We start from the raw sequence: 64,279 nt of genomic DNA on the forward strand, positions 1-64,279 counted from the left end.
CCTCTCTGACTGTCAGGTCACACTGATGTATGGTGTGCCCTGGGCTTCTACCCCGTACATATCACCATGACCTAGCAGTGTGCCAAGGAGCACCAGACCCAGGACAAGAAGCTTGTGGAGACCAGGCAGAAGAGGATGGAACCATCCAGAAGTGCTTGGCCATTGTGCTGTCTTCTTGAGAGGAGCACAGATTCACATGCCATGTGTAACATGAAGAACTGCGTAAGCCCATCACCATGAGACAGGATTAGGGAGGGATGAGAAGTGGAGCCACATATCAGGGAAACAGGAGCCCTTCTAGAGACTTGCAGCAGAGTCCACGCACAGAGACACCCCTCACGTTTCCTTTACTCCTCAGATCCATTTTCCCAGCCACTATGCTCATCGAGAGGGCATCTGCTGACCAGGTTCTCCTTGGAGCTCTCATCACTGGGGTTGTTTGAGCAGCAGTTCTGATGGTCAGAAGTAGAGTTGCTGAAGGTGTGTTCTAGAACAACAAGAACTCGGGTGGGGAAGAGGTCCAGGTTTCTTCCTTCTGATCTAGAACTTCCTAACCTCAGTGTCCTGTTCATTCTGAAGGTAATGTGGCAACATCCTTCTGTGTAGCAAAGCCTGGGGTGGGGGGTGGGGGGCACACCAGGGTGGGAGAGCAGTTAGAAGAAGGTGAGAGGCTGAAGACCTGCTGGACCCCCAGAGTCCCAGTACCAGGTGGGCAGTGCACATGGCTGCCGCTGGATTCCAGGATCTCAATCTAAGGTCACATCTCCCACTCACTTAGGAGAGCTCCAGGAGCAGGCATGCTGAGATCCAGAAAGTACCAGAGTCCCTAGGGAGTGGGATTCTTTCTAGTGAGACAAATATTCTCTGGTTTTTCTCCCTCAAGATACTAAAACTTTTAAAAAGATGAAGTGGGAGTCAGCCAGACCCCAGTTGAAATGGCAAATGTGAAGGGAGTGCGTTATGTGATTGTGTGTCTGTCTCTCTGGGTGGGTTCACAATCCCATAGAAATGTGTATGGGTATTTATGTATGGAGGTTTGTATAGATGTGTATAATTGAACATATATATGGGAGAGAGAGACAGAGACAGAGAGAGAGAGAGAGAGAGAGAGAGAGAGAGAGAGACAGCACCCATTGCTCTGAGGATTCCTCAACTGTACCTCCACACTGGCCATTTCATGGTTGCCTCACCACCACCCCATGGGATAACGTGACAGAACAGCTCTTCATCTGCAGGAAGTGAGAGGGGCTCAGGCTGATGAGTGACAGGGAGAACTGGTACTTGTCATGTAGGAGGAAGAAAACAGGAGCTAATTGGTGGAACTCTCTTCCTCCCCAGAGTTCTGGTTTAAGGGATTTGCATGAATTGAATCATTTCAACCTCATAATAGTCCCATGAGATAGGGAAAGCTATCAATTCCAATTTACAGGCAAAGAAATCAAGATCACTTAGAAGTTAAGTGACTCAATTTACTGAACGATGATTCTAACAAAACAGTCAGACTCCTGAGCCCAAGAGCCCACCGTTTTTTGTTTGTTTTGTTTTGTTTTTCATTCCTGGAACTGTTCACCTGCTGCATTAAGAGTCACCTCATTCTGTGGCTCTGACAGCTTCTCCTCCTCCAGCACTGAGTCTTGTGAAGGGTATGCATTTCTCACAGTCCCTATAAGTAAGTCCATGGGGTTTGAAGTGACAGAAGAGTTGGTTCTACATTGGCTGATGGAGTTGGTTTGCTGCAGATGGTGGGAGAGAGGGTCACACCTGGGCTGTACGGAGTCCATGGTGTGTGCATCTGGGCTGTGAGGTGGGCTGTCCACAATGCTGAGGGGGAAAGACCAGCTATAGGGGGTGGGGGCAGAGTTTCTTCATCACTGTTCTATTCACAGCCCAAAAGCACAGCCCTGTGCAGGCCTGAGAGACACGAGGGTGGCCATTCATGTCCTTCTAATCCCTGCTGTCCCTGTCTTCTCTGTTTCTAAGTGACCTCCTGGTGATACCTGCTCTCCAAGGTGAGAGGTGAGGCCAAGTCTAGCCTCACTCTCCTCAAGGTACTTCCTCCTATCCTGCCTTTCCTCACTCATGGGGCCTCCCAGATGCAGGGAGAGCAAAGAACTTGACATTCACGTTGTAAAGAGAAAACGGGATGTCTGTCTTCAAGAAATGGAAAGCCTGCCTTAGGGGGAGGACTGAGAGTTCCCTTGTTGGTTGGGCTGGGGGTGCTGGATGTAGGCAGAAGGCTGAACTCAGTGTCTGGTCTTTCTAATGCAGCTGCTGGCCTCAGCAAAGCTTGTAATTTGAGCAGATAGTAGAAAACTGGCAAGGTGGTATATGATCCAACATCACCACTGCCACATTTCATTGGTTAGAGGATTTTCCAGGTCCCACCCACACTCAGTGGGAGGAGACTCCTCAAGGCCAGTGGACCAAAAGGTGGAGCCATTGGGCTTTATTATAGAATCTGTGTGTATGAGGGTGTTCCAGTTGACAGATGGCAGGAATGGAGGGTAGCACATTCTCTATACTGGGTGGATTCATACACAGGTGCACAATCACTGAACAAGATGATTATAACTCTGAGTGCCTCATTGGAGAAGAGAACTGTACAGCTGAGCTGTGTTATCAAAGCAGAGTGCTAGATACAAGATTCACATTATCATTTGGAAAGGTCTGTCTCACCTTTGTCGAGCCTAAGAGGTCATCCTCTCTGAACATATCCCCCTTGACTTGTCAGACCTTCCAAACCTCTAGGAAAGCACCATCACTAAACTGAACTTTTTCTTTTTGCTTTCCTGTGTCATGCTCCCAGGCAAATCCTGGTCTCCCACTATTTCTTCCAGTTTGCCACATACAGGATCCCACAAAGTCACTTCTTGTGATTCCACTTTATTGGTTTCTTTCCCTTCATCCATTTTCTTTCTTAGTAATTTTTTTTTGTATTGATGAGTCAGTTACACAAGAAAGTATTCTCTACCTAAACCTTTTCACTAATTTTTGGACAAAATGGGCAGATTCTCTTTCCAAGTCTCAGCTCATTCCCACACTGGGACAAGACACAGAGGTAGGGTTCCTGGAAAGTCAGGGATTGGCACAGAAGCTCATCAGCAGGAGACATTTATGTCACAAGGTATGTACCTGCATCTTCTTTTTGTCCCTAGCATGTGGCACAACACCAGGCCCACATTAGGCACCAAAAAGCTTCTGTCTGGAGGTTATGTCCCAGAACTCATTATAATAGTTGCATTTACCAGGTTATTCACCCCACTGTGAATTCCTTTTTATTTCTGTAACTCAGCCTAGCAGAGAGCTGACCATCTATTACTGCCTAATATCTGTCTGCTAAATGAGGTAGGCTTTCTTGGTAATTCAAAATTCATGTCACCTGACTGAGACATGCACAAGATTTAAAAACTTTATATAACATAAAGGAGTACAGAGTGAACAGTAAATTTCCTCCTCCATCCTATCCATTTTTAAAAATTTAAGTAGAGCAAAAATCATCCTTATTCCATAGTGATAGAGTTTCATGGGAGTACAGGGTCACTCATATTAAAAACAGATCGATTCACCAGCTTCCCTTGAGGCTGTGTTTGTCTGTGTGACTACATTCCGGCCATCGTGGTGAAGCAGAATGAAGTAGTAGGTGTTGCCCTTAAAGGAAGGAAACTTCCTCTTTTCCTGCTTTCTCTACACTGCACATGGACCATGGACATGGTCTTAGGTACTCTGGCTCATGCTAATAAGGGCAACTTGCCAAGTCACAGGAAGCTGCATGCCTGGATAGCCTTGTGGGGCAGAGATACCCTCACAGCCCTGGATGGCTTGACTCACTCATGGGAGACACATAGAAGCTGTGTCCCGTTCATCCTACTGGGAGCTGGATTTCTGCTGCACACGACTGAACTAATACATACAGAGGGAGGAGGACTTCCAAGAGTGGGTGGCCATGGTGGTCTGTTCTGGAGATGAGCAGAGATATACAAACAGGGTGCACCAGTGTGGGCTCCTTGGGACAGTGTCCTGGGTTGGAGGAAGGGAGATCTGGGCCACACAGATGACTGGGGCATCACAGGGAAACTAGAGACTTATTATTATAAGTTTTATTATTATAAACTAGAGTTTCCTTATAAGGAAACTCCTCCTTATTTTGTGGCCATGGGGCTGCCCTGGGGGCGTGTTTGGCTCCCCAGGTGTTACCTTTGGGAGGCTTTGTTTCTTCCCTGGTCTTCCTGTCCTGTTTACAGAGTTCACCTGTCCTTCCAGCCACAATGACCATCACTGCTGGTGACCTTTTTCCTCCTCCTCATGCCATCTGATGGCAGTGGCTGTAGAGGTTGAGGTCTATAGAAGAACCCTTCAGGAGGGAAAGGAATGCAGGGTCATTTGTCATTGGGTTCCATCAGAAACCCCTACTTCCCCAGCCTGGCTTGACGGCCCACCTGGACACACTTGACTCCAGGTCCCTCATGTCTTGTGCCTGGTGATCCCAGATATACTTTGTATGACTTCACCTTATTCTATTTGTTACCAGCAAGTCACTATAACCAGCTTCTGTTCCCACAGTGGCTGTCACTCAAGGGCATGACTACAAGAGAATGGGCACTTTGGAGTCATCTTAGAGTCTGCCTACAACAGGGGTGACTTTCGGAAACACCTGAATGCATGGCGTCTCACAGGGCTATGGCCAGGAATGCAGACTGGTATAAATGAACATGTACAAGGGTGCTAGTGTTCACTCCCCAGGAATCCAGATCAAAATCATGATGCCAACGTTGTTGCAGTTGGATACGGCCTAAGGTTCCACCACTTAAGTAACCACATAGCAGACTCTGACTCAGGATGTGGAGACAGGGAAGCTGGGACAGTGCTGTTGCATTTGGGACAGGCGATGTGCTCCTGCCAGGAACAGCAGCGACAGCAGTCCTCACCTCATGGTCTAGTGGTGTGGACAATGGCATCTGTTACCAGCACCACGGACAGTGGTTCCTATTTGGGCCTTGACCTAGGGTGGGACTATGGATTCTCCTCCTGGCCCTTGGCCTCAGGGTGTTCTGTGGCCTTCCCTGAAATAAATGATGCATAATACTCTAACTAAATATATACATAATACATATTTCCCTATAAATATGTATACTCATAATATACAAATATAATTTGTTTTATACTTCATATATTTATCTTAAAAGACATTTTAGTATGTATTACGTATAATTTATATTTTATATTACATATTTAAATTTTATATTTATATTTCTCCCTGACTATATGTATATACATATATATATTTCCTTATAAATATACATTGTTTCAGTTAAAACAACTTGGACTCTGTTGTTTAAAACAAAGAGTGAGGATCTGTGAAGGAATACTTGTAGAGAGCAAGGATTCAGTACTTTTTTCTACTTTCATGGAGATAAAATTGATATACAACATCTTATAAGTTTAAGGGCACAACCTTTTGATTGGATACATTTGTATACTGCAAATGATTACCACCATAGAGTCAGCTACACCTGCATATGTCTCAGTAACCTGTGTGTGTGTGTGTGTGTGTGTGTGTGTGTTGCAAACATTTAAGATCTATCTCTTAGTATCTCAGAGTTTTATGTTGAGCCTATAACCACTTCCTCTATCTGCCACCTGATGTGTCCCATGGGAGAGAAACTGTGTTTCTCCCAGATATCCCAAGATATCTTGCATTTTTCTTCCTAAAAAAAAAAAAAAACCATTTAAATGTGAATGTAAGACTCCTTCCCACAATGAGGGTTCTCATCAATGACTTCAGTGGTCCTAGTGGAACCCCAGGATCGCTTGTGGTTTTGTTACAAAATACCCAGGCATCTCCCCTGGCCCATAATCTTAAGAGTGTATGTATGTGTGTTGGGGCACCTGGGTGGCTCAGTTGGTTAAGCGTCTGACTTCGGCTCAGGTCATGATCTCACCGTTCATGAGTTCAAGCCCCACATCAGGCTCTATGCTGACAGCTCAGAGCCTGGAGCCAGCTTCAGATTCTGTTTCTCCCTCTCTCTCTCTGCCCCTCCCCTGCTCACACTCTTTCTGTCTGCCTGTCTGTCTCTCTGTCTCTCTCTCTCTCTCTCACACACAAGTAAATAAACATTAAAAAAAAAAAAGAGCGGGTTGTGTGTGTGTGTGTGTGTGTGTCAGGGAGAGGGGAGGGCAGGAAACACTACTTAATAAGCCCCACAGGAGAGGCTGAGGCACAGCCATGTGGGAATCCTGCTTTATGTGCTTGGTGCTCAGTGTGTGATCTGAAGACCAGAAGCAGCACCAACCTTGTTATAAACCCAGAATCTCATGCTTTACTCCAGACTGTCTAGCTCTTCCTAAGTCCAGGAAATTCCAGTGCACACTGAAGGCTGGGTCTTCCTGGAGTGTGTGCCTTCTAGGTGCAGAAGTAGAACTGTTCAGTATGTGCGTGTGCTGTGATCAGCTTGCTTAGCACTGAGGAGTCCAGGGTTTGGTCCTGTTCCTTTCTCTTCTATTGTCATCATCCCTTGGTGACCTCATCTATGCTGAAGGCTCTAAACATCATTTGTATGGTGTCACCTCCTACATCTATTTCTTCAACCTAGATATTTCTCCCGCCCTGCACTCTATATCCAGCTGCCAATTTCACTTTCATTTCTAATAAGCACCTCAGATTCCACATTCCTAAATTGGGTGCCTGTGATGCTGCTTCCCCAAATGTCCTACTTCCAGAGTCTTCCTGGTTCTCACAGAAGGCACTCCACATTTCTACTTGCAGTCTGAAATATTGGATGCCGTCCTCCTCACACCTCAGAATTAATGCATTAGGAAATGCTGCAAAGTCCATCTTTAAATAGATCCAGAACACAGTCACTTCCTATTACTCTCCCTCCTCACACCCCAGAGCTCCAGCCGACATCCCGCTCCTGGACACTGCACTAGTTTCCCTCAGTTTCCCTACTGGTTTCTCGCCCTGCACCTCTTGATTCTGCACAGCAGCAAACAGATGCTTCAAAAGAGAAGTAGTACCAGGTGGAACATCTGATCTAAACCATCTGGTGGCTCCATATCTCAGAGAAAACTCAAAACCCTTCTAATCCTAAGGTCTAGACATCTGACTGCATTTCACATGCTCTCTGTCCAGCCACAGTGGCCTCTCACCCTTCCTTGAACACAGGACACACTCCTGCCCTAGTGCGTGTGCCTGGAGGTTCCCCTGCCTGGAAAGAACTCCCTGAGACATGCTCTTCAACAATTCCTTGTGTCCTGCACATCTCTCAGAGGGCACCTTCCCAGTGAGGCTCCCTCTGATAGTAAAGTAGCCACTTTCCCTGGCCCAACACAGGTAACTCTGGGTCAGCTTCCTTCAAAGCCCTTCCCAACTTCTAACACACACACACTTCCCTTATTTACTAGCACATATTCTGTCCCTTACTACCAGAACATATCCCCATGGGGCCAGAAAATTCTGCCTGTTTTTACATCACTGAAGTGTCTTAGATGCTACAATAGTGTTCCTGTATCTGACACTCAATTATCAGTTGGATAAACGATCAGCATAGTGCACCTGTCCCTTCCAGATCAGTCGCAGGCCACACCTGTTCATGGCAGCCACCACTTTTTTCACCAGTGCTGGTCTCCCCCCTACACCTCACCTCCTCCATCCCACACCGTCCCTCCTGCACAGCACAGGACACAATGACAGTTCTCCTTCACAAAAGGTGTACCTACGCCCAAGGGTCATATATTGAGGACAAATGTGAATGCAGATTAGACACTGCTTTCCCTCTAGGAATAAGGGTTGGAACCAGGACTAGGAGCTCTAGAGCTAAGGGCAGGAGGTCAGCAGGTGAGCAGAGAAGACACAAACTAACTGAAATTTAATAAGTATGAGAAACTATCAGATCCTGTCTCTCACTCCAGAATCTGCTTTTTTTTAATATGAAATTTATTGTCAAATTGGTTTCCATATAACACCCAGTGCTCATCCCAACAGGTGCCCTCCTCGAAACTCCTCACCCACCCTCCCCTCCCTCCCACTCCCCATCAACCCTCAGTTTGTTCTCAGTTTTTAAGAGTCTCTTATGTTTTGGCTCCCTCCCTCTCTAACCTTTTTTTTTTTCCTTCCCCTCCCCCATGGTCTTCTGTTAAGTTTCTCAGGATCCACATAAGAGTGAAAACATATGGTATCTTTCTCTGTATGACTTATTTCACTTAGCATAACACCCTCCAGTTCCATCCACGTTGCTACAAAAGGCCATATTTCATTCTTTCTCATTGCCATGTAGTATTCCATTGTGTATATAAACCACAATTTCTTTATCCATTCATCTGTTGATGGACATTTAGGCTCTTTCCATAATTTGGCTATTGTTGAAAGTGCTGTTATAAACATTGGGGTACAAGTGCCCCTATGCATCAGCACTCCTGTATCCCTTGGGTAAATTCCTAGCAGTGCTATTGCTGGGTCATAGGGTAGGTCTATTTTTAATTTTTGAGGAACCTCCACACTGTTTTCCAGAGTGGCTGCACCAATTTGCATTCCCACCAACAGTGCAAGAGGGTTCCCGTTTCTCCACATCCTCGCCAGCATCTGTAGTCTGATTTGTTCATTTTCGCCACTCTGACTGGCATGAGGTGGTATCTGAGTGTGGTTTTGATTTGTATTTCCCTGATGAGGAGCGACGTTGAGCATCTTTTCATGTGCCTGTTGGCCATCTGGATGTCTTCTTTAGAGAAGTGTCTATTCATGTTTTCTGCCCATTTCTTCAACAGATTATTTGTTTTTTGGGTGTGGAGTTTAATGAGCTCTTTATAGATTTTGGATACTTGCCCTTTGTCTGATATGTCATTTGCAAATATCTTTTCCCATTCCATTGGTTGCCTTTTAGTTTGGTTGATTGTTTCCTTTGCAGTGCAGAAGCTTTTTATCTTCATGAGGTCCCAATAGTTCATTTTTGCTTTTAATTCCCTTGCCTTTGGGGATGTGTCAAGATACAGAATCTGCTTTTTTAAAAAGATGGGGAAAAGATGGAAAGAATGATCCAGAACAGCGCTAGAAAGAGAAGAAGGGATGGATGAGTCTGAAAATTCATCCTGCAGATCCACAGAGACTCCTGTGTGCTGGGGCTCACTGAGCCTGTGGGGACAATGAAAGGCCCAGGGACCCCTGAGGCTGCCCCAGACTGAGGGACACAGGAGAAAAATGGGACCATCATCCTACAAGAATAAGGACAAGACTAAGTCTCCATAGAAACATATAAACAAACTGAAACAAGCAAAACTTGGGGGCTGAGTCCTGACCCAGGCTTGAACCTAGGCTCTCCTGGTCACAGGAAGGCCTTGCTGCACAAGGTCCTGGACACAGGAGAGATCAGAGTCCCTATGATTCAGAGCCTGATGGGACAGGGTTCCACTGAAGGGACAAGGACAAGGGAGCAGCACTGATGATGCAGCTGAGGAGTGACCATATTAAAGCTCAGGATGCACTGAGCACCTACTGGGCACAATCCCAACCATGCTGGCTCCTCACAGCCTCTCCTGTCCCCAAGCCCCAGAGGAAGTAAGGCAAACATGCTGACTCTGGATGGTTCTCAGGGCTTCTATTGATTTACTCTCTCAAACTTAAGGAGTCTTCTTTTTTAATTAATCCATCAACCCCACAAGGCAAGCACAGAAGAAAACATACCTGTATCTAATGTTTTACCTTCAACGAGGGAGTAAGAGCCACAGCTCCATGGGACACGAGGCACAGACAGGGACAGAGAGGCCCGTGACCCCTCTGCACGGGAACAGGAGAGCACATGAGGGAGAAGACAGGAGAGTGTGGGGCAGGGGTACGACTATGTGCAGGGAGAGCTTGGTGGAAGCCTGCAGAAATATCTGGAATCCTGGATGGACTTCTGGGGCAGAACAGGTTCAACCCTGGTGCAGGGCCTTCCCCTCCCCCAGACCCATTGACCTCCCCCCAACAACACTGTCCAAGGAAACCCTCCTTGACCTATGGGATGCACGTATGTTCTGTTGGCCCCTGGTACCGTGACCCACCTGTGCTGTTACAGCCTCTGGATAGAGACACCAAGCAGGTGGGGATGGAAACGCACCCTCCCAGTGTCAGTAGTCCAGGAAAGCCATGGACCCTCTGACAGAAAACTGAACCAGGAAGGTGGGTGTCAAGCAGGAAAGGAAGCCCCATCCATCCTGTCACAGAGAGTTCCCTTATAGTCCCCTCAGCCCAGGAGCCCACCCCCCCATATCCCCTCCTCAGCCCCAAAATGAGAATCCGTGAGAGCAAGGCCTGGATCCCAGGTGCATCCTCCTGCCAGCTGAAAGGAATTGGGTTGTAGGGTGCAGAAAAGACTTGGAGAAGGTCTGGGGTCAATGACGGCTTCAGCCAGAGCCGGAAAGATGAGAGAAGCAAACCTGTCCTCTCTGTCTCACTTAGAGAGCAGCAGTGCTCTGCCATGTGCATGGCTGGCTCTGTGCTTTCTTCCCCAGTGTCCCCAACAGTAAAGGTCACCTGCAGCCAGGCCTTGGAGGGCATGGTCACCGTGACGTGCTGGGCTTTCAGTTTCCCTCCCAGGAATATCTTCCTCATTGGCTTCAGGATGAGGATCCTGTGAGCCAGGATGCCCAGCAGTTTAGGGAGTCCTTCCTGATGGGAAGGGGACCTACTGGATGTGTGTGGTCATAAGGATTTCCCAGGGAAAGGAGCAGAGGTTCTCTTGCTACATGGAAGCTCCTGGAACCACACTGCACACTGTGTACCCTCAGGTGAGACTGCAGTGATCATGGAGGAGGCTCTGGCCCTGATCAGGTCAGGAGCCAGGGTAGGGAGAGGAAACTAGGGATCCCAGGTTAATATGAAGCCTTTTTCCAAGAAATGCCCTGGTACACCAGAATGGATGACCAACCATTGGGGTGCTATGGTTGCTTCTGTTGTTTTTGTTATTGCCATTATTGTGTGTGTCCTTTCATATAAGAAGAAATCACCAGCAGCTGAGAGAAGCCCAGGTGAGAATCTGGGCAGATGGTGGGATGGGAGGGGCTTTCCTGGGATATGGGATCCCTCATCTGTATCTGCACAGATTGGAGGGGATGACAAGCTCCTGTAACAGGAGTGGGAAGTGTGAGTGCTGAGGTGGCCTGTGAGCCACATCTGCATCCACACCCTTAGCGCTGCTCACAGCCAGGGTCACTGGGGCCTTGAGTGTGGAGCATGGCCACTCCTGGCTCTGGCTGAGGATTGGGCAGAGAGGGCTTCACTCCCTACTCAGCACTTGACCCTACCTCTCTCTACTCTCAGACTCAGCAGGGCTCACCCTGGGGTGATGCGTGGCAATTATGTCCTGACTGCAGAGGGCCCAGGAGATCATGGGATCAGAGGGGCACAAGCAAGAAAGGGTCAGAGAGCTAGCAGGGAGGGATTCAACACTGGGGAGGAATCCAGACAAGAGTTGATGACCCTATTTCCTTCCTATGTGCACCCTTTCCCCAATCTCTCCAGCCATCATGAGGAATCCAAGAAAAGGACCCACAAGACCACACCTAGGGGTCAGTATGTGGTGCCAGAGCCCTGCCTATGATGTCCCACTGGGAGGATCCACTTATAGCAGATAGATGAGTCCTAAGCACAGATGGTCACCTCTGTCCACTCTGCAGCCCCTGAAACTGTTCCTCCAGGACCTGTGTCCTGAATTGTTCCTCTGGGTCACTCCCACCTGTACTCTTTTCTGGTTCCCTCCACCTGCCCTCATTCTTGTTGGAGTTTCTCTGTGGAACATATGCAAAAGGAGATACAGTCTCCCTTGACCATTTGGGGAGAGGGGGGCAAGTCATTCTCGGGGCAGCTGTGCCCTCTGTTTTGATCCTGCCTCCAGGATTTTCCCCGTCCAGCCTCTCAGGGCACAGCCCAAAAGGCCATTTAGAGCAGAGCATGTGGACTGTGCCATGTGGCCGCACCTTGACCTCTGAGCCAGCGCTTCCTTGTGGTGGTCTCTGCCCTGTAGATTTGAAGGAAGGGGTGGTCAACGTGATTTCCCCATAATCAAGCTGCTTGAGGGGAGGGAAATAGGAAAACAGGTTTTGTGTTTGGTCAAAGAACAAGGTGACACATGAAACAAGAAAGGGTGGAGAGTGCAGGGCCTGGGGACTTTCTGTTGATTTCACCATTTATTTGTGACCATCATGGAGGGTGACTGCCTTCTCACTTGTGAACCTAATGTGTTTATACATTGGTCCTAATGTGTTTATACATTGCCCAGTCTGGGGCAGCCTGGGATGGTTAGTCATCCTGCCCCACATTGAGGGACTGTGACCATGTCACAACCAGAGTAAGGGCCATGCAGGTCTGTGGTTGTTTCTGCTGTCTCTTGGGGTGGTCCTCCCCAAGGGAACATCAGTTCTAGTTCCTTGGGATCAAAATGGTTGCCTCATACGTCATTGGTGCACTTGCTGGAGAAAGAGCATGAAAGTCACGCGCCAATTTCTCAAATGCCTGCTTTAAATGTTGGTGTCAAAACAAGTGATTTCCACTAATTAACTTTGACAGGAAGAATTTCCTTGAACAGTGATTCCCAGGCATGTAAAGTGGAACAGAAATTCCAAGGGGGCCCCTGTCTGGGAGGGTTCCATGTGGGCAGTGGGGGAGGTGGTGTGGTGGCAGTCTCAGGATGCAGAGGGTAGACAGACAGCCTCACCTAGGAAGTCTCAATTACCACCTAGACCTCATTTAGAAGAACGTTGCTACAGCATTGCCTGCATTGCCTTGTCCAGTCCCTGCTAGGATCGGGGCAGGAAGGCCCTGGCAGCCTGGATCAAGCCGCACTGGGAAGAAGCTGTGATTCCAGGTGCATGTGGGCCAGGAAGGAGGAGGGAAGGCCAAGTGCAGTCTGCAAACCTGGGCCAGGGGTGAGGTTGGAGGGCAAGGTCAGGCCTCTATGAAGGTGGAGTGCTCCTGAGTCAGGTCAAGTGCAGACCCCGCCGCAGCCCACTTCTTCTATATGGGACCTGCTGGTCACCTGGGCTTTCTGATGTGCCTTCCAGTTAGGAGCTGCTGGCTCAGTGCTACAGGAGGGGGGAAGCTGAGCTGCAGGTGGAGTCAGTGCCTGTGGCAGAGGGGCCAGCAAGCAAACACCTGTGCGTGGGTGTTTATGCAGGTGGGGAGCCGGACAGCTAGGGATAGAAGGAGCTGTGTTTGTGCCACTACTCAGCCGGGACCAACACGCAACAGGGACATGTCTTTCAGGGAAGGCCTGTACTCTGCTGGGGGATGGGTCGAGGCTTGAGAGGAAGGAAGATATTGAGTTTCTGCTCCAGGGTGTTGTCCTTGATCATGGGGCCCTTTCCTGCTCCTGTCTGGTGAGTGGTGGAAGCAGAGGGATGCTGAAGGATCATGGGTAGAGACCAGCAAGGGCTGGGAAAAGGGATGAGAGAGGAAAACAAGTGAGGGTACTGGGTGGCTCAGTGGGTTAAGCATCAACCTCAGTTCAGGTCATGATCTCATGGTTCGTGAGTCCAGCCCCGAATCAAGCTGTACCATATAAGGTACTACTATTATTATGTTTTATTTATTGTCTCTTTTCTATCAGATTGTAAGAATTAAGAGAATATATGTTGTGTCTGTTTCATTAAATGATTACCAAGCCTAACACACAGATTGGCACAGAGATACTCACTTAATATACTTGGAAATAGGAAGGAAGGAAAGAAGGAAGGAAGGAAGAAAGGAAGGAAGGGAAGGAAAGAAGGAATGAACGCTGTGACCAGAATTCCTTAATGTTTACTTGAAGGCTGGAAAGAGGAAAGTTTATGGGTGTTTGGTGTGGTGGGTCCTGTACACATGTGGATGCATCTGCACATGTTCCTACGTGAGTTTAGTGCCTGCCTGCTGGCCTTGGTTGCCTGAGCAAGCAACCAGGACTATGCACAGTGCCTCCTGCACACACATTTCAATCACATTGGGCACTGTAGACAAGCAGTGCTTAACCACCAGATGCCTTTGAGATGTCTGGGACTCAGGAAGGGGCTTTTCCTGTTGTAGGTCATTGGCTCAGCTACAGAGATTGAGGCCCTTGGGAGCTCCTGGATAGCCACTCTCAAATCCCTTGGTTAGCCATCGGGGTATAAATGAGATTTGAACTTGGGTACCAGAGCTCCTGACTCAAGTGTTATGGATAGCAGACAGAGGGACCTGAAGTGGTCAGGAGTGAAGATTGTGGCATTTACATGACTGAAAGAAAGAACCAGTATACCAGCCTCCAGCATCAAATGCTGCAGCAAGAACAAGTGACAGGGACTCCTAGTCCAATGTCCTCTCCATGGAAAGTGCCAGATTATGCATTGGAACATCCAGCATGTTTGTGGGTCTGGCTACAGATCTGGGAACCAACTTTTATGGCCTAGAGACCTTTTCTTCTGTAAGGCCAAAGTCCCTGGTTACTCAGTGAGGAGGAAGCATCAAAGTCAGAGTATATTTGGGGAAACAATTTACAAGCCAAACCCTATGTAGAGCCCTGTCCTGGTCCAGTAGCCCAGGGAGTCCCTGGGTGATGTCCTGGCTAAGCAGGTATAAGGGCTTTTGTTGTCAGCCCTTGGCCACCCAGGGGCATTGCCACTGTGCTCTCAGATCCTCTCTGAACATCACTGGTGGAGGAGGTGGGCAGGGATGTAGAAAATTACCACACACATGCTCAGGGAAAAGTGTAGGCTGAAAAATGACATGAGAAGAGCTGAAATTTACACCTCAGGCTGATTTCTGGCACACAGACTACAACAATCAAAAATCAAAACAAATCAAAATGGGAAGAATCTGATTTTCAGAGTTACCACATTATAAGATTGAGGTGACCAGTTTTTAACAATAAAACAAAAATTATACAAAGAAACAGGAAAATAAGATTCATTCAAACAAACCCACAAACAAAAAACCCAGAAAATATCCCCATGAAAGATCAGAATGTGGACTTACTAGACAAGTATTTTATTTAATTTTTAAAATTTCTTTAATGTTTATTTATTTTTGAGAGGTGGGGGAGAGAAACAGAGTGTGAGCACGGGAGAGGCAGAGAGAGAGAGAGAGAGAGAGAGAGAGATACAGAATCTGAAGCAAACTCCAGGCTCTGAGCTGACAGCATGGAGCTCGATGCAAGGCTTGAACCCATGAACCATGAGATCCTGATCCGAGCTGAAGTCAGATGCTTAACCAAATGAGCCACCCAGCCACTCCTAGACAAGTACTTTAAATCAACAGTCTGTAAGATGTTCAAAGAATTAAAGGAAGACCCAAAAAGTCAAAACATTGAGCTATGAATAAAGTAAAATATCAACAAAGAGATACACAACATGAAGAGAAACTGAAAGGAAAGTTTGGTGCTGATATGTACAACAACTGTAATGAAAAATTTGCTAGAGGTATTCAAGAGCAGACTACAGTAAGCAGAACAAAGAATCACTGAGCTTGATGAGAGAACAGTTGAAATGATCTAGTCTGAGGAGCCAAATGAAAAACATTGAAGAGAAGTGAACAGTCTAAGGGAGCACGGAGACACCAGAAAAGGGACCAACATATGCATTTTGGGAGTCCCAGACAGAAGATAGAGAATAAAGTAAGAGAGATTATTTGAAGAAATAATGGTTGAAAACTTGATCCAAATTGATGAAAGACATGAATATAAACATCCAAGAAGAATAGTAAATTCCATTTAGGATGAACGCAAAGACATCCACACCAAGACACATTATAATGAAACGAAAACCAAAGGCAAAGAGTCTTGAAAGCACTAAGAGAAAAGTGACTCATCAAGTACAATGGTTCCTTAAAAAGTTGACAGATTTGTCATCAGAAACCCTAGAGACCAGAAGGCAATGGGCTGATATGCTGTGTGCTGAAAGAAAAATATTCAATCAAGAATCCTATATCTGCAAAATGGGTCTTCAAAGTGAGGGAGAAATGAAGACATTCTCTGGTAAACAAAGGTAGAGAGTTCATTTCCCCCATAGTTGCCCTGCAAGGTCTGCTAAAGGGAATCCTTCGGGATGAAAGGACACTGGGCAGTCACTGAAGCTATGTGAAGAAATACAGATCTCAGTGAAGGTAAATAAATGGGCAATTATAAACATAGTTTTAGTGTGACTTTTTATAAGTCCAGTTTTTGTTTTCTACATGATTTAAAAGACTGATTTTTTTTAAAGGCCGCTATTATTGTAACTTTGAATTGTAACTCCACTTTTTGTTTTTGACTTGATTTAACAAATAACACGAAAACAGTTATTAGTCTATGTTTTGGGATGATGTATAAAGATGTAATTTTCTGACATCAATTACTGCAAGGGGATCAGATGGAGCTGCATAAAATGAGACTTTTGGTCTGTTATTGAAGATAAGCTTGTAGAAATACACATTAGAGGGCTATACTTTTAGGATGTGTGATGTGATCCCCATGGCAAACATAAAGAAAATGTCTATAGAGTAATATATGCAAAAGGAAATGAGAGAGAATTAAACCATTTCACTAAAAAAACTAAACTAAAACTAAAACAACAAATCCAGAAATGAGGAACAATGTATTTATAAGGCATGTAGAAAATAGCCAAATAACAGAGACATGTCCCTCTTTATCAGCAATTACTTTGAATGTAAATGAATTAAATACTCCAGTCAAAACTAGAGGCTGGCAGAATGGTGACAGAAAGATGATCTAACTCTATGTTGTCTAAAAGAGACTCACTTTATCGAAAAACACAAATAGTTTGACAGTGAAAAGAAGAAAAAGGTATCCCCTGCACACAGTAATCAAGAGAGAACTGGAGTATTTTCTACTGATATCAGACCAAATAGGTTTGAAATAAAAGAAATTTAGAAGAGACAAAACAACAAAGTTTCAATAGAGCAAGAATATCTGACAATGATAAACTTTTAGCATTAATGCCCGATCAACAAAATCTATGAATCAAAGTTTAATAGAAGGAAAAGGAGAAGTAGGGACCCACAATAGTAGCTGGAGAATTCACTGTCCCATTCTCAAAGCTGGATAGAGCACCCACAGAAGAAAAGTGAGGAAACACAGGTCTGGAGCAACATAAGAAAACAGCTAGATCTGACACACACATACACAGCACTCTACCCACGAATAACAGAATACACGTTCTTCTCCAGCGCACATGGGACATTGTCCAGGATACACTATATGTTAGACTACAAATTAAGACTCAACAGTATTGAAAGGAGATATGACACAAAATATCTTTTCCAACCACAATGGGATGCAGTTAGAAATCAAAAACAAAAGGAATACCGGAAAATATACAAATTGGAGAAAATTAAACACACTCTTAACCAATGGGCCCAAAGGAATCCCAAGTGAACTATTTAAAAAACATTTAAGTCAGTGACCAACTCCTTCCTTAGCGAGAGTTCTGCTCACCCACCCACCCCTCGGTTCCATGTCCACCTTCCTCCCATCAGGAGAGCCGGCCCCGCAGAGGAGGCTGAAGAGGAGCATAGAAAGGAAAGTAAGGGTGAAGAAGACCTGGCTGCATCTGGAGAGGTGTCTGCTGTGCCAGAAGGGGAGGTGGCGACAGTGGCTGCAGCATGGGTCTCATCTTGTGGAGAAGAGTGCATGGGCAGGGACTCCCTCCTGGCCCTTTTCTCCCCACACCTCAGGTATAGAAGAATAACCTCTCCTTTAGTGAACTATGCGGCCTCTTCTGCTGTCCGCCTTTCCTGGGAAAATGGCTTCAAAATTAGCATTTTTGCCACCTGATTCAATTTATATGCTGATGTATGATGAACATGGAAGCCTCTGGACTTTACACCAATCACAACCAGCAGACTGGCAGCACTCTTCTAAACAAAGAGATGTTATTAGTGTTTCATGACTAGAACCAGTAAAGGCAACAGAATTGTCTGCATGTTTGCACGTTGTTCACCCAATGTCAAGTACACTTTATTCTTCTCACATGGAAGTGCTGTTGATCTTGGTCAGATGAGCAACTCTACATAGGACTAGGATCACAGAGTAATTGTCATATGCCCTCATAGGATTATTCTGGGTATGGCCCAAGTTCTGGGAAACCATCAGACAAGAACCTCTATGCAGATATAGGAGCTGCTTGGCTTGCTCTTAGGACAAGATATGGATAACGCCCTGAAAATGTGATTCTATAATGGCCAAATTAGAGAGGGACAGTACCATCTGTGGATCTTGCTGCTTGGTGTAAGAGTGCTTGCATAATTCTTCATTCCCCTTTGACCTCGGCAATGCCAGTCACTTTTCCTGATACCATGAAGACCTACTGTTTGGATGCATTCCCAAACATTGACAAAGTCTCTAAGATAACCTCTCCAGTATTAATAATTCACGGGACTGAAGATGAAGTCATCTTCACTTTTCACATGGCCTCACATTGTTTGAGTCTTGTCAAAGACCAATGCAGCTTCTGTGGGTAGAAGGGGCAGGTCACAATGATATGGAACTTTATGGACAATACCTTGAAAGTTTGACACAGTTTGGATCACAGAAACTGGTTAATTTGTAGATTAGTCTGTAAATTTGCATACTGGGCTTTCTCTTCTTGCTGCACTGAATTCTTTGGTAAATAACACGAGGCCTGAAGGTTTTGTTTGCAAATCATGTGAGCTGCCTTCATAAATGTACCGGTAATGAATTGTTAACAGACTTCATGGAGGTTTTCATTACCAGAACTAGAAACTGGAGATAACAGTACCATACCTCCTCTTAAAGGAGACAATGTATAATAACCAGGGAATACAAAAAACTCAATGTATTTTACAATAAGATAACCATTTAAACCTCTATCCGTATACAACAGAGTGTAGGTCATCTCTAGTGAACTTGCACATTTTTAACAGTTTATTCTATTGTGAGTTCTTGAATTGTTTTAGATATACAGCTTTTTATTGAACAAATATTACGTTGTATACCTGGATAAGACTTAGTACATTGAGCTGTTTTCAAAATATTTTTTTAAGTTTATTTGAGAGAGAGAGAGAGAGGGCAGGGGAGGGGCAGAGAGAGAGGGAGATACAGAATCCCAGGCACGCTCTGTACTGTCAGCACAGAGCCTGATGTGGGGCTCGAATTCACGAACCGTGAGATCGTGACCCGAGCTGAAACCAAGCGTCAGATGCTTAACCGACTGAGCCACCCATGTGCCCTGAGATGTTTAAAAATATAAATTTGTTTCTGATATGCAAAAGCAGTCGGCAATAATTTTACCGCATTTGATTTTATAGAATTAAAATTTCATACAGTACTCATTTTGATGTTTAAAAATAATTCACAGTGGGGCGCCTGGGTGGCTCAGTTGGTTAAGCATCTGACTTTGGCTCAGCTCATGATCTCCCAGCTTGTGGGTCCGAGCCCCATGTCGGGCTCTGTGCTGACAACTCCGAGCCTGGAGCCTGCTTTGATTCTGTCTCCCTCTCTCTCTGCCCCTCCCCCACTCATGCCATGTCTCTGTCTCTCAAAAATAAATAAACATTTTTAAATTTTTGTAAATAAATAAATAAACAAATAAAACAATGAAAGAAAAAGGAAAAGAGGGGGCACCTGGGCGGCTCCGTTGGTTAAGCATCTGACTTCTGATTTCAGCTCAGGTCATGAACTCCTGGTCATGAGATCGAGCCCTGCTTTGGGCTCCATGCTGAGCATGGAGCTTGCTTAAGATTCTCTCTCTCCCTCTGCCCATCTCCCCACTCACCCACACACGCTATAAATAAATAAATAAATAAATAAATAAATAACTTTAAAGATTACAAAAAGAAAAAGTCTAACTTGTAAATGAATGAATATTGAAATAATACACACTATGGATATATTTTAAAGCCTTTTGTTCTGCTTGTTCTGTGGTTGCATCTAAGACTATAGTACATGATTCTCTTTAAAGTGTATCAGGTATTGTGAATATTTTGGTTCAGATGTGTCAATTTAACAGTAAAACAACAAGTATACCACCAAAAAAAATCATCAGAAAATATTTAGAGACACCTGAAAACAAAACTCAATATATCCAAACTTATAGAATACAGGGAACACAATGCTAATGGGGAAATTTATAGCTGCAAATGCTTATATCAAAAAATATCTCAAATCAACAACCAAACTCTACAACTTAAGAACTAGTAAACAAACAACAAATAAACTCACGGCAAGCAGAAGAAAGTTAAGAATCAATATTATATCAGAGATAAATAAAACAGGGAATAGAAAAGCAATGAAGAAAATCAATGAAGCCAAAAACTGATTCTTTGCAAAGATCAATAACATTGACAAAGCTTTACCTAGACTGACTAAAGACATAAAGAGAGAAAACACACTACTAAAATCAGAAAGGAGGGGGGCCTGGGTGGCTCAATCGGTTAAGCATCCAACTTCGGCTCAGGTCATGATCTCACAGTTCCTGAGTTCAGGCCCTAATCAGACTCTGTGCTCAGAGCCTGGAGCCTGCTTTGGATTCTGTGCCTCCCTCTCTCTCTCTCTGCCCCTTCCCCGCTCACACTCTGCCTTTCTCTCTCTCTCTCTCTCTCTCTCTCTCTCTGTCTCTCAAAAATAAATAAAAAATAAAATAATAAAATAATAATAATAAAATCAGAAAGGAAAGTGTAGATATTATTACCTATTCTACAGAAATAAAAAGGATTATAAGAGAGCACTGTAAACAATTGCTTGCCAACAAACTGGAAAACCTAGATGAAATGGATAGATTCCCTGAAACTAAAACCTACCAAGACACAATTATAAGAAAATAGAATATCTGAATAGACCTATAACCAGAAAGGATATTAAATTAGTAATCAAACACCTGACAAAGAAAAGCCTTGGACCTCATGGCTTTACTGGTGAGTTTTACCAAACACTTACAGAACTAACACCAATCCTTTTCAAACTCTTCCCAAAAATTTGAAGAAAAGGGAAACTCTTCTGAAGTCATTCTATAAAGCTAGCATGGTCCTGATACCAAAGCCGGACAAACATACTACAAGAGAAGAAAGCTACAGATCAATATCCCCCATGAATATTGGTGCAAAACTCAACAAAATACTAGCAAATTGAATTTAAGAACATATTAAAAGGATTATACATCATGACCAAGTGAGTTTTATTCCTGGAATTCAAGGAAGTGTCAACATAGGAAATCAAGTAATACATCACATTAACAAAATTAAGGTTAAAAAAAAACACATGATTATCTCAATTAATGCAGAAAAAGAAAAAATTCAACACACTTTCATTATAAAAGGACTTATACAACAAGGAATAAAAGGAAATTACCCCAACATAATAAAATCCAATTATAAATGCCCCAGTTAATATCAGTGTTGAAAGCCTAAGAGATTTTCCCTTAAGATCAGGAACAAGGCAAGGATGCCTGCTTTCACCATTTCTAGTCAATATGGTATTGGAAGTTACAGCCAGAACAATTAGGCAAGAAAAAGATATAAAAGGCATCCAGATTGGAAAGGAAGGGGTAAATCTATCCCTGTTTCATTATACAACCTTCTATGTAGAAATTTTTTTTAATTCTGCAAAAAAAATTTTTTAATTCATAAATGGATTCAGGAAAGTTGCAGGATACAAAATCACATGAAAAAATCATTTGTATTTTTATACATTCACAATGAACAGTTCAAAAGGACATTAAGAAAACAATTCTATTTACAATAGCATGAATAAAAATAAAATATGTGGAAAACTGACCTCACCAAGGAGGCAAAAACTTGTACAGGGAAAACTAAGAAACCTGCTGAAAGAAATCAGTGAAGACATTAACAAATGGAAAGACTTTTCTGGATTGAAAGACTTAATATTATTAAGCTGCTAATACTACCCACAACAATCAAAAGATTCAATGCAATCCCTATCAGAATCTCATGATATATTTTGCAGAAATAGAAAAATCATATGGAATTTTATTTGAGGTCAAGGGACACCAAAAGCCAAAACAATCATGAAAAAGGACAAATTTGAAGGCCTAGTTTTGAATTTCATAATTTTGAAACTTACTATAAAGTGACAGTAATCAAAAGAGTGTGGTACTGGCATAAAAATAGATATACATACTTATGGAATAACAGAGTCCAGAAAATAACTTGTATATATGGTCAAGTGGTTATTGACTAGGATGCCAAAACCATTTGTTGGAAAAGGACAATCATTTCAACAAATGATTGGGAAAACTGGATATCCATATCCAAAAGAAAAAAGGTGACCCATACCTAATACCACATTCAAAATAATCTCAAAATGGATTGAGGACCTCATCATAAAGGCCAAAACTAAAAATCTTAGAAGAAAAGCATGGGTCAAAGCTTCACAACATTAGATTTGACAAAGATTTCTTGAATGTGACATGAAATGCACAGGCAACAAAAGAAAAAATAGACAAATTGGTCCTCATCAAAATTTAAAACTTTTGTGCATCAAAGGACAGTATCAACAGAGTAAGAATGCAATCCAAAAATGGGAGAAAATATTTCCAAATCACAAATCTGATAAGGGATTAATATTCAGAACACATTAGACAACTCCTGAGATGAAAAAAGACAACCTGATTAAAATGTGGTCCAAGGACTTGAACAGATATTTCTCCAAAGAAGATATACAATGGCCAATGCATCTGAGAACATATGCAACATCAATAATCATTAGGGAAATGCAAATCAACACCACAGTGAGATACCAATTCTTAAGGGAAGAAGTGGTTTCTTCCAGCCCTCGTACAAGGGGACAAATGAGGGTCCATGGATACCACTTCACACGCACTAGAATCGCTACTATTTTAAAAATAACAAAATAACAAGTGCCAGTGAACAGGAAAAGTGATTAGAACCCTTGTACACTGTTGGGAATGTAAAATGAGCAGCCACTATGGAAAACAGTATGAAGCTTCCTCAAAAAATTAAACATAGAATTATCATATGATCCAGCCATTCCATTTGTGGGTATATAGCCCAAAAAATTGAAAGACGAGATATCAACAGATATTTATAAGCCCATACTTAGAAGCAGTATTATTTACATTAGCCAAAAGAATTAAGCAAGGGATGAAGGGATAAGCAAAATATGGTATATACATACAATGGAATGCAATACGACCCTAAAAAGAAGGAACAACCTGACACACGCTACAACACAAATGAACCTTGAGAGGATTGTGCTAACTGAAATACACCAGCCACCAAAACACAGGTACTGTATGATTCCACTTACATATGGGGACTAGAATAGGCCAATCCATACAGACAGGAAATAGAATGATAGTTTGCAGGGGATGTGAGAAGGGGATAATGACAGAGTTTTGTTAAATGGATAAAGAGTTTCAGTCTTGACTATGTGAAAAGAGTTGAAGATAGATGGTGTTAACAGTTGCCTTGGAGTAAAAATGTACTTAATACGCTGAATAGTACACCTAAAAATGGTTAAGATGGTAAATTTTACATTTTATGCTTTAAAATTATGGTAAATTTGGTCATTGATGCTAACTACCATCATTTTCTAAACATTAAAAATGAAGTAAATGAATTTTTTTAAAGGTGCAGGGAATAGCCACCTGATTAAGGTTTATGGATCTAGACGTCAGGGGCATGCAGGGATATTCCCTCCAAGGTAAGACACCAATTATTGCGAGTTGCATCTCTCACTGCAAAGAAGGAAGGACATAGCCCAGGGGACACGTGGGGTTCCAGCAACACACATTTCACCCCTAGGGGTTAAGTTTGGCCCACGTCTGGATGACCTACAGGGATGCTAGCTTTGAGTGGGACCAGAACAGAAATATCCAGGCCATCCTACATTCAGATACCATCTATTGGACCTCTTGATGGTAGAAGGGTCAATGCTGGGAAAGGATGCAGTGTGGAGCTAAAGGAAAGCACTAGTAGGAGAATCACATGCTGGCACCTCAGGTATTGTAGTAAAGCCCATGCCATCCACCAAGAGTAGTAGATTCCCTTTTAGAGGTAACAAGTGGTGTGTTTCAGGACCTGAGAAGAGAGAATGCTTGTCCATGGGACACCAAGCAGGCACATGATTGAAAATGATCATATGCAGGGCACCTGGTGGCTCAGTCGGTTAAGCATCCAATTCTGGATTTCAGCTCAGGGTATGATCTCACAGTTCGTGATGCTGAGTGTGGAGCCTGCTTGGGATTCTCTCTCTCTCTCTCTCTCTCTCTCTCTCTCTCTCTCTCTCAAAATAAACTTTTAAAAAATGACCATATATGCTGGGTTCTGTATAACACACTAAGTCATAAATTAGCCAGGTCCACAGCAGTCCATCCTAAATGGAAATGGTTTCTCTGCACTGAAGCCTGAATCACATGTTAACACTCATCAGAAAACATCCACCCCTGAAGAGACACTGAAACACTAAGCAGACAAGTTGACCCTAGCAAGCCTTTATCAGTGGTCAGCCCAGGACCGGTGGAATGGGCGCATGAATGGAGTGACCACATGGCAGAGATAAAGCCACATAGGAATCCAGCAGCAATGATTCCCATTTAGTCTACTACTACCTCTGAATGTCCACCCTGTCAGAAACAGAGACCAACACTGGGCCCTGCTATAACACCATCTCTTCAGGTGGTCAACTGTCCATGAAGTGACAAGTTGACTGCATTGAGCCCCTTCCATCCTGGAAGGGCTAGACATTCATCCTCACAGGGACAGACACCTATGCCATGTGAGCGCTTTCCTTTCCTCCCCACAGAGCCAGTAACACTGTCTAGGGGCTATCAAAAGGCCTGATCCATGGGCTCAGAATTGCTCTTAACACGGTATGTGGCTGGGAGATCCCTCACAGTGAAGCAGGTACAGGATATGCCATGACTATGGGATCTACCTGTCATGTCACATTTCAGATGGTCCAGATCTAGTTGGCCACACAAAATGCTGGATGGCCTTCTAAGGCACAAGATGTCAGTTTTAGGGGGAAAACCCTGCCATTTTCCATGATGCAACATATTTATGGAATCAGACATCTCTATATGGTGCTGTGGTCTCAATAGGGAGAGTATGTGAGTCCAGGAACCAAGGGGTGGAAGCAGGTATCGATCCATGTACCATTGCTTCCAATCACCCACTGGGGGAGGTTATGCTCCTCTTCTCTGCAGTTCTGGGAACGGCAGGTTGGAGGTCCTGGAATAAGGATCGATTGAACCTCATACACATTACGGCTGTCACCAGGGATGTTTGGACTCCCTGTGCCCAGGGCAGGAGTCTGCTCTTCTCCAGGCAGAAGTAATCCACCCTGATCCTCAGGAGGGGGTGGGACTCCTCTTACAGAACTGGGATAAGAGCAATGTAGGGGGAATCTGGGTGACAGACGTGGGTGCCTCCTGGTTCTCCCTCGCCCCATTGTAACTATGAAGGGACAAGTGCAGGAACCCAGCCTGAAAATGGCTTGATTTCCAAGGGCCCAGACCCCTCAGATAGGAAGATTTGGGTCACACTCCCAGGTAGCCCACAAGGGCCCCCACACCTGTGCTCTGCAATCCATGGCAATATTTCTGCAGAGGCCCTGCTTCCCATGGGCTGGGTTACACAGTAACAGATCACAGCGGGGACATGAAGGCAGGCTGGTTTCCAGGCGGCATGGGGCTCTCTGAGGGCTGACTGTAGCTGAGGACTCCTCTCCAGCCTTGCTCACCTTCACTTAGGTTGCCTGGCGATCTGTAATAGTGCAACACAACTTTCTCCTGCAGACCATAATGTGGGGTCAGACTGGCATCTCGGTCTGCTGGCTCTTCCAGCATTTTCTGTCTCCCTCTCCTATCCTCTGATAGGTGTTTCCTCTGATAATATTACGGTGAATTTAACCCTGTCTTGTTTTAGCATCTGCTTACGGGAGCACTAACAAAATCATTTCCATCTGTAAACCAACCACCTACTGCTTATTCCATCTATAAATTCGTCCTCTTTGTCCAGTTCCTCCCATCAGCCTCTGCTCCATTGCATTTGTTTTTGTAGTATCTCATGAGCTTAGAGGTGTTTGTTGTTTTAAGTCAGTAATTTGGGGGGTCATCTGGTACACAGCAATAGATTTCTAGTAAAGCTCTCTAAAACTTATTTTATTCTACATCTCTTTTATTTCCTTGCACTTTGAAAATGTTGTCTTTACTCACTGTTTACAATTCCTCTCTTCTTGTTCTTGCTTTTAGTCTCTATTGTCTTTTGTCTTTCCTTGTGTCCATCTGCCCCCACTTTTCCCTTCCTCTGTCTCTATTATGGATGATTCTAAACATATAAGATAAAAGATTCCAAACGAATAAAATAATACTATATGGTGACGCAGAGAGGAAGCATATCTGGACTTAGAGGCTGCAAGTATAATAACTAGGTATATGGAATACAAGTAAAGGAAATCAAGTTATTAATAGGGTCAGACCTGGGCGGTCCTGCAACCAAGCAGTAATGTTCATACTTATTGCCTGCCCTTCAGGTGAAAGAGCTGCCTCTCAGTTTTCATTTTCAGAGCAATAGGAACAGCAACAGAGACACATGCACATGCCTGGTGAAAGGTTACACTGACACAAGCACTTTGGAAATCAAGTTCACGTGCGCTGGTCTGGTTACAGCACATCCTGCATACAGTCCAGCAATCCTAGCCCTGATCGTACACTCTGGGGAATCCCTGGCCTGTGTGTCCCAGAAGACACGTTCAGTAATGTTTATGGAAAAAACTGGAATGACAACCTAAACATAAATAGGAAATGAGTCACAAAATGTAAAACTTTACAGCAGTAAAAATGAGTGAACTACGCCTCACACATCAGAGAGAAGTCAACGAGACAAGACACTGAGTCACAGAAAAATATGTGCAGCATGTGTTCACTTACAGAAAGGTTAGAAACAGGCAAAAACTAATAATATTTTGTTTGGAAATATATACACTTATTGTAATATCTTTAGGGCAACTCAAAGGAATTGTAACCAGGAGTCTCAGGACAGAGGTTACACATGGGGGGATGGGACTGGACAGTGGTCCATGGGGCTTCATTCCTTCTGTTTCTTGTCCCAGTGCAGGTGCCCAGGGGTTTACTGTATCAGAACTCCTTAAACTGGCATTTTTCAAATTGGAGTTTGTTAACCATTCCAGGTTAATGTTTCTAAGGAAATTAAAAATTAAATACCAAAGTTCATTTCAAAGATACTTCCAAAGAACTATTTGCATTTGGAACAAAACCACGGTCAATTATTCTGCACCATGTTAGAGAGAGGATACAGAATGTTATTATAACAATAGATTTGGCTACACATAGGGCATTTGATCTTTTGCTCACTGGCATCTTGATTGATTTCTGGTATACAATGTTGCATACAGTGTGCAATGCAATTCTGTCTTGTAAAGGATTTGAGGGGGCACATTAACCTCACATTCACCTAGATTCAGTACATTCACAGAACGAAAAGTACATTGTTGCTCAATGTAAATTAAGCTGGAAATCATACAAAGGAATAACCACCGATGAAATAGAAAAAATGAATGGAAAGACAACAGAGCTGCTTTAAAAAAAAATGGTACATAGTAACAGTGCTTTTTAGAATTTGTAGATGCCTAAATCTCTTCTACCAAATCTCACTGAAAAACATACTGAGACATGTTAAATTTATTATGGATGTTCAATTTATATAAACTTCCATTATTACCTTCCAAAGAGAATTCTGAAGCATTCAATAAAAATAATGGGTGAAAGTAGCATTTGACTTACCAAATCCAAAAAACAATATTTAATTTTAATCTTGGTTTTAATGTGTACCTAAATCCTTTGAGAGCCTCCCTTCCAGAGGTGGATCTGAATGTCCTTCTCTTGGGTGTGGGCTGCCTTGAAGGATTCACTTCAGACAGAAAAGGCTGATGTAATGGTGTGTGACTCTGGGTCCCAGGACATAAAACACATGGCAGCTTCCAGCTGGGTTTCTCTCTCTCTCTCTTTCTCTGTTGGCTCTAAATTAACTATGAGATGTTAAACATCATCCATTAGTTTTAAGATTTAAGAAGAATATCTATATCTAAGGGGACAGAATACATACTATTAACATTCAAACAATCTATTTATTTGGACTTTGGTCTCTGACTGTGATCCAATTAGAGAAAAAGGAAGAACCAGGCTGTCTCGGGCAGATTCCAAGATGGCTGCCCTAACCAACCTCAGGTTGTTCACATTCTCCCAGTTGTTGGATCAAACATTAATCCAGGTGCTAGTGTGAATGGACTTTGCATGCGCAGTTAAGGGTCATATCAGGTGAATTAAAACTGGAGGGTTATTGTGGGTAATCCTGACCTCATCAGGTGAGCCATTAATAGGATGGAGTTCTTCCTGAGTGAAGGCCTGGCTGAATGAGCAGGACTCAGGGTGAGGGAGGCCTTTTTTAATTTTTATTTTATTTTAAAAAGGTTTTTTTTTTTTTGTTTTTAATTTTTGGGAGAAAGAATACAGAGCATGAGCAGGGAGGGGCAGAGACAGAGAGAGACACAGCATCCAAAGCAGGCTCCAGGCTCTGAGCTGTCAGCACAGAGTCTGATGCAGAGCTTGAACTCATGAACCTGAGCAAGATCACACGACCTGAGCTGAAGTCGGTCGCTTAACTGACTGAGCCACCCAGGCCCCTAAGGGAGGCCTTGACCATGGAAGGGACCACCAGGCAAGCAGTGCTGGTGGCCACAGGAGCTGACAGCAGCATCCCACTGACATTGTGCAAGGAAGTGGACCCTTGCAGGGGGAGGACCACAGTCCTCCAGCTCCAGGAAATGGAATTCTGCCAACAGCTCTGTTCAAGCTTGGAGGGGATGTTGAGCGCTAGGTGCAAACACTGCCTGTGACACACCGGAGAGAGCCCTCAGCATCACACTGGACTGCTGACCTGCAGAACTGGGACACATGGATGGCTGCTGTCGTAAGTCACTATGGTTGTGGGAATTTGTTCTGCGGCAATAGGAAACCACTGCACAGCCTCAAGTGTACATAGAGGTCTTGCCCCCGGAATGAAGCTATGAAACTTCATGCACACTAGATGGATGAAATAAAATCTTTCCTTGGGGTGCCTGGGTGGCTCAGTCAGTTAGGCGTCCAACTTCAGCTCAGGTCATGATCTCACGGTTCGTGGGTTCGAGCCCCGCATCAGGCTCTCTGTGCTGACAGCTTAGAGCCTGGAGCCTGCTTCAAATTCTGTGTCTCCCTCTCTCCCTGCTCCTCCCCCCCACTCTTGCTCTGTCTCTCTCTCTCCTTCAAAAATAAAAACTTAAAAAAAATGTTTTAACTTTCCTTATTTTTGCTTATGTATTTTTCATTTTATGATTTTTATGTGATGCAATTAAATACTAATAGTCATATTTCATTCATTCATTCAACAACAATTAATTTAGAGCCTACGATACACCAGGAATGGCTTTCTATGCCGCGGAGACAGCTTTCACCAAAATAGCCCAAAGCCCCTGTGCTCATGGTCCCTACATTCTAGAGGCTTCCCAAGAGTGGGACGCGGTCACTGGAGCATTTTCAGTGAACACATGACACAACCTGACTTACATTAGCAGGGTCGCTGACTCCTGCAAGGAGAAGAGCCCCAGGTGGCAGGTGATGAGGTGGCACCAGGGCCACAATCCAGGAGGGACAGGATGGTGGAGACTAAGGGGAGGAGAGGGCCTGAGGGATGAGAGAGACAGAAGGGCTGCAGGCACAGGGTGAGGAAAAGAAGCAGAGGGAAAGAATTCTAAGCAGTGGAATTCTCAGATTTAAATACATTGTTATACAGATTTTTAATAAATCTCTATCTACAGGATGTAGCAAGACATTCTTTGCATCTACTATTTACTATACTCTGGGGGCCCCTGAAAACCCATTGCCTCCTTATGATATTCAGGGTAAAGAAAACAATACCAAGTGCCCCAACAATATGCACATAATTTAAGTATTAATTCAAACACAGGAAATGGGAGAACACTGGTGAAGGGCATCTGGCTGCACTGAACACTTGCAACTGGGAGGTGATTACAGCTTGCCCACTCTTCCAGCGGAAATATACATAACAGTTGTGCATCCATGGACTGAGGAAATGTCCAGCATTCACACAGATAATCTTGGGGCTATGGAATGAAGGTAATGTTAAAACACAGGAGTCACTGATACATTGTTTGGGAAAACTTAAGAGCTTTGTGAGTCTGACTGCTGTGCTGGATGGTCACTTTTCTGTAGGGTGGGGCCAAAATCACATTTACAGTTTAGATTCCTGTGTTCAGGGGTTACCAACATTGTGCTACCACTAGCGTTAATCAACAAGAAGGAAACTGGAATCAGGCACAGCTTCTCCATGTCTAAAGAGAAAACCCCTGTCCCTCCTTTTCTGTCCCCAGGGTGAGCTCATTCTCTTGTATCGAATTCCCTGGGAGTGAGTTTTCTAGAATAACCCAGAGGAAGAAAGGTAAGGGGTAGGAGGTAAGAGAATCCAGTTCAGCGAATATTCCGGAAAGGACTGTGCAGGAAAAGGAGTTGAGCCCAGCCTGTGTGTCTTTCCCTGTTTTCCTCAGACAGCCCCTGGGCCAGGACTCAGGAAGACAGGATGACAACGTCACCCGACCACCGTGCATGCGGAGAGAGGTCAGGGCAAAGTCTCAGAACTCCCGGGAGGGCCCCTCACGAGGGCGGTGTCTGGAGCAGGGAAGGCCAAGGTTAGGGAGTCCTTAACTCCCCTGGTTTTACTTCTCCTTCTCACAGCCTGGGTCACGTCCTCCTGCCTGGATACTGATGACGGAAGCCCAGTTCGCACTCCCATTGAGTTTCCCGTTTTAGAGAAACAATTAGCGTCACCGCTGTTACCGCATACAAAATTCTCGGGAACAGGCTCCGTTCAGCTTTTCCCAAGACCCCGAGGGTCTGCTGCATGGACCCCACAACCCGTCCTCCTCCTGTTGTCGGGAGGCCTACTCCTTACCGCGACCTGTGCGGGTGACTGCGGGGTCAGGAGGAAAGGGCCTCTGCAGGGCAGGAGCGCGGGGACCGCCCGCGGGGATGCAGGACCCCGGGAAAGGCGACTGTCCGACGCCCCGACCCCAGACCAGCACCTGCCCCTTGCCCACCCTCCACCTGTCCTCCCCCGTCCCTCCCAGATTAGGCTCCGCTCTCCGCCACTCAGATCCCCTTCCCCCTGCCCTCCCGGCAGTCTCCCCCTGGGACCCGGGCCCCGCGCGGGGAGGAGGGTCGGGCGGGGTCTCAGCCCCTCCGCGCCTGCAGGCTCCCACTCCCTGAGGTATTTCCACACCGCGATGTCCCCGCCCGGCCGCGGGGAGCCCCGCTTCATCTCCGTGGCCTACGTGGACGACACGAAGTTCGTGCGGTTCGACAGCGACGCCCCGAATCCGAGGATGGAGCCGCGGGCGCCGTGGATGGAGCAGGAGGAGCCGGAGCATTGGGACGAGCAGACGCGGATTTACAAGGACAACGCACAGATTTTCCGAGTAAGCCTGCAGAACACGCGCGGCTACTACAACCGGAGCGAGTCCGGTGAGCGGGCCCGAGTCCAGGTCACGACCCCCATCCCAATGTCCGCCCTTATTTCCAGGTCCGAAGGTCACCCCGAGGTCCACCGACAAGCCCCTAGACCGGGAAAGAGCCCAGGTGGCTTGCTCGGGTTTTGTTTCCGATTTAAGCTGAACAGGCTCAGATCAAGGACAACCCAGGGATTTCTCGCGGGGGCGGGGCCAGGGTCTCACCGGGACTGGGGCTTTCTGGATGAGAAGTGGGGCGGGACAGGCGGGTCCCCCGCGGGTACAGTCAATTCTCCAAGAACGGCGCGGATTACGGAGCCCTGAACGAGGACCTGCGCTCCTCACCCGGCAGATCACCCGCCTCAAGTGGGAAGTGGCCGGCGTGGCCGAGGGCTGGAGGAACCACCTGGACGGAGAGTGGGTGGAGGGGCTCCGTAGGCACCTGCAGAACAGAGAGCAGATGCCGCAGCTCGCAGGGACGAGGGGGCAAGGAACTTCCCCAGTCTTCCCTCAGCCTGGGGCCAGTGTCTCTCTATTAGGAGAGATAAATGGGACTGATGCCAGAATGCCCCCCGCCCCCCACTCCAGGGGTGGAGAGAGGAAGGAAACAGCTCTGGTGTTCAGACTGGGTACCAAAGAGCAACCTGTCCAGAGTGCCCACGCTTCTCCCTGGACAATTAAGGAATGCAGTCCCTCGGGGATGGAGGGGGAAACCATCTCTGAAGTAACTGATCAGCGACTCTGGCAGCGGCTTTAGGAACCATGGGGACTTTCTTAGTTTTTTTCTCTACCCCAAAACCAATGTGTTTGAGTTCTGACTCCAGCTTTTCTGAGTCACTGGGCCTCAGGTCAGGACCAGAAATACCTTTTCTCCACCCGCACCCCACCCCCGGAGATCTGCTTCCTACCTTAGGCTATCTTGTCCTAATTAAAGAACTTTCCAGACAAGAAGAGATCATCCCAGATGTCTATGCCTAGGCTGGTGTCTGGGTTATTGCTCCCTTCTCCCACCCCAGTTGAACTGTCCTTTCTCGGGATGGTCACATGAGTGCTGCTGCAGTGGCCCAAGACAGACATGAATTTTTTTAAATTTTCTGACCCTTCTCCTCAGACCCTCCAAAGACACATGTAACCCACTACCCCATCTCTGACAGTGATGTCATCCTGAGGTGCTGGGCCCTGGGCTTCTACCCTGGCAGCATGATGGGGAGGACCTGACCCAGGACTCAGAGCTTCTGGACACAGGCCTGCAGGGGACTGGACCTTCCAGAAGTTGGTGGCTGTGGTGGTGCCCCCTGGAGAGGAGCAGAGATACACATGCCATGTGCGGCACGAGGGGCTACAGGAGCCCGTCGACCTGAGATGGGGTAAGGAGGGAAACCTGGTCACAGAGCCTCTTCTCGAGGAGATGTCCCTTCTGAAGAATTTCAGCAAGGTAGGGGCTTATGCCTGGGGTACAGGGTGCCTCCCTTCCCTTCCCAGAGCCTCCTCCTTTCATCATGGACATAGTTGCTGGTCTGGTTCTCCTGTGGTTACTGTGCTGGTTAGAGCTGTGATCTGGAGAAAGAAGCACTCAGGTAGGGAGAGGCTATACTCTGAGTTTTCCTATCCCCCTTAATAGGCAGTACCACCCACACACATGTGCTAGTCCAGTGTGGAGTGGAATGCTAACAATTTCTTTTTAGTAAAACACGTGAAAATGAAGGACAAATGTTTCACCTTGATGAATCTGGTGATGGGGACCTGATTCACAGCAGTCATAGGACAGAGAAGAAGGCCCCTGCTGAGGACAGACTATAGGAGGGCGGTTTGTCCATTCCCCACACAGGTACTTTCTTCATGTTTCCTGATCCTGCCCTCAATCTGTAGCCACAGTTCTGGAAGCTTCCCTGGGGTTCAGAACTAGGTCTAGGACCTCACGGCCCTGCCTCCTAAATGGCCTCAAACACGGTGTTTTCTTCCCACAGGTGGAAAAGGAGGCAGCTACATTCAGCCTGCAAGTAAGTATGGAGGGGGTGATCCCTGAGACCCTGGGATAGTGTAGACAGGATCCCATGGGGAGTTCACCCACTACATAGCTCCTCCTTTAGTCTCATCTCCTGACCACATCCTGTTTGTATTAACCCGGGCAGTGACCGTACCCAGGGCTCTGATGTGTCTCTCATGGCTCCTAAAGTAAGATCCTGGAGGACCTCAAGTGGGGAGGGGCTGGGCAGAGGGAACACGACTGGGTTATGAGAATTCTTTGAGTGGGACGTTTTGAGGATGCAGTGGGGTGAGATTGTCACCACTTACAGTGAGTGATCTGAATCCAGCTCAGTGTTCCTGAATCTAGGAAGCCAGCTCAGTGTTCCAGGTTGGGGATGTCTGCTCCTTCCACTGGGGTGTAAGCAGTGGAAAGAGTGTGAAGTGATGGGATTCTGGAAGCAATCTGTAAATGGACCTTACAGCACAATCTAATGAATTAGATCTTGAGTATGAGAAAGAGGAGCCAGGGAGGACCCCAAAATTCTGGACTATGCAAGTGGAAAGATGGAGTTGCTGTCAGCAGAGATGGGAAAAATTCTGGAAGGAGCATATTTGGGGAGAGGCATCACAGACAGTCAGTGAAGAGACGATAAGATGAGATGTCTATTAGAAATGTGAGAGAATCAACTTGGCAGTCAGATGAGCATGGATGAGTATGGAATTTAGGAGAAATGTCTGGGCTAGAGAAACCGATTTTGGAGATGACACCACGTAGATGATGTTTAGCAACTTCAGGATAGATGAGGTCACCAAGGGGGTGATGGCCATAGAAGAAAAAGGAAAAAGGACCAAACCCTGGACCCCCAGTTCCAAAAGATCTGATCAGACCCCACACTCAGAGCAGTCTGCACAGTCCTGGCTTCACCTTAAAGGCACCTAGACCAGGGAGTCCCAAACTTCCCTGTTCATAGGACTCCCCCAAACACTGTCTTAAGGCTCACAAAATGTGGAGTAGAGTATGAGATTCTGCGTGTAGGACAAGGCGCTGCTGCTGGTCTTTACATCACACTTTCAGTAGCAAGAATGGAGATGAGGATTCCCACACGGCTGTGCGTCAGCCTCACTTGCAGGGCTCGTTAAATAAGCGATTCCTTGATCTTGCGCCGAGGACTCTGAGTCTGTGGGTCCGGGGAGAGGCCTGTGCATTTTGTGAGAGGCCTGGCGCTCAGCCAGATCTGGAGCCAGTGAGGTCAGCGATCAGAGCAGCCAGCCTGGGGAGGGGCATTAAAACCACATTTAAATACGTTTTCTTTTCCCTTGTAAAGAGAGGGGAGCACATACCTTGTCAATAGGAGACGTGATGTTGTGAGACACATGTCATTGTTATATCCTGGGGTCTAGACTGAGTGGGAGGACTAGGGAGTGGTTCACGGTTCGGTGTGACAAACACCTCTGAATGCTTGCTCTCTGCAACTACTCCCCTGATCAATTTTTTGGAGCAAACAATGGAATCCAACTTTTTTCTAAATATGAGATTATGTTGGGGAAGGCCACAGTGCAGGCTTGGGGCTACAGAGCCAGGAATGGAATACACAATCCCACGCTAGGTTGAAGCCCACACAGGAACCCACTGCCCCTACTGCTCTGCACAGACATCACCTGTCACACCACCGACTCCCCCGATGCAGGACACTGGGCCCTGAGTTTAGGACTGACGTTGCTGCTGCTCCTGGCAACAGGAGGTAGTAACTGCCCACACGGCTCCTGTGCAAATGCTTTCTGCACAGTGTTAGCCTCGCTGACACCACCTCCTGAGTCAGGGCCAGCACATGGTCAGCTGCCTGGTGGAGCCTCGTGCTGTCTAACTGGAAAAATGGTAGGAAAATAGATTTTCCTTGTCTATGCAGAGAGGTGGCTTCTACCTCCTAAGAAGACTCTCAATGTGAGAGTCGAATAACAGGAGGGCAGTTCGGGTGCTGGGGGCGAGGGCTGGAGAAAGGATGGCTGATTGCCATTCTCAGAGCACAGACCTGAGGTTGCAGCTTGATCCGGTGCCCTGCAGGCACTCAGGTTCGGCCGAAAGAACAAGCTAATAGATGGCATCTCTCCTCTCATTCCCCTGATACTATTAGATCCAGCTTTTGTCTACTCCAGTTTATGCTGACAAATATACGGAAAGGTATTGGGGGTGTTAAAATGATTATTCAAGATGTCGTCACCCGTTGTCTCTGACAACAGAACACCTAGGTCTGTAAGACTTCAGGGGGCCTCTGCGTGCACTGACGTGTCATGTTAACGTTTTTATTTCCCTCTGCATGGAAGTACTCTGGGGAGAGAGTCTGTAACATTTATCAGTTTTTATGTGACCCTCGCAGAGGACTAAATAACCAACAAGCCAACCAAAAAACCAAAACACCACCTTGGTCTTCTAGTGTGGCCGTAGTGTTCCTCAAAGTCTGAACTGTTAGTTAACAACAACTCAACTGAGAAAAAAAAAAAATGGCTTGTTTGAAAATTTTATTTGCATTCTAGTTAGTTAACATATATTATTGTGGATTTTAGTGATTTATCACTTGTATATAACACCCAGTGCTCATCCCAAGTACTCTCCTTAATACCCATCACCTATGTAACCCATCCCCCACCAACCTCTCCTCCAGCAACCCTCAGTTTGCTCTCTGCATCATCAAGAGTCTCTTGGGGCACTTGGGTGGCTCAGTTGATTAAGCGGCCAACTCTTGGTTTCGGCTCAGGTATGTTCTCACAGTTTCGTGAGTCCAAGCCCCTCGTCAGCTCTGCACTGGCAGCACGAAGCCTGCCTGGGATTCGTGCTCTCTCTCTCTCCCCCTGCCCCACTCACGCTGTCTCTGTCTCTCTCAAAATTAATAAATAAACTTAAAAAAAATTTTTTTTAAAGAGTCTCTTCTGGACTCTTAAAAACTGAGAACAAACTGAGGGTTGATGGGGACTGGGAGGGAGGGGAAAGTGGGTGATGGGCATTGAAGAGGGCACCTGTTGGGATGAGCACTAGGTGTTGTACAGAAACCAATCTGACAATAAATTTCATATTAAAAAAAATTTTTTTTAAAGAGTCTCTTCTGGTTAGAGGAAGCATCATTTAAATTTTTTTTAAATTTATTTTTGAGAGAGAGAGAGACAGAGCATGAGCAGGTGAGGGGCAGAGAGAGACAGAAACATAGAATCTGACGAAGGTTCCAGGCTCTGAGCTGTCAGCATGGAGCCCGATGCAGAGCTTGAACTTGTGAACCGTGAGATCATGACCTGAGGTGAAGTCGGCCGCCCAACTGACTGAGCCGCCCAGGCGCCCCAGGAAGCAGCATTTTAGAATCACCACTTACTGTGGGGGTTAGTCTATCAGGGTCTCACTCCTGTTGGGCACCAGGCTTTCACGTCTTTCTCTGCTCAGCACCTCAAAGCAGCCAAAAGCTCGGATGGATTTCTTGCTTATCTCCTCAGTCTTGGCTGATGTCCTCAGAACAAAAGTGAATCTGGAGCTCTGGGCAACCTGACCTCACCTCTCCAGGCTCCAGTCCTCTCCTAGATGTTGGCTGGGCCTCTTCACTGTGTCTACATGTTGAAAATTTTAATAAGATAAACTATGTTTCATCAGGCTTTCTCAGTTGTTCTCAGTGGGATCATGAGTTCCTAAATTACCTCCCTAACCAGTAGTCAGAAGACAAACTACTCTCTAGGCTGAATGTCAGAGTACAGTGTTGAAAGCTAATCCAGATGGGGCAACATCAGAGTGGGCACCAGCTCACAAGGTCAGGGTAAGGATCACAGGTCTAAGAGGGGAACGCTGGGGACAGAGGGGGAGGACAAAGAGTCTCCCATGTATACTTGGTCCCATATTCAATTATGAGGCCCAAAGGGACCTTCTGTTCCTCTGTGGTCACTGACTTTCCCTTCTTCTCTCTCACTGGCCCTTTCTCTGACCTTATTCAAACCTCAGGATCTTTCATTAAAAAGGACATGAATGGAATTGGGGTCATTCTAGGCAAGCTACCCACAGAAAATATGTCTGAAATCTCACATAGCCCAGTTATCTGTCGGGACAAGAGGTGGATGCAGGAGTCAGTCCTGTCCCCACCCTCCCTTGAGTGAGGCCAACAGAGGACTCTTTCCTTCCCCAATGGGTGACCATGGAGGTGGTGGGTTCCCCTCAGAATCTTAGGGCAGCAGCAGCTCATTTGTGACCTCCAAGTGGAGTTGTGAGCCCACACACGAGTCAAGTAGCACCTCAGGATCTTTGCAAAAGATCTTTCCATTATCTTTCCTCCATCGTCCTTGGCCTCAGTAGCCAACCTGCCTGCCATCGTCCATACTGTTAGTCCTCCTTCAGAGAGATGAAATCCTCACCATTCTAAGGGACTAAAAGTGTCCCCTGGAGAAGCTCCCATTGGGGTCACCAACATCTATATGACTGAGACCAGGGACCAAGAATCAGTGACAAACCAGATTGAATATGACACCTGAAGCAAAATGCTACACACATTTCCCAGGCTGGGAGGGGGAAGGGTGGTCAGTGCATTCCCGGGACACAACATGGTGAAAACCCTTTGGTCTAAAGTTGGGAAAGCCCACCTTGTCCTTACAAGAATCTTGACATCATTCACAAGCCTTGCTGGACAGTCCAAACTCTGCTGGCACCGCTAACACTACAGAAGTATTTCTGTATCCTTATCCTTCTGATCTCAATAGTTAGGTCTCCTGTCCTCCAGCCACATTGCCCACAGCTCATGCTGTGGTGAGCACAGTGGCCTGTCCAAGTGCTGGAACTGTTTGTGGTCCATGAAGGCAGTGGCAGGAAGCCAGGCTTGCTTATGCCAGGTGGACAGACATGGTGTGGAAATACACCAGGCAGTGAGTGCCAGGGGTGGAAACAGTTACCTTGGGGCCCAACAGGGAGTGGGCTGGGAACCCACCCTCCCCCCTTCTGGCTCTGCTGCTCCCTGGGCTCCCTTCTGCACCCCACCTTTGTCCAGAGAGGCATCCCTGGGGGCCTGTTATTGCTTTGTGCAGCTGGGACAGATGAGAGGGACAGAAAGACAGAGAGGCCAGGAGAGGGACAGGGTGGACAGAAGGGACCAGAGTTAGGGAGACGGCCTGGGTTTCAGTCAGGGTCAGGGATCCCCAAATGAGTAGAAGGATGGTTAGGAACTGCTTGCACCAGCTTCTCCAGACATCTCAATATCTGTGGAGAACTAACTCTGAAATTCCCACCCACTTCTATAAACACAAACCTCCACTAACTTTGATGGGCTTTTCCAGAATCCTAAGATCTAATCCCAACAAAAGTGCATATGAGTCATGAGAACAATCAGAAGAAACTGAAGGAGGTGGGGTGGGGGGTGGAAAGTAAAAGCCTGGAAAAAGTCCTAGGGAGAGGGCAACCCTGAGGGCAGGGTTCTGCTTCACATCTGCCTCCTTAAACTGGAGATGCTCAAATGCAAACATGGCTCTGTAAGTGTCTTCCCTGAGGCTTCTCTTTACCCATGGAGCAGTCATTGGCCCATTCTACCTTGGACACTTGATCCTGGGACACTCTAGGTGAACCATCAAGGTCATCCGGCTGCTCCAGCCCCAGGCAATCCTTCTTGCTCTCCCTACTTCATAGAGTGAATGCTTCTCCAAGGAAAGGCAATTTATTTTTGTTGATGGACAAGGCAAGTAGGGAAGAAAGAGAGTTAGGGGACGAGGACAGAAAGGATAGAAAGGTGTAGGGAAGAGGAGATGTCCAGGGCTTTGGGAGGAAGTAGAGATGGACTATTCTCTTTGCCCAACCACCCACTCAGATAGCCTTCCTTTGCTCCTCCTTCCTCGTTATCAGTTTCTCCAGACTCCATGCTCACCAGCCCATAGTGAGCTTAATCAGTAAAATGACTCCAGATTTACCATAATCAGTAAATGGGCTCCAGAGTGGAGCAGAAGGAGGGTTTGGAACCTCATGGTCTGGCCTCTGAATGCCTTGGACTTGGGGCCAAATACAAGGTCCCTACCCACTGGTGTGGATAATATAAATGTAGATTATTAACTAACCTGACTGGCTTCTCTACAACCTCAAAACCAAGGGGAAACTAGACATAATTCTGTGTCATCTGTGCTTTGCTAAAGCAATCATAAATACCTGACACAGGTGTGTAAAAACTAAGGGTAATTCCCAGAATGATTTGTAGTCCCCACCATTTGGATCTCTGCTAAGTTGGGCTTCCCTACCGAGCCATTATGCTCAATGTGCACTGAAGATTTTGAGATCCAAACCTAGACATGTTCAGGCTTTCATTATTTTATTTTCAGCAACAGGGTAGGATGTATCCCATTAGTCCAGACATGCTTTTTTTTTTTTTTAAGTCTGTTGGATGATAATAAGATTACCTGTCCCCTTTTCCTTTTCTTCCTTTCCCAGAATCTCTCTGCATGAATCCCCCAACCCCCAAACCTGATTCAATGGATAGTACAGAGTCAGGAGCAGAGCCCTGAGGCCAGATTGCCTGGGTTCTAATTCAGGCTCCACCATTTACTTTTTGTGTGGCCTTAGATAAGTGAATTAAACTCTCTGTACCTGTGTGCTCATCTTGAAAACTGGAAAAGACACCAGTCATTTATTAAAAGGGTGAAATGTCTTAACATGTGCAAAGCACTATATAATTGTTAGATAGTATTATTTTGGCTGTTGTTTTATTATTACCATCTTAAGCCTTTTTCTGAGGCCTGCCTCTTCCCCCAGGCTTTTTCAGTGAAGGAAATTCACCATGGGAACTGACACTATCTGGTGCATTTAGACAGTGTGTAACTCTACGTATTGCAGCATCCTTAATCATTTCCATCAGCTCTTTATCACTACCCTGGGCCATGATAGTTCACCTTGACTTTCCTTAACCTGAAGCAAAAGAACTCTCTCTCTCTGCAATATAGTGCATGACAAAGTAAGGCATAGTCTTTACTCCCTTCTTTTTTTTTTTTTTTTTTAATATTTTTACTCCCTTCTTTAGTTAGAATCTTCAGTCTGTGGTTTGCCTGTAAGTTCCAGTCTAGTGACTGACCTTAAGAGCAAATCTATAAGCAGTACATGACCTTGTGAAATGATCCAGTGACATTCTTTTATTTCCACATTGAGCATATAGACTCGGTGTCCTTTGAGTCAAAAAAAATTTCCCCAAAATTAAAAGCCACTATGCACCAACCATAATGTTCTAAATGAGAAAATCTGTCAATGTCAACTGTTGACAAAGATGTGAAACAGCTAAGCACTGCTGTTGAAAAGAATAAATAGGTTCAACCAATTTGAAAATTGGCTTGTCCTTATCTTCCAAAGATAAAGATTCACCTTCCCTATACTTGTGGTTCCACTTTTAGGTATATAACAACAACAACAACAACAACAACAACAAAATATGTGAAACATTGATTTATTCAAAGCAGTTTTGGTTGTGATAGTCAAAAGATGGAAACAATCCCAAAATTTACTAGCAGTACAGTGGATAAACTGACTCATGTTCACATAATAGGATGCTACACAAGTAACAAAAATGGACAAAATACAGCTACCCACAATTACACAGATGAATCTCACAAATAATATTGTCATGCACACAACACACAATGTATGATTCCATCTATATAAAGTTTTAAACAGAAAAAAGTAATCTGTTGCTAAAATTCAGATTAATGGTTATTTGGGGGCAGGAAGAAGAGCTCAGTGATTGAGGGGTGTGTGAGAAGGCTTTCTGTGGTGCTGGTCATGTTCTCTTTCTTGACCTATGTGTTGTAAAAGAGGTGTGTTAATTTTGTGAAAATTAAGCTGTTACTGATGATCCGTGTGTTTTACACTTGAATTAGTAAAATATAAATGAATCTTTTATCACTTTTGGCACAAACTCCTTTTTCTTCTTTTGTTTTGTTTTATATATTTTTTCTTTTTTGTTTTTGTTTACAAACTCACTTTAATAAATAAATAGGAAATTCAAGACATTATCCTTTTTTTTTTTTTTCCTTTGGTCAGAAATTTATTTCAGTGGACCCAAATTAATGATGGAGAAGCATCATCTTTCCAACAGGATTCCAATTAACAAATTCAGAATGAATGAGAGAAAAATCATCCTTTTATAGCCCCTAATGAAGTAATGAGTATAGGTAAAGATCATCAGTGGATATTTGACTATTAGTTGAAAGAGTGATTAGGGGACTTTATAGTGGTTGGATATAAGGTGGTCACCACCTGAACCCACTAACCAATGTTAATGTCTCTACATGTGAAACCAGATGGATGTGATGGGTATACACAGTGCCACCCATGAAGGGATTTTTGTAATTTATTGAAATTTTAAGGGACATAAATTTGTGTTTACTATTTCTTTTATCCCCACATTTGCTAAACACAAATGAATGAAACAACTTACTTAGAGCTTAGGGAGTAATTAAATTTTTATTATTTTCTCACACACTGAACAATTATTTCCTTTTGATACCTTATGTATGCTGATTAGTCTTATGTCATCTTGACTAGGCTATAGCACCCAGTTTTTTAATAACATTAATCTAAGTGGTAATGTGAAGACATTTTGTACATGTTAGGATTGGGTTTGCACATATGGTTAACATCTGAAATCATTTGACTTTAAGTAAATTGAGGTTACCCTTGATAATGTGAGTGGGCCTATTCTACTCAGTTGAAGGCCCTAAGAGCAAAAACTGAAGTTTCCAGAGAAGAAGAAATTCTGCCTCAGGACTACCACACCAACTCCTGTCTGAATTTCCATTCTGATAACATATACAGGGTTCGTGCTTGCCACTCTCTACAATTGTATAAGCTAATTCCTTAATATTTATTAAGGCCTGAAATGATTATGGGGTTTCTGGAATTGGTTCTTCAATCTGATCAGATTTAAAGGCACTAATGACTTTAAGTAGTAAAAAGGGCACTTGACAATCCATGGCAATAGAGATACTCAGAATGTCACAACTGGATACTCTAATCAAATACTTATAAAAGGCAAAGTACGTAGGTGACCATGTATTTGATATATTAGAACAGTTTCATCAAACTAACAAACATAATAAGATTGACTGCTGCTAATTGTGTTAGACAAATTAAGGAAAGGAAAGGATGGGCTCAGGGATTCAACTTCCCAGCTCAAGGGCCACGTAAATCGCCTGAAAATTTCTGTCTGCTCTGAAACAAAAATTCATCTTCTGTTGCCAGAGCTTAACTTTCCAAACACCAAACCTGCAGTCTCATCTCGCAAGTGGATAAATTACAAATTGAATTCCCAACCTGATATTATGTCTGCTGTTAAAGTGAGGGCATTTATTGGAAAGGAGTGGGATCCTGAAAATTGGAATAGGAACATATGGGCAGATCCTGATAACTAAAGACATTGAACTCCCAAATTCTGCACAGTCTTCTTTAACAGTAGAATCAGTCCTTTGACCCCCATCTGAGGAAGTTAACCCTGCTTTGCCTGTGGACACTGTAATGGCCTCCCCTGAGGTAGTCACCTTGTAAGACACTGCTGATTCCCATCTCAGGACTGATTCCCACCCCTCCCTCATTTGCTTATAGACCTATAACTACACTCTAGTCCCAGCAGGCCCTGAAAAGTAAGATTGATAATGTAAACCATTAGGAGTGTGCTTCACCCCAAAAGCACTGCATGATTTTTCTAATTTATACAGACAGAAATTCAGGCAACATGTGGGGCGCCTGGGTGGCTCAGTCAGTCGGTTGAGTATCTGACTTCAGCTCAGGTCATGATCTCATGACCTGTGAGTTCAAGCCCCATGACCAGCTCTGTGCTAACAGCTCAGAGCCTGAAGCCTGCTTCAGATTCTGTGTCTCTATCTCTCTCCGCTTCTCTCTCTCTCTCTCTCTAAAATAAATAAACCTTTAAAAATTTAAAAAAGAAAGAAAGAAAGAAGAAAGAAATCCAGGCAATATGTGTGGGAATGAACATTAGGGGTCTGGAGTTATGGTAGAAGAAATGTAAAGTTGGGTGAGTCTATATTTATTGACATGAGCCCACTAGAAGAGATTCTGGACTCAATATTGTAGCTTAAGGAGATAGACAGGGTTCTATCTAACAGGTTGTATTTTGGTTGACTGAAACATGGACCAAAATGTGGCCTACATTAAAGAAATTTGAAATGCCAGAATTGCCTTCATATAATGTAGAGGAAGATACCCAAAGGCTTAGGGAAATTAGAATGTTAGAATAGATTTGTCTTATAATACATGCTTATTCATGTTAAGAGGGTCCAGAGGACACATCTTTCACCATGAATGTGAGAAATCAATTTGTGAGGGGAACCCCAGCTTCCTTGAAGAACTCTGTGATCACTCTTCTCTGTAGCTCAGGAATTACCATGAGAAGTACTACCCTGAACTGTGACTCTTTTTTTTTTTAATGTTTATTTATTTTTCAGAAAAAGAGACAAAGACAGAACTCAAGTGGAGGAAGAGCAGAGAGAGAGAGAGACCCAGAATCTGAAGCAGGCTCCAGGCTCCGAGCTGTCAGCACAGAGCCCAATGTAGGGCTTGAACTCACAAACCTCAAGATCATGACCTGAGCCAAAGTCAGATGCTTAACCAACTGAGCCACCCAGGGGCCCCTGAACTGGGACTCCTAAAGGCAATGTAGATCATTGTAACCTGGGGTGGCAGGGTCCAAGAGGAGGCACTTAATCACCAAATGCAGGGTTGCCATAATGGACAGCATACTTAAAGCATTAATCACAATAGTCTGACTGGCACTGGCTAGTTGACCATGGATGATGTCCCTAAAATTTAAACAAATGGGCAATCTACTCAATCCTTATTTGATCTGTATAAGCAGAAGTGTTCTAGATCTAGTGAGCAGAGTTCTAAATGGAATCACCCAAACAGCCTCCTCGGTCAATTCCCAGACTTGAGCCAGTTTATAGACCCAAGACCCTATGAACAAAATGGGGACTGGATCCACTTTATGAATGACGCTGGTATATTGCAAAAAAATTATACTGTTAATCTTTGTCCCAGCTTTCCCTAAAGGAACCTATGGCATATTACTAGGGTGCCTATGCAGTGGGGAAAAGGAAATAATCAGATATTTGAAGGAAGACTAGACACTGGCTCTGAGCTGATACTGATTCCAGGAGACCCAAAACTGCACTGTGGGCTACCAGTCACAGTCTGGAGGTTAGGTGTTGAATGAAGTTTTAGCTCAGGTCAATCTCACAGCAGGCCTTGCGAGTCTTGAACTTAGTCACTTCCTCCAACTCCGAAATACATAATCTGAATAGACCTACTCAGCAAGTGGAAGAACCCTCACATTGGTTCCTTGACCTGTGGAGTGGGGGATATTGTGGTAGGAAAGGCTAAGTGGAAGCCACTAGAAAGGCCTTTACCTAGGAAAAGAGTTAACCAAAAGCAATAGTGCATTCCTGGAGGGAATAAAGAGATTAGTGTCACCATCAAAGACATGAGGATGCAGAGGTAGTGTTTCTCACAACAGCCCCTTTCAACTTGCCTATTTGGTATATGCAAAAAACAGATAAGTCTTGATGAACGGCAGTGGAGTATCATAAGTTTAATCAGGAGGGTGACCCCAATGAGGTGCTGTGCCAGATGTGGTTTCCTTGAGAAAATTAACATATTTCCTGTTACCTGGAGTGCAGCTATCAATCTGGCAAAAGCTTTTTTCTTCCATACTTGTTGATAAAGAATACAAGAAGCAGTTTGATTTCAACTAGCAAGACCAGCAATATACCTGCTCTGTCATACTTCAGGGGTATATTAAATCTCCAGCCTTATGTCATAATTTAGTTTGCAGAAATCTTGATCACTTTTCCCTATGACAAGACATTCAATGGTACATTGCATTCATGACATTTTGCTTATTGGATCTAATGATCAAAAAGTAGCAACTGTTACAGACTTGTTGGTAGGACATTTGTGTGTTAGAGGGTGGGAAATAAATCTGATAAGTTCAGGAGCCTTCCACCTAAATGAAATTTGTAGTGGGTCCAGTGTTCTGGGGCATGTTAACATATTTTTTCTAATGTGAAAGGTAAGTAATTATATCTGACCCCTCCTACAGCCACAAAAGAGGCATAATGCCTAGTTGTCCACTTTGGATTTGGGGGTCAGCATATTCTTCACTTATGTGTGGTACTCTAGCTCATTTACTGAGTGATCTGAAAAACCGTTAGTTTTGAGCAGGGCCAAGAACAAGAGAACTACAGGTACAGGCTGGTTACAAGCTGCTTTGCCACTTGGACTATATGATCTTGCAGGTCCACGCATGCTTGAATTGTGACAGATATAACTACTCTTTGGAGCCTTTGGCAGAGACCCCTATGTGTGAATCACAGTGTGCACACAGGATTTAGGGGCAAAGTTCTGCCATCAATTGAGAATAACTTGTCCCCCATCTGAATTGCCCATCATGAACTGGGTTTGTACAACTCACCAAACCATAAAGTTGGTTGTATATAGCAGCACTCCATCACCAAATATAATGGTATTGGGTTCAACCAGGCTCTGAAGACATGTGTAAATTATGTGAGGAAATGGATCAAATGTTCACTGCCCCAATTCCTTCTACATTTTTACCTAATCTCTCCCAGCCTGGATTTATGAATTCCCTGCACATGGTTGCCTAAGGAAGAGAAAAGTCAGGCTTGGTTTATAGATAGCTCTGCATAGTACACAGGCACTACAAAAGTGAATAGCAGCATGACAGCCCCCTTCAAGGTCATCTCCTAAGGACAGTTGTGAGGGAAAATCTTCCCAGTAATGCAGCTGGTTGTACATTTTGTTTGGAAGGAGAGATTACCAGAGGTATGATTGTATACCAATTCACAGGCTATGGCCAGTGCTTTGACTGGATGGACTGGATGGATGGACTTGAAAGGAACATGACTGAAAGGAACATGACTGAAAAGTTGGTGGCAAGAAGAACTGGGGAATAGGTGTGTGGACAGAATTCTCTGGGGACAAAAATGTAAAGATATTTATGTCCCATGCAAATGCCCATCAAAAGGTGACCTCAGAAAGGGATGATTTTAACAAAGTGGATAAGATGACTCATCCTATGGAAACCTGTCAGCCTCTTTGCTTAATGGGCTCATGAACAAAGTGGCCATGATGACAGGGGTGGAGATTATACATAGGCTCAGCAACATAGATTTCTCCCCACTAATCTCAACCTAGCTACAGCCACTGATGAGTTCCCAATTTGCCAACAGCAGAGACCACCATTGAGTCCTTGATATGACAATATTCTCTGGGGTAATCATCCAGATACCTGTGGCACGTTAATTACATTGGACTTGCTTCCATTATGGAACATGCAATGTTTTGCTCTAACTAGAATAGACATTTTCTCTGGATATGTACTTGCCTTTGCCAATGATTCTGCCAAACAACATCTATGGACTACGGAATGCAATACCTACTATTATGGTATTCCACACAGCATTGCTCCTGATCAAGCAACTCATTTCCAGCAAATAAAGTATGGCAAGGTGTTCATGGGCATTCAATTCATTGGTTTTACCATGTTCTTCATTATTCTGAAGGAGCTGGCTTGATAGAATGGAGAATGACCTTTTGAAGACTCAAAGTGCCATCTAGGTGCCAATCCCTTGCAGATTTGGGGCAATGTTTTCCAGGGGGCTCTAAACAGAGTCCAATATATGCTGCCATTTCTCTCATAGCCAGGATTTACAGGTTCAGAAATCAAGGATGTGGAAATGGAAGTGACACCACTCACTATTTAGGGATCCACTAGCAACATTTTTGCTCCCTATCCACATGACCTTATGTTATGTGGCTTAGAGGTATCAGTTCCAAAGAAAGGAATGCTTTCACTAGAAGACACAGCAATGATTCCATTGAAATGGAATTTAAGACTACCACCCACCCACTTTGGCTCATCATGCCTCTAAACACTCAAAGACAGTAATTTTTGTACTGAATGGAGTGATTGATCATGATTATCAAGGGCAATTTAGCTGCTACTACACAGTGATGCTAAGAAAGAGTATGTCTAAAATAGAGAAGATAACTTAGGGCATCACTTAGTACTATCATGACCTCTAATTAAAGTCAATGGAAAACTATTCAGGCAGGACTATTAATGACCCAGACCTTTCAGGGATAAAGATTTGGGAGATACATCTATATCTATATCATCTATATCTATATCTATATCATCTATATCTATGTTTATCAATATCTATATATAAAATATATAATATAAATATATTTCTATAAGATAAATATATATACTATTCAGTTTTTCTTTTTTTAATATGAAATTTATTGTCAAATTGGTTTCCATACAACACCCAGTGCTCATCCCAAAAGGTGCCCTTCTCAATGCCCATCACCCACTTTCCCCTCCCTCCCATCCCCCATCAACCCTCAATTTATTCTCAGTTTTTAAGAGTCTCTTGTGGTTTGCTTCCTTCCCTTTCTAACTTTTTTTTTCCTTCCCCTCCCCCATGGTCTTCTGTTAAGTTTCTCAGGATCCACATAAGAGTGAAAACATATGTTATCTGTCTTTCTCTGTATGACTTATTTCACTCAGCATAATACTCTCCAGTTCCATCCACATTGCTACAAAAGGCCATATTTCATTCTTTCTCATTGCCAAGTAGTATTCCATTGTGTATATAAACCACAATTTCTTTATCCATTGATCAGTTGATGGATATTTAGGCTCTTTCCATAATTTGGCTATTGTTGAAAGTGCTGCTATAAACATTGGGGTACAAGTGCCCCTTATGCATCAGCACTCCTGTATCCCTTGGGTAAATTCCTAGCAGTGCTATTGCTGGGTCATAGGGTAGATCTATTTTTAATTTTTTGAGGAACCTCCACACTGTTTTCCAGAGTGGCTGCACCAGTTTGCGTTCCCACCAACAGTGCAAGAGGGTTCCCGTTTCTCCACATCCTCTCCAGCATCTATAGTCTCCTGATTTGTTCATTTTAGCCACTCTGACTGCCATGAGGTGATATCTCAGTATGGTTTTGATTTGTATTTCCCTGATACTATTCAGTTTTTCGAGGTAACTTGACTGATACATTGATATTTCTGGTATTCAGGTTCATCTACATATCAAGCTCTGAATTATTATATTGTAATACAAAGGGAAGAATCTTGCTCAGGACATCAGTAAGATTGTAGACTAGGCCCTATTCCTCCACAAAAAATGTTTGAAACAATAAGTAGAGACTGACAAAAATAACTATATAGGAATTCTGGAAATTGCTCAAAGAGGTATAGCCACCAAGCAAACATCCAGTCAAGAAAAGTAACATTCAAAATGGTAGGAAATGTGACATTTTACTCATCTTTGTCCGACTCCCACTCCAGGATGGCATGGGGCATTTGGGACAAAGAGCTTAATTCCCACTTTCTTTCTGCAGGCTGGAAGGAACAAAGTAGAACCTACTTTCAACATTCTAACCTCTTGGCTACCCAGGGAAGGGATTGTTCTTTGTCTCATCTGACTCAGAACTCACATAGGAAAACCTAGTATAATATAGATCTCATGCTGGGAACATCTGCAGAAGGTAATGATAAGTGCTAAAACCTGTGAAAGCTATAAGTGAAATGCAGACCCATGGATGCCTGGGACAAGAGATTATAGGCAGAGGAATACAATAGAACATCAGTGGCTCAGGTTTCTTTCTTTTTTTTTTTAATCAGGTTTATTTTAACAAATCAAAGCACACCTAGTTAAAGGTCCAAAAACTCCCCACTGCAAGCAAGGAAGAACACTACAGAGAACTAACCTGGAGGAAAAAGCAGCCAAAACACAAGAGCACCCAGCATACACCAGAAACACTTCCTGAAGCACCAGCCCCTAGACAGTGTAATACCCCTTCTTAATATAGCATTACTCTCAGGAGCAGGAAACATAACAAGCTTTCATAACACACAAAAGACAGAAACCTATACAAAATGATGAGATGGAGGAATTGTCCCCAAAAGAAACATCAAAAAGAAATCACAACTATGGATTTACTCAAAACAGAGACAAGCAATATATCTGAACAAGAATTTAGAACAACAATCATAAGAATACTAGCTAGGCTTGAAAGAAGCATAGAAGGCACCAGAGAAGCCCTTGCTGCAGAGACAAAAGACCTAACAACTAACCAAGCCAAAATAAGAAAAAATGCTATAACTGAAATGCAAAACTGACTGTATATAATCACAACAAGGATGGAAGAAACAGAAAATGAATAGGTGACATAGAAGATAAAATTATGGTGGCCCCTGGGTATCTCAGCATCTGACTCTTGATTTTAGCTCAGGTCATGATCTCAGCGTCGTGAGATGGAGTCCCGTGTGGGCCTCTGCACTGGTGCATGCAGCCTGTTTATGATTCTCTCTCTCCCTCTCTCTCTCTCTGCCCCACCCCCACTCATGCTCTCTCTCCCTCTCTTAAAAAAATGGAAAATAATGAAACTGAAAAGAAGAGGGGAAGGAAACTGTTAGATCTCAAATGTATATTTAGGGAACTCACCGACTCCTTAAAGCACAATAATATCGATATCATAGGAGTTCCAGAAGAAAAGTGGGGGGAAAGGACAGAAGGTTTATTTGAACAAATTATAGCTGAGAATTTCCCTAATCTGGGGAATGAAACAGGCATTCAAGGACAAGAGGCACAGAGAACCCCTTCAAAATCAACAAAAACAGGTCAACACCGAGACATATAGAAGTAAAACTTGCACAATACAAAGAAAACGAGAATTCTGAAAGCAGGTAGGGACAAAAGGTCCTTAACCTAAAAGGGTAGACACATAAGGTTAGCAGCAGGCCACTAACTTGGCAGATAGAAGGGAAATGATATATTCAACGTGCTAAATGGGAAAAATATGCAGCCAAGAATACTTTATCCAGCAAGGCTATCATTCAGAATAGAAGGAGAGATAAATAGTTTACAAGACAAGCAAAAATTAAAGGAGTTCATGAACACTAAACCAGCTCTGCAAGAAATATTAAAGAGGACTCTTTGAGAAGAAAAGAGAGACCAAAAGCAACAAAGACTATAAAGGAACAGAGACAATCTACAGGAACAACAACTTTACAGGTAATACAATGGCACCAAATCCATATCTATCACTGATTACTCTGAATGTAACTGGACTAAATGCTCCAATCAAAAGACATAGGATATCAGAATGGATTTTTAAAAAGATCCATCTATATGTTGCCTACATGAGAGTCATTTTAGACCTAAAGATACCTACAGATTGAAAGTGAGGAGATGATGAACCATCTATCATACTAATGGATTCCAAAAGAAAGCCAGAGTAGCCACAATGATATCAGACAAACTAGATTTTAAACCAAAGACTGTAACAAGAGATGAAGAAGGGCATTATATCATAATTAAGGGTCTATCCAACAAGAAGATCTAACAATTTCCAGGTACCTGGGAGGCTCAGTCGGTTGAGTGTCTGACTTCGGCTGAGGTCATGATATCACAGTTCGTGGGTGCAAGCTCCACATCAAGCTCTGTGCTTATAGCCCGGAGCCCAGAGCCTGGAGCCTGCTTCAAATTCTGTGTCTCCCTCTCTCTCTGCCCCTCCCTGCTCACATTCTGTCTGTCTCTCTCTCTCTCTCGAAAATAAACATTAAAAAAATTTTTTTGAGATCTAACGATTGCAAATATTTATGCCCCTAATGTGAAAACAGCCAAATATATAAATCAATTAATAACAAATTTAAATGTTTATTTTATTTTAAGATAAAGAGAGAGAGAAAGCACAAGCGAGGGGGGAAGAAGCAGAGAGAGAGGAGAGAGATAGAATCCCAAGCAGGCTCCACACCATCAGCATGGAACCCAATGCAGGGTTTGATCTCACAAACCATGAGATCACAACCTGAGCCGAAATCAAGAGTCAGACACTCAACTGACTGAGCCACCCAGGCACCCTCAATTAATAAAAATCTTAAAGAAGCCCACTAATAGTAATATAATAATAGTAGGGGACTTTCACACCCCACTTGTAGCAATGGACAGATAACCTAAACAGAAGATCAACAAGGAAAAAATGGGTTTATAACAGCACTATCAACAATAGCCAAAGTATGGAAAGAGCCTAAATGTCCATCAATGGATGAAGGGATAAAGAAGACATGATATATATATATATATATATATATACACACACACACACACACACACACACACACACACATATATATATACACACAACGGAGTGGTGTATATATATACAATGGAGTATTACTTGGCAATCAAAAAGAATGAAATATTGCCATTTGCAACTGGGTGGATGGAACTAGAGGGTATTATGCTAAGCAAAATTAGTCAGTCAGGGAAAGACAAATATCATATGACTTCACTCATATGAGAATTTTAAGACACAGAATAGATGAACATAAGGGAAGGGAAGCAAAAATAATATAAAAACAAGGAGGGAGACAAAACATAAAAGACTCTTAAATATGGAGAACAAATAGAGGGTTACTGGAGGGATTGTGGGGGGGGGGGGGGCGGCTAAATGGGTAAGGGGCATTAAGGAATATACTCCTGAAAACATTGTTGCACTATATGCTAACTCACTTGCATGTAAATTAAAAAAATAAATTAAAAAAGAAAAGAAACAAAAACACAATGAGATATCATACCTGTCAGAATGGCTCAAATAAAAAAGACAGGAAATAACAAGTGTTGGTGAGGATGTGGGGAAAAAGGAACCCTTGTACACTGTTGGTGGGAATGTAAGCTGGTACAACCATTGTGGAAAAATTAAAAATAGGAATATCATATGATCCAATAATTCCACTACTGGGTATTTACCCGAAAAAGCAAAAATGCTAATTCAAAGGGATACATGCACTCCTATATTTATTGTAGCATTATTTACAATAGCTAAGATATGGAAACAGCCTAAGTGTCCATCAATGGATGAATGAATAAGGAAGATGTGGAGTATATATGCAGTGGAATATTACTTAGCCATAAAAATGTGAAATCTTGCCATTTTGGCAACATGGATGGACTTATGTTAAGTGAAATAAGTCAGGCAGAAAAAGAAAAATACCATATGATTTCACTTACCTGTGAAATCTAAAAAACAGAACAAATGAAAAAACACAAACAAAAGTAGAAACAGACTCATAGAGAACAAATTGATGGTTGTCAGGGGGAGGTAAGTGGGGGAAGGGCAAAATGGGTGAAGGGGAACTGTGAGGTACAGGCTTTTATTTAAGTCACAGGGGTAAAAGCTACAGCATAAAGAATATAGTCAGTGGTATTGTTATAGCATTGTATGATAACAGATGGTAGCTATACATTGTGGTGAGCATAGCATCACGTATAGAGTTGTCAAATCACTATGTTGTACACATGAAACTAATGTTACACTGTGTGTCAACTATACTGCAATTAAAAAAGACCACATTCAAAGCATTAGAGACTGTTAAAAACTGAGAACAAACTGAGGGTTGATGGGGGGTGGGAGGGAGGGCAGGGTGGGAGGGAGGGCAGGGTGGGTGATGGGTATTGAGGAGGGCACCTTTTGGGATGAGCACTGGGTGTTGTATGGAAACCAATTTGACAGTAAATTTCATATATTAAAAAATAAAAAAAAAATAAAAAAAAATAAAAAAAAAAAGACCACATTACTGAAAATGGAACCCCATTAACTTCTTAATAATAACTAGTATTTGGGGCGCCTGGGTGGCTCAGTCAGTTAAGCGTCCGACTTTGGCTCAGGTCATGATCTCGCGGTTTGTGAATTTGAGCCCCACGTCGGGCTCTGTGCTGACGACTCAGAGCGTGGAGCCTGCTTCAGATTCTGTATCTCTCCATCCCTCGGCCCCTTCCCTGCTCATGCTCTGTGCCTCTCTGTCTCTCAATAATAAATAAACGTTAAAAAAATGTTTTTAAATAATGGTAATAACTAGTATTTACCTGACCAGGACAAGTGCTAGGATGCAAGTCCATCTAAACTAAAGCTACTTGTAGTCTGTGAGCCAATGCTAGTCTATACCAGTCTACAATGTTTTGTTACTAGCCCACCATGAGAACTGGAGAGTGAGAGTAAACTGGAAAGCTCTACAAAGGTTTCCTTATAAGCAAAATATAAGGGTTTATATTATTCCCTTGAGTCTACTAAGCAATTTGCTGATCAGCTATTTGTAGACCACATTTGAGTAGAACTATCTTTAAACTAAGAAACTAGATTAAAAAAAAAAAAAAGCTTTTTGGAGGTGTTATGTAAAAACTGATAAATGTTAGGGGCACCTGGGTGGCTCAGTTGGTTGAGTGTACCACTTTGGCTCAAGTCATGGTATCATGGCTTATGGGTTTGAGCCCCTCCTCGGGCTCACTGCTGTCAGTGCAGAGCCCACTTCAGATACCTTGTCCCACTTCTATCTCTGCCCCTCCCCCGCTTGTGCACGCTCTCTCTCTCTCTCTCTTTCAAAAATAAATAAACAACAACAACAAAAAACTGGATAAATGTTAGGGATCCTTTCCTTAGAAATATATCCAAGTATGAGGAAGTATAAAAAATTAATATAAAATGTCAGTGCAGACTGGATCTTTAAAATCTAGTAAGAACAAACACAGGGAAAAGACATTTTGAGTAGTCACTTCACTGGCCTACAATACCACTCCACTTATTTGTAAGTATAAACTGGTGTAGACAAGAGCTGGATCCTATAACAGACTATCAGGTTGTCATTCCCACCAAAACCACCTCCATGACCACCACCAAAGTTTCCAGAACCACTTCGATCTCCTTGCTGGATGAAGCACCAGCCATCTCTTGCTTAGATAGAGCTTTCCTTACTTCACAGTTGTGACCATTCGCAGTATGGTGTTGTAGACAATCTTGTCTACTGAGTCATGGTCATCAAACGTTACAAAAGCAAAGTCTCTCTTTTTGCCACGGCCTCGGTCAGTCATGATTTCAATCACTTCAATTTTCCCATACTGTTCAAAATAATCTCTTACATGATGTCCTTCAGTATCTTCTTTAATGCCACTGACAAAAATCTTTTTCACAGTTAAGTGAGCACCAGGTCTTTGAGAATCTTCTCTGGAGACAGCCCTCTTTGGTTCTACAACTCTTACATCCAACTTGTGTGGTCTTGCATTCATGGCTGCATCCACCTTCTCCACAGTGACATATGTGACAAACCCAAAGCCTCAGGAGCTCTTGGTGTTTGGATCTCTCATAACCACACAGTCTATAAGTGTTCCCCGTTGCTCAAAATAAGAGCAGGAATGGGCACAATCCTTTAAGGAAACAAAGAAAAAAAAATCAAAAATCCAAAGATGGGGGCTGAGGGCCTAACCCAAGCCTGACCTTAGGCTGACGTGGCCACATAAATATCTCTGTCCTGGACACAGTACAGGCCTGGGTGATGTCCCAGTCCTTGTCATCACAGATCCTGGTGGGACAAAGTTCCACTGAAGAGACAAGGACAAAGGAGCAGAGAAAATGACTCTGCTTAGGAGTGACCATGTCAAAGCCCAAAATGCACTGAGCACCAACTGGTCACAGTCCCATCCATGCTGGTGCCTCACAACCTCTCCTGTAACCACATGCAACAGACGAAGCACAGCAAACATGTGTATTCTGGAAGGTTCTCAGTGCTTCCATTTATTTCTGTTCTCAAATTTAAGGAATCATCTCTTTTAAATAACCCATCAAGCAACCCTCCATGATAAGAATGTGGAAAAAAAAAAAATTTATATTCAGATTCCTATTTTCAATATAAAAAATGTTGCAACTCAGTGCAATGTGAAGTTAAGACAGAGATAGAGACATCTAGTCCTGCCTCTGCTAGAACAAGAAAGTAGATTAGAAAGGGGCAAAGGTCAATGTGGGGAGGTGTCGTGGTGGGCAGCGTGTTGGGCCAGTCTCTCCACCTCCTCTCACTATGCTAAGTCACATACTTAGCATACACACTTTGTTGAAAGAAAGTGCAGTCAGAGATTCCTGAAGTCACAATGGGGAGTGGGATTGAGAACTAACCTTGTATTACTTAGTCCCCCACAAGGTGGCTGGCTCACACTGTGAAAGAAAATAATCATGAACAAATTCAAGTCAGTCGCTTTAAGTGTTGACATTATGAGCAGCCCACCATATGCTAAAAATGTCCCACTCAAAGAATCCCCATAACCCAGTCGTGTCCCCTCTGCTCAACCCCACACTTCAGGTCTCTCAGGGCCTTACCTTTAGGAATTGTGAGAGACACATCAGAGCCCTGGGCACTGTCATCACCTGGGGTAGAACAAACAGGACTTGATCAGAGCCACGGGAGATGAGACTAAAGGAGGAGCTATGGTGGGGGGTGAGCTCCCCATGGGGTCCTGTCTACACTATTCCAGGGTTTCAGGGATCACCCCCTCCATACTTACATGCAGCATGAGAGTAGCTCAGTCCTTTTCCTCCCATGGGAAGAAGACATCATGACAGAATCCAGGGGGAAAGCCATGATGTCCTAAAGGAATCTCCCTAGTCCTGGATCCCAGGAAAGTTTCCAGAACTCTTAACCATACCCAAGGCAGGATCAGAAAACATAAGAAAAGTCCATGTGTGTGGACCAGACCAACTGCACTTCTGGAGTCTGTCCTCAGCAGGGGAATTCCCTTCTGTCCTATGACTGTTGGGAATCAGGTCCCCATCATCAGATTCATTAGGGTGAAAATTTGCCCTTCACATTCACATGTGATTTACTAAAAGTGTGAGTGTTAGCAGTCAGCTCCAGAGTGAGCAAGCACATGCATGTGGATGGTACTTCCTATTAACAAAGCAGGACAATCTGCCACTGGGACTTGAAACCCTTCAGTGGAGTCAAAAAACTCAGATCCTCCCACCTCTTCCCTACCTGGGCTCTTCTTCCTCCAGATCTCAATGCCAGACCACAGCTCCAAGGAGAACCAGACCAGCAATGATGCCCATGATGGGGATGGAGAGCTGAGAAGTGACTTTGGGAAGGGGAAGGAAGGTGAGGGCCCTGACCCCAGGCATCAGCCCCCACCCTGCTGGAGTTCTCCACAAGAGCTCCTGATTCCTCTGAGAAGAGGGTCTATGTCCAGGTCTCCCCCCTTATCCTGTCTCAGCATGAGGGGCTTAGGCAGTTCCACCATGCTGCCTGTGGCACATGTATCTCTGCTCCTCTCCAGAAGGCATCACCATAGCTGCCCCCTTCTGGAAGGTCCCATCCCCCAAAAGTCTGGTGTCCACAAGCGCTGTGTCCGGATGTGGTCCTCCCTGTCATGCTGCCAGGTCAGAGTGATCTCTGCAGGGTAGCCCAAGGCCCAGAACCTCAGGGTCACCTCATGTCAGAGGTGGGGTGGTAGGTCATGTGTGTCTTTGGGGAATCTGAGAAAAAGGCTCAGAAAATTAAAAAAATTTTGCTTTGGTCATAGGTCACACCAGCAGCATTCATGTGACTATCCTGAGAATGGATGTGGCAACTGAAGTGGGGGAAGGGAGCACAAAACCCAGATGCCAGCCTGGACACAGGGACCTGAGATCATTTCTTATTCCTTGAAAAGTTCTAGGATGAAGACAAGACAGGACAGATGAGGAGGCTACAGCTCTCTGAGGGAAGAAAGGGATTTCTGGTTCTGATCTGGGTGGAAGCAGAGTGACTCAGAAAAGTTCAAACACATAGTACATGGGGAAGAGAACAAGGCCTGAGAGAGAAAGTCCCCCACAATTCTTAAAGCTGCTAACAGAGAATCAGAGGGTATTGCTAGTTGGTTATTGCAGGGATGGATGGTTTCTTCCTCCATCCCTGGGGGACTGGATCCCTTCATTGTTTCTGAGAGAAGAGCTGGACCTCTAGGCTAGTTAGTCACTCTTCTGGCAGAGGATCTGAACAGCCAAGGCTTAATCCCTCGACCCCTGACCTATGGTATTCGGGCATCTATTCCATTTTCCTCCCCTCTTCCAGGGAGCACAGCCCTAGTCTCTGGAGAGATCGCAGAAGTGCTGAGGTGACCCTCCCAACTGCGCGCTGCAACCTCTCCTTCCCTTTCTCCAGGTACCTGCGGAACCTATACCACGCATGCACGCGACCTCCAGGTAGTTCCTCTGATGCTCCGCCACACTGGCCGCCTGCCACTTGTGGCAGGTGACCTGTGTGTGTCCGCCACGGTTCAGGAACACAGGTCCTCATTCAGGCACAGTTGTAGGCGAACTGTCAATGTCTACTGAGCAGGGGTCCATAAGAACCCACGAACCCACCGGGCAACCATAGGTCACCTGGAAGGTGAGACCCAGGCCATGCCCCCAAAGTCAGCCCTGCACTAGTCCCACTCCCTTGAAGCACCCCGTGCCTGCCTGCCTCAATGATGGGGGGGCGGGGGTGATTGGTCACAACCAGTTTCCAATTCAACAGTGGAGGAATCCCTGCGGGGTCTCCCTGGGTGGAGGGTCAGGGTTGGATTCTGAGGCCTCTAGATGAAGCTCCAAACCAGAGTCTAGAGAAGATGCTGTCCTGCCCATGGGAGATAGGGAGACTCGTGACCTGCGATCCACTCAGCTTCATTCACTGGCCTCGCTCTGGTTGTAGTGATTTTAGTTAGCCCCTTGGTGTAGAAATGTGTCTAAGAATATTGCAATCAGACTCATAAAGCTCCTAAGTTGTTGCACTTTATATATATATATATATATATATATATATATATATATATATATATATATATAATTTGTGTCTCTTTTATGGTTTTTTTTTTTAAGTTTTAATTTAGGGGCGCCTGTGTAGCTCACTCGGTTAAGCATCCAACTTCAGCTCAGGTCATTATCTTGTAGCTTGTGAGTTCAAGCCCCACGTTGGCTAAGTGCTGACAGCTCAGCGCCTGGAGCCTGCTTTGGATTCTGTGTCTTTCTCTTTCTCTCCCCATCTCACACTCTGTCTCTCTTTCTCTCTCAAAAATAAATAAACATTAAAAAAAAATTTTTAAGTTTTAAATTCTACTTAGTTAATATACTGTGTAATATTAGTTTCAAGTGTACAATACAGTGATTCAACAGTTCCATACATCACTCTGTGCTCATCACAAGTGTAATTCTTAATCCCCACAAACTATTTCACCCATCCCCCCACCGGCTTCCCCTCTGGTAACCATCAGTCTGTTCTGTATTGTTAACAGTCTATTTCTTTGTTTCTCTCTCTCTCCCTTTTTCTCATTGTTTATTGATTTCACTCATATGTGAAATTTAAAAAACAAAACAAAGAAGCAAAGGGGGAATAAAAGAGAGGATTCACAATTGTGTTTTTATTTTTTATTAAATTTTAAAAAATGTTTTATTTATTTTTGAGACAGAGAGACAGAGACAGAGACAGAGACAGAGGTGCAAGCAGCGGAGGGGCAGAGAGAGAGGGAAACACAGAATCCAAAGCAGGCTCCAGGTTCTGAGGTGTCAGCACAGAGCCTGACTCAGGGCTAGAACTCATGAACCTCAAGATCATGACCTGAGCTGAAGTCAGATGCTTCACCAACTGAGCCACCCAGGTGCCCCTTAGTTGTATTTTACTTTTAAGATTTAATTTTAGAGACAGTGCTTGCACGAGTTGGGGAGGGGGCAGAGGGAGAGAGAGAATATTTTTGTTGTTGTTGTTTAAGTTTATTTATTTTGAGAGAGAAAGTGAGTGGGGGAGAGGCAGAGAGAGAGAGAGAGAATTCCAAATGGGTCTTTCATATATGGCCTTTATGATGTTGAAGTATGTTCCTCCTATCCCTGTTTTCTTGAGGGTTTTTATCAAGAAAGGATGGTGTATTTTGTCAAATGCTTTTTCTGCATCTATTGAGATCATATTGTTCTTTGCTTTTACTAATGAGTATATCACCTTGATGGATTTGCAAATATTGAACCAGCCCTGCAGCCCAGGAATAAGTTCCACTGGGTCATTGTGAATAATTCTTTTAATGTACTGTTGAATTCAATTTGCTAGTATTTTGTTGAAAATTTTTGCATCCAGTTTCATCAGGGATATTGGTCTATAATTCTCCTTTTTAGTGGGGTCTTTGTCTGGTTTTGGAATTAAGGTAATGCTAAGCTTGTAGAATGAGTTTGGAAGTTTTCCTTTCATTTCTATTTTTTGGAACAGTTTGAGAAGAATAGGTATTAACTCTTCTTTAAATGTTTGGTAAAATTCCTCTGGGAAGCTATCTGGCTCTGGACTGTTGTTTGTTGGGAAATTTTTGATTACTGATTCAATTTATTTGCTAATTATGCATCTGTTCAAATTTTCTACTTCTTGTTTCAGTTTTTGCAGGTTGTATGTTTCCAGGAATTTATCCATTTCTTTCATATTTCCCAGTTTGTTGGCATATAATTGTTCATAATATTCTCTTATAATTGTTTGCATTTCCGTGGTGTTGGTTGTTATCTCTCCTCTTTCATTCACAATTTTATTTATTTGGGTCATTTCTCTTCTTTTTGATAAGTCTAGCTGGGGGTTATCAATTTTATTAATTTTTTTTAATAACCAGCTTAGTTTCATTGATCTGTTTCTGTTATTTTGTTGTTTTATTTTGTTTTGTTTGTTTCTATATTGTTTATTTCTGCTCTAGTCTTTATTATTTCCCTTCTCCTGGCTTTAGGCCTTGCTTTCTGTTCCTTTTCTAACTCCTTTAGGTATAAGGTTAGGTTGTGTATTTGAGGCTTTTCTTTCTTCTTGAGGAAGACCTGTGTTGCAATATACTTTCCTCTTAGGACTACTTTGGTTTATAGCATGTGCCCCTTCAAAACAGCATACCTGTATCCCTTGGATAAATACCTAGTAGTGCAATCTCTGAGTCATAGGATAGTACTATTTTTGATTTTTTGAGGAACCTCCATACTCTTTTCCAGAGTGGCTGCACCAGTTTGCATTCCCACCAGCAGTGCAAAAGAGATCCTCTTTCTCTGCATCTTTGCCAACATCTGTTGTTGCCTGAGTTGTTAATGTTGGCCATTCTGACAGGTGTGAGGTGGTATCTCATTGTGATTTTGATTTGCATTTCCCTGATGAGTAGTGATTTTGAACATCTTTTCATTTGTGTGTTGGCTATTTGCCTGCTTCAATGGGAAAATGTCTATTCAAATCCTCTGCCCATTTTTTTAAATTTTCTTAATGTTTAGTTACTTTTGAGAGAGAGAGAGAGAAAGAGAGAGAGAGAGTGCAGGTTGGGGAGGGGCAGAGAGAGAAGAAGACACAGAATCTGAAGCAGGCTCCAAGCTCTGAGCTGTCAGCACAGAACTCAATGCGGGGCTCTAACCCCTGAACCATGAGATCATGACCTGAACTGAAGTTGGATGCTTAACTGACTGAGCCACTCAGGTGCCCCATCTTCTGCCCATTTTTTAATCATATTGTTTGAGAGGTTTGATGTTAAACAGTATGCATTAATTATATCTTTGGGGTATTAACCCCTTATCAGATATATAATTTGCAAGAGAAGGAGTTAAGATGGGAGAGGAGCAGGGGCAACCCTAAGCTTACCTTATCCCTTGAACACAGCTAGATAAGGATCAAATCATTCTGAATACCCAAGAAATCAATCTAAAGACTACACAACTAGAGGCAGAAAAACAGCACATCATGGAAGATAGGAGCTATGGAAAGTTGATGGGGTGGGGGGAGAATTTCAGGTGCTGTAGAGGGGAGAGAGCCCTGGTCATGGAGAGAGGAGCCAGACAGAGAGAGAGAGAGAAAGCACACGCAGGGGATTGCACAAGAAAAACACTTCCCCAAAACCAAAGGAGAGGGGCTCACTATTGCAAGTTTTTATAAGCAGTGGAGCTCAAATTCTGAAGTTTTAGAAATCTGCACCATCACTGGGATCTTGCCTGGCAGGCTCAGTAGTGCTCTGGAAGGGAAGGAGGGTGGAGACCCAGGAGCAGACAGTGTAGTCTGAGGATCCCTTGGATCACTCAGGTTGAAACAGTTGCCTTTCTAGGAGTGTATTTGGGAGTAGTGGCATGGCATCTCCAAGAACAAAAGAACTAGCACCACCAAAGTGCTGCCCTGTTCACTAGCATAGGAACAAAGACACCGGTTGAAGGCAGCAAACCTTGGTACCAGCTTTTTGCTGCACTTTACCATAAATGGCAAACCTGTGTGCATTCATGCAACTGTTTTCTGGGACAAACCAGCACAGATCACAGTGTGGCAAGATCCTCCCTCAGAGGTTCAGTATGAGTCTGAGCTGTACAGATCCTTAAAATATGGAGTTTTGAAACCCAGCTGCATGTCTGAGATGAAACATGGGAGTACTGTGCAGCCTGGTAGACAGACAGCTTAGACACAGACAGGGTGAAGTCAGAGATCTGATGGAAACCAGGGACACAAGAGGGGTCATTGTGTGCTTTTCTGGGGGGGCTTCCTGAAGGGTGGCAGACATGAACTCCCTGCTCCCTGGAGGAGAGAACAGAACGATGCCATCCCCCCCACCCATCAGCACTGACTGACTTCAGTGAGCAACACAGTACCCTCCAGTGAAGGCTTACACAAAGCCCCATCCCCCTGTGTCGTGCAGGTGCATTTCCACAAAGGGCATGTCCACCAGAGAATCAGTGCAGCAGGCCCCTCCCCCAGAATGCCAGCACAAACCCCTGGCATGCACCAAGTCTATGATCATAGAGTGCTTCAAAGCTTCAGCTCTAGGGGAAACAGGATCTAGCTTCTTCTAACAAGCAGACTAAAACATACCTGGTTAAAATTTGCCACACAGTGGACAAGGTCCAAACACCCCACACACAGGCAAGAAGAAACTCTGCAAAGGACTGACTTGAGGGAAGGAACAGCCAAAACACAACAGCAGAGTGCACAATCTGAAACACCTCCTGAAGCACCAGGCCCAAGACGGTATAAGACCTCTTCTTAATATAGCCACTATTCTCAGGAGCAGGAATATAACAGACTTTCTTAACATTCACACAAAAAAGAAGTGACCTAGAAAAAATGACAAGATGGAGAGATTCACCCCAAAAGAAAGAACAGGGAGAAGTAATGGCCAGGGGTTTAATGAAAACTGATATAAGATGCCTGAACTAGAATTGAAAACAACAATCATAAAGATACTAGCTGGCCTTGAAAAAAGCATAGAAAACACTAGACAGTCCCTTACCAAAGAGATAAAATAACTAAAAACTACTCAGGCCAAAATAAAAAGTACTATATCTGATATGCAAAACTGGACGCAATTACAACGAGGATGGACAAAGCAGAGGAAAAAATCAGTGATATAGAAGAAAAAATTATGGAAAATAATGAAGCTGAAAAGAAGAGGTAAAGACAAGTATTAGATCATGAATGTAGACTTAGGGAACTCAGTGATTCCTTAAGATGTAATAATATTGGTATCATAGGAGTCCCTGAAGAAGAACAGAATGAAAGGGGGGAGAAGGTTTATTTGAGCAATGATAGCTGAAAGTTCCCTAATCTGGGGAAGAAAACAGACATCAAAATTCAAGAAGCACAGAGAACTCCCATCAAAATCAATAAAAGCTGGCCCACACCAAGACATATCATAGTCAAATTCACAAAATACACAGACAAGAAAAGAATCCTGAAAGCAGCAATGGAAGAAAAAAAAGTCCTTAACCTACAAGAAAAGACAAATCAGATTTGCAGTAAGTCTGTTCACAGAAACTTGGCAGGCCAGAAGGGAGTGCCATGATATGTTCAAGGTGCTGAATGGGGAAAACATGCAGCCAAGAATACTTTATCCAGCAAGGCTGTCATTTAGAATAGGAGAGATAAACAGATTCTCAGGCAAACAAAACCTAAAGGAGTTTGTGATCACTAAACCAGCTCTGCAAGACATGTTAAAGGGGAAAGGGGATGCTTTGAGTGGGAAAGAAAGACCAAAAGCAACAAAGACTAGAAAGGAACAGAGAACATCACCAGAAACACCATATGGCAGTGGCTAAGTTCATATCTATCAATAATTACTCTGAATATAAGTGGACTAAATGTGTGGCGCCTGGGTGGCTCAGTCGGTTAGGCGGCCAACTTCGGCTCGGGTCATGGTCTCATGGTCCGTGAGTTCGAGTCCCGCGTTGGGCTCTGTGCTGACAGCTCAGAGCCTGGAGCCTGTTTCAGATTCTGTGTCTCCCTCTCTCTGACCCTCCTCCATTCGTGCTCTGTCTCTCTCTGTCTCAAAAATAAACGTTAAAAAAATTTTTTTTAAATAAATGGACTAAATGTACCAATCAAAAGACATAGGGTATCATAATGGATAAAAAATAAAATAAAATAAAATAAAAATAAAAAATATAAGATCCATCTATATGCTACCTACAAGAGACTCATTTTATACCTAAAGACACCTACAAATTGAAAGTGAGGAGATGGAGAACAGACATGTTAACAGACAAAAGAAAGCCAGAGTAGCTGTACTTACATCAAACTAGATTTTAAAACAAAAATTGTAACAAGAGATGAAGAAGGGCACTATATCATAATTAAAGGGTCTATCCATCAAGAAGATCTAATAATTATAAATATTATGCCCCCTAACTTGGAACACCCAAATATATAAATCAATTAATACTAACCATTGAAAATCTCATTGATAATAACACAATAATAGTAAGGGACTTTAACATCCCACTTACAACAATGGACAGATCACCCAAGTAGAAGATCAACAAGGAAACAATGGCGTTGAATGACACCCTGGACTGGATGGACCTAACAGATATATTCAGAACATTCCATCCTAAAGCAGCAGAATATACATTCTTTTCGAGTGCACAAAGAACATTCTCCAGAATAGATCACATACTGGGTCACAAATCAGCCCTCAACAAGTACAAA

At 43.9% G+C, this 64,279-nt stretch overlaps 3 pseudogenes; 2 read left to right on the plus strand and 1 right to left on the minus strand.

Annotated features, from left to right (window-relative positions):
• The first annotated feature begins 10,716 nt into the window (after positions 1-10,716).
• Positions 10,717-18,522, plus strand: LOC102964611 (annotated as a pseudogene).
• Positions 18,523-28,631: 10,109 nt separating this feature from the next.
• Positions 28,632-34,395, plus strand: LOC102964321 (annotated as a pseudogene).
• A 19,505-nt stretch (positions 34,396-53,900) lies between these two features.
• LOC102960909 lies at positions 53,901-58,075 on the minus strand (annotated as a pseudogene).
• Between the last annotated feature and the right edge of the window lie 6,204 nt (positions 58,076-64,279).

This window comes from Panthera tigris, chromosome B2, assembly GCF_018350195.1.
Source record: "Panthera tigris isolate Pti1 chromosome B2, P.tigris_Pti1_mat1.1, whole genome shotgun sequence".
In the NCBI taxonomy this organism is placed as follows: Eukaryota; Metazoa; Chordata; class Mammalia; order Carnivora; family Felidae; genus Panthera; species Panthera tigris.